The 72,089-nt window shown below is 36.6% G+C and overlaps 1 protein-coding gene across 7 annotated transcripts; it reads right to left on the reverse strand.

Moving 5' to 3' along the window:
* Positions 1 to 26,570: 26,570 nt before the first annotated feature.
* On the reverse strand, positions 26,571 to 58,709 carry LOC145689984 (uncharacterized). 7 transcript variants are annotated; one of them, XM_081764431.1, is made up of 3 exons: positions 58,457 to 58,709; positions 51,202 to 51,638; positions 26,571 to 34,692 (listed from the first exon to the last, which is right to left on the reverse strand). In XM_081764431.1, exons 1-3 carry the CDS (start codon positions 58,457 to 58,459, stop codon positions 32,928 to 32,930), a joined length of 2,205 nt encoding a protein of 734 aa, XP_081620557.1. In that variant the 5' UTR covers positions 58,460 to 58,709; the 3' UTR covers positions 26,571 to 32,927. The 7 variants fall into 7 exon arrangements, with proteins under 7 accessions (XP_081620557.1, XP_081620559.1, XP_081620561.1 ...); XM_081764433.1 differs by having other exon boundaries at positions 58,450 to 58,709; XM_081764435.1 differs by lacking the exon at positions 58,457 to 58,709 and adding an exon at positions 58,087 to 58,257.
* Between the last annotated feature and the right edge of the window lie 13,380 nt (positions 58,710 to 72,089).

The raw sequence follows: 72,089 nt of genomic DNA on the forward strand, positions 1-72,089 counted from the left end.
GGAAAGAAGCTGGTGTTTCTAGAAAAGATGTTCGTATAGACTTATATAAATTTCCTTCTTGTGAAGAGGTTTACAAAGATCCTCCCTATAAAGATTGGAGACATTGTAGCAAATGCAATAAATGGTGCACGAAAAATGTACTTTTTCTGAAAAAAATTGTACTTTTGTGTTTTAATATGTTGGTAATTCGAAATATTTAAAATTCCCACAGTCCTAATTTGAAAGTAAATCGTTACACGAATAATTGAGGAACTCATTTTTAAAAGAATACATCTCGTTGGTCACTCAGTGAACATGTTGCCGTTTTATTGTTTATTTGTCAAAAGCTTCTAGATAAGAATTGAGCGCCCGAAGTAGAACACTTTCCTTTTGAAAATCAGCTACTTAAGTTTGCAAGTACGAGACATTAATAAGTTTATGATCACAGTATGTAATGTGTTGTTTTCAAAAATGTATAGCTTAATAATTATACCTTTGTAAAAAAAAAAAAAAAAAAAAAAAAAAAAAACAATAGCACATACCTTTATGCTCTAAGTGTTAAAATTCCTTTTTTTAAATTCAAACACAAACACAATTTGTTTTTAATAAAAACCATATAACTATGAAACAAAAAGTTTATCAACGTAAATTACTCTTTTGTGTATGTGTCCTTTTACCCCTTAAGTGAAGGACTATTGCCCCCATATGTGGGGTAAAAGTCACACTCTGAGTTTGTTACTTTATCGCCGTCTAGAACATGCTTTACGAAATCCAGTTGTCATCCACCCAGTCTGTTTTATAAGTAAAAGAATAAGGTTTGTTAACTGGTATGGATAATCTCAATATTGTTTTTGGTGTAGCAACAATAGCATGCTAAACATTAAGTGCGGCCTTTTACCACGCTTTACTCTCTGTATCTCTCCCTATATATATATATATATATATATATATATCAAGGTCTTCTAAAATATTCTTCCAATTTTCATAACTAAGGGGCCACGGCTCCCCTAGGAAAATATACTAGTTACACCAATGTTAATGCTGCACACTTACCAATGTAAAGTGTAACATTAACGTAACTTTACTGACACAACATAATTCTCACATGAAACCACAGGAACGTAAAATATATAATTATTAGGAACCGAAATTTTCCGAATCACATACGATTTTTTCTTTACAAAGCAAGAAATAATTAATATTACATTTTAGAAATCAAGATATTGGGCTCTCTTTTTATGGTAACACGAACCGATTGCGACGGCATTACAAATATTCAAAAAACGACGTGCGTTGAGCGGGTACGCTCACTATTCCGCACGAAAATTATTCATATCATCACTATTCTTGTGTTGTGAAGAAAATTAGAGGATGATCACTGTTCAAAAATTAATCACATTCTGATATACCTGAATAAATGAAACTTGTTCCTTAGTGTGTACAAATTTATGAACACACTATCATTAAACGTCTCCCTTCTCCAAAAGACACTGGCTGACAGACGTATAATTTTCTGTGTTGCTTCTGAGAGTAGCTAAAGGATGCGGAATAATATGTTTTCTGTTAGAAAAGTATCCGACTTTTTTTTCTCGGAAACCTGATGGAGTTGAAGCAAACACGCTTGGTTGAGCTGACCTTGAACTTAAATGGGTACGTGAATTTTTCCCCGCCTGTCGATAGCATCAATTGCTGGCAAGAAGCATTTCAGTGAAGAAGTGTATAGTGCTCGCGTCGGTTTTACAGTTCAAGTGAAATGACGGAGCAACTGGAGCAGCGCTACTTATTAAATTTTGCCAAATACTGGGTGACAGACAAGTGGAAACCATTCGGAAGATTCAGGCGGCTTCCGGGGATGGTGCTATGGGGGTCACACAGATTAAGAAATGATACAACCGGTTTAAAAACGGCTGAACATCGGTGGAGAACGAGCCACGCTCCGGTCGCCCATCAACATGCCGAAATAACGAGGTCATTGCCAACGTGAACGCTCTGGTGATGTGGAAGCGTCTTGTGACTATCCGAGAAATAACGGAAGAGGTAGGCGTAAGCATTTTGTCGGCACATACTATTTTGACCCAAGATTTGGCCATGAGGAAGGTAGCGGCGAAATTCCTGTCTAAGCTCCTAACAGCGGAGCAAAACCAACTTCGTATTGAAGTCGCACAGGACATGCTGGACTCCGTAAACAGTTACCCCGACTTCATGAACACCATCATCACTAGTGACGAGTCGTGGGTGTACAGGTACGACCCGGAAACCAAATCTCAGTCATCACAGTGGAAGCATTCCTTGTCAACAAGACCAAAGAAGGCTCACCAAGCACGCAGCAACGTCAAAATAATGCTGACTGATTTATTTGACACCACGAGTAAACACTACAGGGTCAAACAGTCATGAAAGAGCACCTTGAAATGTGTGCGGCGCAAGAGACCGGACTTGTGGTTAACAGGTGTTTCGCGCTTTAATCACGACAATGCCCCAGCACTCTCATCGCACTTGGTTCAGACTTTTCCGGCAAAACACCAAATTCCTGTGCTTGGACAGACTTCTTACCCTCCTTATACGTACCCCTGTGGCTTCTGGCTGTTTCCCAAACTCAAGAGGCCATTGAAAGGAACGGGATTTCAGATGAGAGAGGTCGTTATTACAGCAACGACAGCCGAGTTCAACTCCATTCCAAAACAGGTTTTTCCGCATGCTTCCACCATTGGTGGCACCACTGGGAGACGTGTGTGAAGTCCAAAGGAACCCATTTTGATTAGATGTCCAACACTCCAGATAAGCAATTTTTTCATCGAAAGATTGGGTACTTTTCTAGCAGACTACGCATAATTGCAACAACACCACCTCGCGTGAACCCAACCGCATCAGTAAATACGATTAATGAAAAAACAGACGGCCACACCGATTAAGATACCACTGGCAAAAATGTCTTCCCGGATTATAATATGCTTCTTCTATTTCTTGTACATGGTGCAAGTGGTAGGGATATAGTTGTTATTTGCGGAACATCTCCTAGCATTGTTAGCCTTTTTGCACTCGTACAAGTATCTTCCTTAATTACCTGAAGAATTCTTTCTTCTCGATCAGAAGTCAAGACTATTTAAGTATATCCAACTGAATCATATGCAGCACGCACATGCAGAATCGATAGCAGCAAAACTATTACGATTGGGAAAGACCCGATTTGGAAAACATTGCGCTTCATGTGAGTTCCCATAAGCACGATCATATATAAGATGCATATCTACCACTTCATTAAATGTGTACATCTACATTTCAATAATGCCATGCAGGAGATGAACATACACCAAAACATCTAATTCCATGCACTGCATTGTGTGTTCTATTTAACTAAACTGCCTACGAGAATTCCAGCAAATCGAACACGCCTACTACAGAACTACACGAGGTACGTCTATTCAGATAAAACAAGTGCAGGTGTGTGCACCAAATACAAAATTTGTTTACTATGTTTATGATATCTATACATAAATTGCTTAATGTACTTTTTCCCTTGTAATTCAGAGTTCAATAAAGTTTCGAAACAAAAAAGTCCTTTTCATTTCATCTTGAAACGAATGTTTACAATTGAATCGTTATAACGTGTTAAAAACTGTATCCACTTAAAGAAATGAAACGTTAGGAAACGAGACAACGGAATGTTCCTCTGAAGGTGTTAATTTCCAATCAAATTTAACCTTACCCTCACAAAAATATCAATATCTCGTCTTATTTTATTTACTCTCTTTCTCCTTATTCTCCTATTTCATAAATGTTTCCGTAATCATTCACTTTCTACATTCACTTGAAACTCTTATCCGTGTTAAATCAGGGTTGCGATACGCCATCTCCCGCTATAAAATTCGTTGCGCCGGTACGATCTAACTCTGAAATGTGAATATTTAGATAGAGAGTATATTAGTTTCTCTGGTATTTCTTTAACCGCCTTTAATATGTCTTACAGTTTTCGAGCTAGACAGTCTCAAAGTTCCACTTTCCTCGTTTTCGGCATCGCGTAACTTTGAAGCAACGCGGTTTTCGACCTATGTCCCTATCGGCTTTATTATTTGTTTAGGTGCACCACTGGATTTTGTCTACATAATAAATAAACAACCTATATATATATATATATATATATATATATATATATATATTGTGACGATTTGTGACGTTAATTTCCACATTTTATTGAGAACTGCTCACGCTATATCTTAGCGGGTGTCACGAAAGAAGTATACTTAAATTACACCATGATTTTCATGGGAAAAAGTGGTTTTATCTAAGGGAATGACAACAATATTTATAAAAAGTAAGTTTATTATATAACTAAAATGGTAATATACAACAACATTTAATTCAGTGATTCAACAAGAGTAATTTCGTATCTGATAGTTCATTTGGTAGTTTGATACCTTACTATAGATTGATTAACAGGCTAGATATTCAAATATTTAAGTTAGAAGGAATGGAAGATGAAATACGAATATGCGACTTCAGTCCTTAATCTTGATAGTTTTACGATAGGCTGAATAATCATTTTATAGTACTGCATGACATCTCTTTACCTGAAATTAATATAGCGACAAGTGCTTGTACATACCTTGTATTATTAGTCTTCTAACACTTTGCAACTTGGAGTCCCGAATGTCTGAATTTCGATGCTCCTAATCTCCGCGTCTCTGGGCGTCCGAATCAATCATTCAGCCCTTGAGGTCCCTTTCTATTATTTTTCGAGGGACACACCCTATCCTCATATCAGTCAACATTTTCTTTGCTTCAGATCCACAAATATGGAAACTTGTTGCTCTTTTGCATTCTGATTGGCTATTAGCAAGGAACCGCACCCAAATTACATGACGTGATTCAGCACAACGTGGATAGCGTGACTGTTACCAACGGAAGATTTCAATAACAAGATTTCTCGACTTACCTACATCTATCTATGACTTGTCCACAGATTCTTAACTATTAACCACAATTTCCGCAAATGCGGGGTCACGTTGTCAAAATCGTGATGGTTTATCCTGTTAGTAACCAAGCATAACCTTCAGCAAATAAACATCCTACAATTTTTGCGCAGTAAAAGCAACCACACTCACCTTCGAGGTTTTGCGTATTTCCTTTCTCTGTTGCTAGCTTGTGACAAGCTAAAAGAGAAAATTTTATTGTAAAACGCACATTAATCCAAAACAGCCTTTTTCAATTCCTTCAATAAAGAGCAATGTAACCATATTTTTGAATCCAGCGTCACAATATATATATACAGTGGCGGATCCAGGATATGATCAAGAGAGGGGCTAAACCATAGTTTGCCGTTTTATCCAGTGTAAAGCAGGATTAGAGCCCATTTTATCCAGTGTAAACCTGAGCGCTAAGAGGGGGCTATAGCCCCTAGAGCCCCCATTGGATCCGCTACTGTATATATATACTGCTATCCCAAGAAGTAAGAGACTCCTTGTGGGGTTGATAATCAGTGAAACACAATAAGGTTGTCAGAAAACTTAAAAGTATGAATAAAATTTTCATGTAACTGGTTGATTTCGTTGTAGTATTTACGACTAAATATGGAAACTGCTTTAGCGCATCACTAGGATCTTCTCTAATGCTACAGTAGGACGCAACAAATCATTTCCTTACAGAGTCATAGATATAAGATATGGCTAGAACACTATTTTTTTATATTTCTATATATCTTTTACCAAAACGATGCATATTTCCAATAGCTCTTTCGAAATTAAAATAAATGAAATTCTTTAGTTTAATTTCCCATGATTATCCCCTTAAAGGAGACGAATAGTTAATAAAAACGAATTATTGTAACATTAAATATTTGTGAATTTCCACTGGAAATCCAACGTGGGGCCAATCTCCTTCGAATGTCATAAGCTCCTGAGTTACTTAAGTAACGTTCCACATTCAGGCCCTAAATAGATTTAACTTACAGTGATTATCATCCACTTTTGTAGCATATTTTATATGGGGTAAATGCACCTTGATCGTCTCAGTAATCATAAGACGGGGTTACTTTGCACCAGATTTAAGGAATTTTAAAGAAAATCGCATGTAACTTACAAACGTAATGATTTAGAGCACTATATTTTCAACATATAATAGCTAGATACATAAGAAAAACATTCGTGCAAGTGCGTTAGTAAAGATTCAGTATGACCATAGTTATTGAAATATAAACATTGGTGCAAAGTCAACCCGTAGGTGGGGATACTTTGCGCAACATGCAAAAATTATGTTCATCATAATGTTTCTGTGCTGCACTTCCTACACAAAACTGCATACAGTCTACAAATATTTATATCACATTAGAGTAATAGTACTGGTATCAGTACTTCGTATGAATTATCGATATTCGTAACGAAAATTAGATATTTTCTGGTACCAGCACAAACACCACTTTCTGTTCGTTTAACATGCACCAAAAAAAAAGCCAACCCAGAAAGAGAAAAAGTATTAACAGATGAGGGGGAAATATTTCGAGACATATGGACATATGGAGACATAAGAAAGGCGACAAAACTGACTGTAATAATTATCGAGGCATTTCTCTTCTGTCAACATCCTATAAAATCCTTTCAAATATTCTGTTAGCAAGATTGACCCCATACGCGGATGAAATTATTGGAGATTATCAGTGCGGATTTAGACGAAATCGATCAACTATCGACCAAATATTTACCATTCGCCAAATACTCGAAAAGAAGTGGGAATACAATACCCCGGTACATCAACTATTTATTGATTTTAGAAAGGCTTACGACTCGGTTAGGAGAGAAACATTATACAACGTTCTTACAGAACTTGGAATACCGAGAAAGCTAATTAGATTAATTAAGATATGTTTAAGTGAATCCCAAAGTAAAGTCCGGGTAGGAAAATTTTTGTCCACGAGCTTCCACGTCGAAAATGGCCTAAAACAAGGAGATGCGTTGTCGCCATTATTATTTAACTTTGTGCTGGAATACGCCATAAGGAAAATCAAAGATAGCAACCAGGGCTTAGAGTTGAACGGCATTCACCAGGTTATGGCATATGCTGATGATGTAAATTTAATAGGGGAGGATAGGAGAACAGTAGAAATAAATGCAGAGATCTTATTAAACGCTTGCAGGGACATGGGTTTAGAAGTAAATGCAGAGAAAACTAAATACATGGAAGTACGTCGGGACCGTAATACAGCAAATTGTGGAGGCGTTAAAATATTAAATAATGCTTTTGATAAAGTGGATACTTTCAAATATTTAGGATCAATGTTAACAGACGAAAATCATATTCACGAAGAAATTAAATGTCGACTAAAAGCAGGGAATTCGTGTTACTACTCGGTTCAAAATCTCTTGTCGTCGCGAATTCTGTCGAGGAATTTGAAGCTTAAAATATATAAAACGATAATCATGCCTGTTGTTCTGTATGGTTGCGAAACATGGTCGCTTAATCTGAGGGAAGAACATAGACTGAAAGTATTTGAGAACAGGATCCTGAGAAGAATATTCGGACCCAAGAGGAACGAGAATGGGGAATGGCGGAAGCTCCATAACGAGGAACTACATAGTTTATACGGTTTACCCAACATTGTTAGGGTCGTCAAGTCTAGGAGGCTTAGGTGGGCAGGTCATGTAGCTAGAATGGAAGAAAGTAGAAACGCTTTCAAAGTCTTGACTGGTAGACCCATAGGAAAACGACCATTAGGAAGACCTAGGCGCAGATGGGAGGATAATATTAAGATGGATCTCGCAGAGATAGGAATACAAAGTAGAAACTGGATGCAATCAGCTAAGGATAGAAGTCAGTGGAGAGCTTTTGTGAACGCGGCACTGAACCTCCGGGTTCCATAGGCCATAGAGTTAGTTAGTTAGTTAGTTATGGAACCATCAGTCGCCATTTTGAAACTGCGGGAACTTTTGTAATGGAAACCCCTATCGTGTGATACATCAAATAGAACCGATTTTTTTTTAGCAATTCAGTGGTAAAATGTTTTTGGCTCTACAACTAAGTGTTGCAAAGTTATAACGTATTTTCTTTTGTTTCAGTTGGCGTAACACGGAATGGCACAATCAAGCGATATGCGGATAGATATCACGTTGATCTCAGGAGAGCACAGCAGTAGAAAGATCGTAGACGATTTCATAGCTCGTCGCCATTAACGGGAGCCCATTTTCCGTAGTGCAGTGTGGAAAGTTATAGCGACATTTAAGGGAACCGGGTCGCTGGAAAAGAAACCAAAATCAGACAGGCCTTGCACAGCGACGGACGAACCTACATCCTCTGCTGTGTTGGCATCATTCGCGAAAAGTCACACCCGCAGTATCCGTCGCTTTGCCCAAGAATGTAGTGTATCCCTTACGTTGATCCTGCGAACTCTATCTGTACATAAGTCGCACCAACACAAAATACAGCTATTCCAACATCTAACTGAGGATGATCCAGATCGCGTGGCGAATTGTGTGAGTGGGCCGCGGAACAAATCAGACAGAATCCTCAATTCGCATATGACGTGCTGTTCTCGGAGGAGGCCTTTGTGTGTGTGTGTGTGTGTGTGTGTGTGTGTGTCGGGCGAGGTGAACAAGCAAAATCACCAAGATTGGTGTGACAACAATGCACACTAATACGCGATTCTCGGGTCGTTGGCTCATAAAGTGACGTTATGGTGCGGTGTGTGAGGTACCCGTGTGGAGAACCCATTCTTTATCAAGGGCAGATTTAATGCAATTACCTACCGTAACATGCTTGAGGAGGAGATCCTGCCGTCCGTTGCATTAGAGGATGACTCTTTTCCTTTGATCTATCAACTTCACGGAGTGCAACCACATTTCGGATTATGTGCTCGTGAGTACCTCGATGAGCAATTCCCACAGATATGGATAGGACGGAGAGAACCTGTGGAATGATCAACGCGTTCCCCAGACCTCATTCCACTGGATTTTCTTCTGTTCGGCTACATGAAATCCGTTATGTAGGGTGAATGTGCCAGTACTCAGCCTCCTAACTCAAATTTTAAGTTTGAATGTTATTTTTGATTTTAATTTTGAACAGAATGAGACTTCTTCATGATATATGTATTCATTATTTAGTCTAGTTTACAATTAAAGGAGTGTTTTTAATGTCATCTTTAGGATTTTAGCAATATTTATAAATTTCCTAAAAATGACGAAAAATACCAGTACTCAGCCACTACATTCTAGAACTCAGCCATTAACGAACCTAAAGTCAGCCAACAAAATTCGAAACTAATAATAAAAACAGATGTAATATCATGGAGCGTTTTTTTTTATTTTGCTACATGACACTACAAATATAACAGATTACGTTATAATTGTTTAACAAAAAAACACATTATATATTTCTCGGAAAAATAGGAACAAAATTGCATTGAGCGCACCCTTCGTAAAAATATAAGCAACCATGAAGCTAAAACATTTCAAATAGAACTAAAGTTGTTAGATCATAGCCAAATTTCATGACCAGTATATCACAATATTATTTGATCACTCCAGTTAAAAGTTAGAAAACGCAAGAAGAAAAAAAAACTATGTTCAATTGCTATCTTCCGTTCTAAGATCTTGGCTATCATTATATTTCTCCATTCATCTGACGATATGGCACTTGGTAATTTATTTTGCTCCGTTTCCTCTTTGAAGACTTCGCAATTGGTCCTGGCCAAAATAAATTATTTTCAAAATTTGGTGAGATTTGTCTACTGTTATTTGAACTCCTTTCGGGAGCTTTATCTATGACTGTTCTCAATATTAACGTTGGCGCTTTTAACTTGAAGTAATGTACCATCTTTCAAAACATCGTACCATCTTCCATTACATTATGGTTGACAAGGAAATAGAGAAGGAATCTGCGAGGAAATCAACTCGCAGATGAGCAGAGTTGAAATTCGGCGCTGATTTTCTTTGATGTTACTAACAGTTTATAAATTCCCCATTCTTTCAATAGAATTATTATGAATCAAAGCTTCCTCCTCGATATCACTTAACACTGTTTCAACATCTACACCTTTCTCTGCCAGTTTTTCTCTTACATATGAAATCGCTGACTGAGCTGATTGAAAGTGTTGTGAATTAATGTCAGCCGATACACTGCAATCTTTCTCGAAACGTCTTTTCACTAAGCTATTTTTAATGCGTTTAGAGTAGTCTACAGCATTTGCATTGAAAGGGCACAAGCCACATTTCCTGAAACCATTTCTAATTGAATCAGAGAGAAAAGAACGGAAGTAATACCGTTAACAAGAGTGAAGAGACTTATTTATGTTTTTTGGGTTGGCTTTGCCAGTCATGAACTGTCTTCTTCCATTCTATCTTGACGGATTTGAAGACACTAACATCTGCTGGCTGAAGAATGTGTATTGTATTAGGTGGTAAGGCATATAGAATTATTCAGTTTTCGATGCAAAACACATTAAGTTCCATAGTTGGATGTGTGCGATGCCCTTCAGCAAATAAAATTATTGGTCTTTTAACGTTATTTCTTCCAGCCATTTGTTTATACCATTTACAATTTACTCATAAAAAATATCAATCCTCATCCAGGCCTGTTTCTGATCTTCCCCAAAACCAGACCTTCGGCATACTTTCTATGATGTCACGCGGTGGTCTAACATACGGGAAAATAACCATTGGAAATACAGTTTCGCTGTTTGCAGAGAAAACTAGAAGAACAGTGATTGTTTCTTTGTTAATTGCACGTCGGACTTCATAAATATTTTTCAAACCTTTCGATGCGATAACTTTACCAGTTTCGAGGCAAAGGCTAAAACTGGTTTCATCACCATTAAAGATTCGGGTGGGATCTTGAAGAATATCGGATGCGTTAATGCTTTGGAGGTACTTCTCGAGTTCTTTCAATCACTTCGAATAAATTCTTCGGTGATTGTTGCTCTTGCCTTCGGGAACTCTGCAAACTAATTCTGGGTTTCCTCGTAAGAACAATGTATACAATTTCTCTCCTAGATAGCTCTTCTTGAAAGGTTTCTTTCTATTGTCACTTTTTACAATATTGTATACTGTATTCAATATATCCATTTTATTTTGCCCAAATCCAACTTTGGCTATTTCAGTAATTCACTGAACTAGCTTATTTTATTCTGGTAGTGTTAACACTGGATCTGTCTCATTTTCCTTTTCTTTTCATGTACTCGACCATGAATCCTATCTTGCAGTGCGTTGCGAGAAACATTGAATGTTCTGCCAGCTTCACGTATAATCATTCCATTTTCTACAGCCCTCTTGTGCATTGTAGAGAGACTCTTCTAAGTACTGGTGAATTGACAACCGTTTTCATTTCTGAACTTCTATTTTTCTTCCTTTTTAATTCATTTATGTTTACTTACATGAAATGAGTAAGTGGGATCCTGGTTTTAGCAAATTTGGATGTTGATATTTAAAATAGCATTAAATTACCAACAGGGCTGACTTTTCGCTTTCGAGGCACCAGTACTCGGCCTTTGCATTTCTACCGGGGCTGACTACTGGAAAAACGAAGATTTGTGAGTCATGATGTATATTATTAACAGAAGGGAAGTGAATACTTGGTCTGGGCATGTGATGGGCGAATTGCACACACATGCGATAATTCCAGTACTCAGCCCCGGGGGCTGACCTTTAGAAAATCGCTCATTTTTCAATTCTAGTACTCGGTCCCCCCTATACAGACGAAATGCTCAAAATCTACAAAAATATTTTTTCTGTTTTCATTTCCTTAATATATACAAATTAAAAAACAAAAAGAACATTTATTATTTTTACATTAGATAACAAATACACACTTGTAACAAAAAGTCTCATCTGTTATTTTTTACGTAGCAGATTCACGCATTACAACATAGCGTCTTCTTTGTCCACCTATTGCTGCGACACTAGGTGACATTTCGGTGTGACATGTGATCGGCTGTGTAGAGGACGAATGTCTAAAAGCTAAGCTTCATATTGATAAGGGTCAAAACGTAAGGTTTTCTTAATTTTGTTTCGAAAATGCGTAAGTGGCTGAGTACCGGTGAGGGGCTGACTAGTGGCACATTCACCCTATGCTACCAAGATCAGGGATATTAACCACCCTCAACGTAGGATTATTGACGCATTTGCCAACATTCTTAAGAACATGCTGGGTAGGGTAACGGATGACTGGCAGCAGCGGATACATTTAACGATTACTCAGGAGGGACGGCACATTAAACAGTTGCTGTAACATTAGTCAATGGGCTACATATTACTTGCATGTTATCTCCAGATAAGTGAAGAAGAAAATCAGTTAAAACTTTGTAGCGGTTGGTCGTAGTACCGAAAACATTTCACAATTAGATTCCTCGAAAAAAATCAATCCTATTTGATGTATCACACGATAGGGTTCCTATTTAAAAAATGTTCTCGCCATTTCAGAATGGTGGTCGATGGTGCCACGTGTCTAAAAAGATTCCCCCCTTGTCTATTATCATGATCTTTTTTCTTTTTTTTTCACAATTCTAAATGGTTTGGATTTTATTTGGGTGTTTCCACACTTTCGGAGTACCTCGGATATACACATTTAATTGATTAATGACAGTAGAAATTACTTTTACAGTAGTGGTGATGCTATTTGTTAAATAATTATCTACTATTAATATAAATAGTGGAAAATATATATTTACTCTTTATTGTATTTTTGTGTAGCCCCTGCCTACCCAGCCTACCCCCTAAAGCCGCTACTGTTAATTAGTGGAATATTTATGGAATTTGGGGCTTTCAAGCTAAAACCCACTCAAATTGCATTACTTATTTTTTTTTAAAAAAAATCTAATATTTATCATTTCAATGTGTATAAGCTTGTACCGCCCCCCAAAGGTATAGTGATTTCTAGAAAACAACAGCTTTTCTGAGTGAAGCCTTCAACAAACAATTGATTTTTTTTTTGGATCCACCGCTGTTCGTAATTTATTTTCCAACAAGAAATCTATTCCGGCATCTACCTAAATAGGAAATTTACTTAAAATTAGAAGGCAGGAGGTACTAGCAATACTAATTTCCTATTAAGGGGTTGCTTTGACCGGTGCAAAGTAACCCCGATTATAAGCGGAAATTACCTTCTGCCAGTTTTATTTATTTATTACTATTTTAGGACTTTAAAACGTTTCACACTTCAACTTCAACTATTCCTTCAAAGTCCCATTATACACAATAGTATTCTATGAAACTGACTTCACTTTGACGAAAATTCTTGTAGGTAATATCTTTCGAATTTTGTCGGCCTTTACAGTAACTGCTTTCCATATTTCTATGTGGACATAATTTTTTTTTTATTACAGAAGACAGATCATAAGGTAGATCACAAAGCTGAAGATTCTAATAATGACGTTTTAGTGCAAGGGCAGATTAGCAGTAATGTTAGTAATATCTTTATCCGGTAATAGAACTAACTGAAAAAACGAAGGTTGATACATATAAGAAACGCACTGTAAACAATAGCGAAGTACCATGTCCAATGCGACAATCAAACAGAATTAGAAATCCTCCTTCTAAACTCAGTAATGGTGATTTTTTATATGTAACATTGCACAAATAGATGGTAAATATCAGAATCAAGGTACGAATTCGAACAAATTAAAACTTAATTTGAACACTAAAAATCAACAAAACACGTCAATATGTGAAAATATGGATCAGCCTCCAAAGAAATACAATAATAAAATTACTACTAATAAAAATAACCCACTTACACTCTTCCATCAAAATACACAAGGTTTTAATACAGATAAACAACTCCAATTAACAGTACAGTTACATGATTTGCACAGAGATGTTGATATTATATGTAAAACAGAACATTGACATAGAGATGATGAGATTGATTATATTGCAATTCCAAACTTTACCCGTGCACCAAGATATTGTAGAACTAATTTATCAAGAGGTGCATCATGTATTTTTGTTAAGAATGAAATGAAAGTAATAATTGTATTATGTTTGAAAAACTTAATGAAGAAAAACAGTTTCAATGTTGTATAATAGAGATACCTTTGCAAAAAATATGTATTATTTGTGTGTATAGGACGCCCGACAGTAACATTGAAATATTTATCAATAAGATGGATAAAATTTTGGCGTATTTTGATGTTAAAAAGTATTTTACAATTATTGTATGTGATTTGAATGTAAATTTTCTAAGTGAAAAACTAAATGAAAGCTTTGAATCTTTACTTCAAACATACAACTTAAATCCCACAATTAAATTACCTACAAGAATAACAAAAAAAACTCAGTATCTAACATTGACCAGATTTTAGTAAATCCATTAGTCATGAATTATAGTTATAAATTAGAAGTTATAAATACAGGTTTTTCAGATCATGAAGCGCAAATTGTAAAAGTAAACTTTTAAAACAAACACCTGCAACTATAGAGAAACCCAATGAACACCCATAATAACGAGATGTTTTAGTTCAAATAATATTTGTTATTTTGTTTATTTGCTTAGCTTGGAGACGTGGGATGATATTTATGAACTAACCGACGGGAATGACGTATATGAGAAAATATATGATACAGTAAAACATAGTTTTGAAGTAGCATTTCCAATAAAAATAATTTTAGTAAAATAAAGAAAAAATAAAATGGATTACACCTGAAATCTTAAAAGCAAACATGGTAAACGTACAACTAAATAAAACTAGGGAGCGTTACCCTACCGGGATGAATGAATTAATTTACAGACAACACAAAATCAGTTATAAAAAATTGTTGAAGATAGCGAAACAAAATTATAACAGTAGGAAAATTCTTCAGTCACACAACAAAACAAAGGCAATGTGGAAAATAATTAAAGAAGAGCTCAACATGCAAATACGTAGCACCCACATAAATAGCATAATTTATGAGGGCGTGAACATAACAAATCCAAAGGACATAGCAACGTCTTTTAATAAATATTTCACAAATGTAGGGCAAACTCTTATTAAAAACAAAGGAACTAGTAAAACTAACTTATCGGAACTTAAAATTAAAAAATGTGATAAATCTATATTCTTGAAACCAGTAACAGAGAGTGAAATAATCATCATAATAAAACAAATGAAAAATTCGAATTCGGCTGGGTCGGACGAATTATCTTAGAATTTAGTAAAAATATTTTGTGTTGTTACAAATATTTTGTTAAACCATTATGTTATCTCTCAAATATTTCAATCGCCACAGGAACCTTTCCTGATAAATTAAAGATTGCTAAAGTTAAACCTTTGCACAAAAAAGGTCAACTCAATGAAATAGAAAACTATAGACCGATATCATTGCTACCCATTATAGGTAAAATTCTGGAATAAATAATGTTCAATCGGGTTATGGATTTCATTAATAAATATTCTATTATATCCAACACACAACATGGTTTCTTGAAAGGTAAATCTACTGAGACAGCAATTTTTCATTTTCTAAAAAACTGCAGAAAGTTACTGGATGAGAAAAAAATATCTATAGGAATATTTTTTAGATCTAACAAAAGCCTTCGATTTAGTAAATCATCATATATTGCTAGAAAAACTTACTTGCTATGGTATTAGAGGCTTAGCAAATAAATGGTTTGAATCAAACCTTAAAGATCGGAAACAAGTAACTGAAATCATAGGAATAGTTAAAAATAGAATTCAAAAATGTGTGTCAAGTGAAGAAATTATTAATCGTGGAGTACCACAAGAATCAATTCTAGGACCACTTCTCTTTCTTCTTTATATAAATGATCTTTCTGAAAGTATTAATAGTTCATGTTTGACTTTGTATGCAGATGATACAAACATAGTAGTTAGTGGGAAAGATGAATGCGAATTAGCTTCAAACTGCCAAACGGCAATGAACCAACTTTCAAGTTGGATGAATAAAAATGATCTAATCATTAATATACATGTGCCTAAAATTTTAACAATGGTAAAAGTAATCAAGCCAATGCAATAATAAAAAAATAATAAAACAGTTAAATATGTAGAAACTGCTACCTTTCTCGGAGTTAAAATATCTAATAATTTCAACTGGGAACCACATATAGAACATGCAAGAAGTAAGCTAAGCAAACTATGTTATGCAATTAGATGTGAAAGAGACAAGATTAATGTAAAAACAGCTAAGTGTATATATTACTCAAATTTTCATTCTACAATAAAATATGGCTTGATGTTCTGGGGAAATGCACCTAAAAGTATTGCTATCTTTAGGCTCCAGAAGAAAGTAGTAAGAATACTTGCAGGAGTAAAATGGAACTCTTCTTGCAGAAATATTTTTAAGGAACTTGGAATAATGACTCTTCCCTCAATGTATTTGTTCGAAATATTAATGTATTTGAAAAAAACATAGTAGTGAATTTATTGTTAACAAAGACATTCACAGTTATAACAAAAGAAGTAAAGACGACATTCACCTGCATGCACATAGGACAAATATATACAATAAATCAGTTACGCACAAAGGTACTCTATTATACAATCTACTTCCATCATGTATAAAAAATCAGGTCTCGGTCAATAGCTTTAGATCCAAACTTAAAAGGTACTTTATAGAACATTGCTCTTACTCGGTTGAAGAATAATTCGTATACGTAAAATTAAATGTATAGTAAGTAAATTAGTGAAACCATAAGAATCTATATGTAATAATAGTATGTATACTGGTATGTTTATGTATACTGGTATATATATATAAATGACATGTCTAATTTCGTTGTTTGACGATGAACGGATGCAATAAATTATGATTATGATTATGATTAGAACAACAAACCCTTCGGGTAATTAGAATTGATGTTAACCGCCAATATTATAAACAAAATACAGTTAGTTGTTCTCTTACGGTGGCAGTTGAAAGTTTCTCTACACAATTCATGAGTTTACTGACAAGAGAACGGCGCAACTCTTTTTATATTTTGTGCAAAGTTCCCCCTGAAGTGCAAAGTAGGGTAACGGTATATAAATAGTGCTACCAATGACACTAACGAAGAAGTTCACCCCAAGAACTCCACGTGAGTGGTGAACATTTCGTGCGAATGAAACACAATTACGAAGTATTACAAAATGCATTTGCAATTTTCCTCAAATAAACAAATAATAGGATACTTATTTCTTATTGATACCTATTTCAGAGTTGTTCAATGTTTCTTCGCTTCTAGAATTTCCCACGCTTGTTGTTAATGTCACCACTCAAAAATCATAATTTTCATTCGTCCGTGGGAAATATCCCACTAGATCTACACTGCACTGTCAGAAATGAATAATGTAATCACTCACTAAACTTTACAATGAATATATTAGGTAAACAAACATAATCCAATATTGTGCCCTTTAAAAACGTCCTAACTTCCACCGGCCACGGGACCGATAATCATTAATGAAATTTTGTCAGTAGCGAGTGACAGTCAGTCAGTCAGTGAGTCATTGTCGTGGTTGTTGTTGAGTGTTGAAGTGACGGGCTTGAACCCTTGCCTTCCATGTTTGTTGCGGCGTGGCTTGTTTGTGAGTGGCGTAACTGTTCGTTTGGGCCGCAACTCTCGCTGTCTCCGTACTGGTCATCTGGAGTGATCAGGGGCGAGGCATCCTGTACAAATGTCTTATTGGTTCTTTGGTGGCGATGTTCTCAATGTGTGGGTATGCAGAACTTCTGACCTAAGCGGGTGACAGTCACTCAGTCAGTCATTGTCGTGGCTGTTGTTTAGTGGTGAAGTGACGGGATTGAGCCCTTGCCTTCCATGTTTATTGCGGCGTGGCCTGTTTGTGAGTGGCGTAACTGTTCTTCGGGGCCGCAACTGTCGCTGGCTCCGTGCTGGTCATCTGGGGTGTTCATGGGCGAGTCATCCTGTACAAATGTCTTCTTGGTTCTTTGGTGGCAATGTTCTCAATGTGTGGGTATGCAGAACTTCTGACCTAGCGCCAGAAGGAAGCTGATTGTTGTTGTCGGACCTCATTCGGTGTCGCCAAGTTCAGATCTTCATGAAGTTGAGCCACCCTGGTGTCCCACGAGTGTCCTATGATTGCTCTCGCAGTTTTGTTCTGAACCTCTTGCACCTGGCGGAGATGTATGTGTGGTACGTGGCCCCAGGCTTGGCGGACGTACAGCAGTACCGATCTGACGTTCATCTTGTAGACGTGAGGCTTGGTTTCATGGGTGATTTGGGGGCTCAGGAAGAGCGGAAGGAGGGCTCGGAAGCGTTGTGTTGCCTTCTTCACCGTCGTGGAGAGGTAGGGGATAAAGGAAAGTTTCTTGTCGAGCATGACTCCGAGGTACTTTGCTTGGAGACTGAGTGGGAGGTTGGTTCCTTCTAGGGAGAGGTGGATGGGTCTCTGCTTCCTGTTTTTTTGTAAGTTTCACAAGGCTTGTCTTGTTGGAATTTATCTCATTGCGCCAATTCCATGTCCAGTTTTCCAACATGTGTATGTGTCGCTGCAAATAGACTTCTGCATACCGGTGATTCAGATGGCTCGCAAACAGTGCGGTGTCATCGGTATATGTGGCAGTGGTGGTGGTGGTGGTCTGAGGGATGTCGCTGGTATATACGTGGTAGAGAATGTGGGAGAGGCAGTAACCCTGCGGAACTCCCGCTCTAATACTTCTTCATGTGGTGGCATGCCCTGCATGGTGTACATGGAAACTCTTGTTTCGCAGATGGTTGTGTAACAGTTTCACGAAGTAGGTTTGGAAACTTGCTTGCATGAGTTTATAAATGAGACCGTGCCATCCTTTTACAAAGACCTTTTCTATGTCCATGAAAAGGCCTAAAGTGTGCCCACGTTCGTTAAATCTGAAGGTGATGTCACCTGCCACACGCACCAGTTGGACTGTCGTTCCGTGTTCTGGTCAAAAACCAAATTGATGCGGCGAGAGGATGTCCTGTGCTGTGATATGTGACAGCTGCCGCCGTTGGATGACCGTTTCCACAAGTTTGCTGAGGTGAGATAACAAACTGATAGGGCGCTGGTTTTTGAGTTCTGATCTGTTTCCCAGCGTCTTAGGAATGAGTATGACTCTTGCGTCCTTCCACGCTGGAGGGAAGTTGCCGGTGTTGAAGATGGCGTTGATCAAACGGCAAAGGAGCACTGTGACTTTCCTTGGTGCGTATTTGAGCACTTGGGGTGGGATGCGATACGATCCAGCGGCACGGTGGGTCGGAAGATGCTTTACAATTTGTTCCACTTCTCTTGGGCGTACCAGTGGGGGTAGTTCAGCAGTTGAAGGTGATTGGCAGTGTGGATGGAGTGCTGAACTGACTCCAGCGTCTCGGCGTCAGGTTGTATATCATTCGGTTGAAATGCACCATCCAGGTAGTCCGCAAAGAGGGTGGCTTGCTACTCCGGGTTGTACACCAATCCTTGTGGACCCCTGAGGGGTTGCGCACATGGTGGGACAGTAGGTCGGACAAAAATGTACTAGCTAATCGTCAAAAGTCACCTGGAGGTTTGTCCATCTCCTGTAAGGTGTTATTCCACTTCTGTAGACGCCTGCGTAGCAGCCTCTTCTTTATTCTTATGGAAAGGGAGTTCCATACACGCTTGTATTCTGGGTGAAGTGTTCGCTGCCAAAGTTTCCGTGCTGTTCGTTTGAGATGGATGAGTGCCGATGTGCGCAACTCTGCCGGGTCTGGTTACTGCTCGTGAGATGGATTGTTGCTGGTGGTGGTGGTCACATCCATCGCAGTGAGAATGTTGGAGGATAAGGATGCTACTGCTGCGTTGATGTCTTCAAGGGTGCGTAAAGGGAGATGAGGGTCCACCAACGCTGCCAGAAGGTCTGTGTTTTGCTGCTAGTTGGTCTGTCGCAGTGTAGGTAGTTGCCTTGCAGGAACATGTATGTGGAGGACCACTGTTAGCTTGATGGGGATATGTTCTGAGCTGAGTTCCGGAATGGCAATGGATCCGTCCGTCAAGGCGATGTTTGCGCTAAGTACCATATCCAAGATATCGAGCTGTCCGCCATTCCGGGGAAGATGCGTGGGCGCGGAAGGCAGAAAGTCGACGCCACAAAGAGCCTGATGGAGAATGCGGCCATATCGGTTGGAGGATCTTGAGTTCCAGTGTGGGTGTTTGCTGTTTAAGTCTCCACCAACCAGCACTCCGTGTCCCAGCCTTCTGAGAAGAGTGAGATCTGGCGGGTGAAGAGGTTCATTATGAGGTTTGTAGGCGGAGAGCAGTGGGCCGTCCGGGGAGTAGACTCTGACTCCTATTGTTTCAAGTGAGGTTAGTGCCGGCGTGGGGAGAGGGTCGTGGGCAATGTGGGACTTTATGAGATTGGCCATACTACCCATGGGTCCATGTCGGTCTGAGCGGTATGTTGTGTAGTTCCTGATAGTAAATTGCTTGTCGGGCTTCAGGTGAGTTTCACTGATGAGGCCCACGTCTATTCTTACTCGGGTGAGAGAATCTTGTAGTTTTGTACGTTGGTCGGCTATGCCGGCAGCGTTCCAGCACTCCACTATCAGATTGCGGGTAATAGCAAATTTATTGCGTAACATCATCCAAAAGGTCTGCGGCTACTTCCAGGACAGTAGTCATTTTGGCGATTAGATCTGTGGTTGCAACTATCTTTCTTAAACCTTTCTTCAACTTCTCGATGATAAATGTGAGATTCAGTTCCTTGAAAAGATCTAGAAGTTCTTTGATAGAGGCTGCTAGTGAGAGTTCGTTGGCTGGATTGTTTCCTGCAGGTGGAGGCGTGGTCTGTTAACTAGTACGGAAGTGCTTGGCTGTGGCATCCGTGGGACACACTGACTGAGTGTTTTTCGTAATTTTAGCACTGTCACTGGTTGCACTATTACTAGTTTTACTGTCACTGTTCTTATGCGGTTGCTGCGGGGCTGTATTTGATGGTTGCGAGGTGGTCTTGTTGGCGGGTGTGGACTTGGCTTTGGGGGCCGTAGAAGGGCTGGAAGCAGTTTCAGCTTTCTTATTGGGTGCTGCAGGAGGTTGTTCTGTGCAGGTGTTGGACTCTTGTTGGTTGACTGCTCTTCTGCTTTTAGCCGTTTTGATATATTCACATCCTTGGTAGTTGGCGGGTTGATTGCCGCCGTAGTTGACACGCGATGCTGGCGATTTACGCGTTTTCTTGGGGCATTCCGACGTATGGTGCTGGTCGCCGCATTTTACGCACCGGGCGTCCGCTCGGCACGTCAGTTGGGAGTGCCCGAGGCGCTGACAGCGGAAGCACTGTAAGATGTCGTCAGCGCCTTTGTAGGGCTGAACTTCCACCCTATAGCACAGGATATAGAGGAGGTCATAGATTTTTTCCACTTCCTTTGACTTTGTGAGGTGCACCAGAAAGAGCGGGAAGCAGGACGCTGCCCTGTGCTGTCAGGTCTGCCTTGAAGCTGAGTCACCGAGATGACCTGAAATTCTTGGTCCACTAGATCTTCGTAAATGTCCTTGGTTACAGCGTCTATGTGAAGCTTGCGTATGAGCACTTTCATTGGTCGGGATGCTTTTGGAATATCCGTGGAATAGTAGCAGCTTTGGCTCGAGCAAAAGGCGTCCGACATCTCGAAGTCACGCGGTGCATTGCATTGAAACTTAACATAGTCGCAACGCTGGTCTAGTTTGGGTGGGGCAAATAGGATCTTTTGAACATGGATTTCACGAAGGCAAAACTGTTGGTGATGTTATAGATGTAGATCGGGGGGATTTTTTGGCTGCTGCTACCGGTCGGGGCGCTGTCGACGTAAAGGCTGCATTTTCAAAACTTTGGGCATTGACACTCAGGGGGAGAGACCTTTTTCTAAACTGCATTAGGGAGGAGATGGGGCCCTGTGTTAGAGGTCGCGCCGTCTTTCTGGAATATTAAAATCCAGGTGGATCTGAGGCCTGGTCTGTGGCGTCGTCCATGTCCACCACCACCCCCAGGTCGTCCATGTTCAGTGTCGAGAGGTCCACTGGGGAGCTGGAACTGAGGTCGTTTGCAGAAGAGAACTCTTCAGGGAGGACGCTATGGTAACTTTTTGTGCGGTGGGATGAACTGGAGCATACAGCTCCTTGTGGAGTCTGTCTTCTAGCACTTCTTGGCTGCACTTGTCTAACTCGCTAGCGGTGAGGGGTACACGCTAGCGGGGCCGGTGCCGAGTGCTGTGTATCGCAGTTCCTTGAACTTTTTAATTTCCTTTGTCCGGCCGGAGGACTTTCCTGCACTTGTTGGGTAGCGTGGACATTATATGCACTGATAGAATGTAGATTGACTAATAAAAAGACCGCGTAGTGACGGGTTTAAGTGATTTTTAAAGGAACCTGAACAGTACTCATTGGTATCGTCGGTAGTAATTTGTTGGTTCCTATTGTTCTAACACTGTTCTCGAGCGTATTAGACCTGCTCGCACAAGCAGAATGTCTCTTTTCGCCTTGTATTCCTGAGTCAATATAGTCAGTCTTGATTCATATGGGGATCACTATCTTGTAATGTTCAAGTAAGCATCTTGTTCTAACGCACCCTGCCGGGTGCTCGTAGCGCACTATGCACAGATATACGGTGGAATCTGCTTGTATATGAGGGGGCTAGAGCTGGCACAGCGAGTCAGGTGAAGGTGCTTTCGTTTTTTCCCGCGTTCTTTTATCACTAGGTTTTAAGCGTCAGTGAGTAGTGTGTCTGGGGAGTGCTTTGTTCATTGTTGCGTGCAGCATACGACAAGCGCACACGACCTACTGAATACTAACTATGCACCCCACTTCGCTATCATAGCACTATGTACTGAAAGAGAGTTTGCAAATGGTTCCCATAATGTTTACAATGGTAGAGAAAAGTTCATTTTTCACCAAAGGTTTAGTTTTGCTTGCGGAAAACACGATTTCAACGGAATGAAAACTCGCACGACTTGGCTAGTTTACACTAACATCCGGGTTTTAAGCAAGGCACTGAGTCAAGTAAATGGTGTTGCAACAACAGAGAAAAACCTTTCGTTTTTTTCTTATAAGACTTAAAAACCAAGTTTTGAAGCAGTCTTTCATATATGAGAGCATCTAGTACAACTATATGTCAATTATTAATATACTTTTAACTAAGATAGAATTTGGTTAAGAGTAAAGTAAGATTAACTAAAAAATTTTAAAGGGAATGGTGGGAGTTGTTCTGCCATCTACTGGGCATATATTAACATTCAGATTATCAGCATTCTGTAATATGGTTTCAGCATATGAGAGCGATTTATTTCTAGGGATGGACAGTTTTCAGATCCGGGTAACCGGATTCCAAAAATACTCGGTTCGGAACAGAGAGAGAATCAGACAATCAGAGCATCCACAATCGACAACTGAGTTCCCGAATCAACCTTATAAGCCGAGAATCGAGTACTGGATATCACGTATAGTGATGCCAACCTGTGAGAAAAATCCCATATCGTGGGAGTTTTTGACCTTATTTTCTCGGAAAGGGATAATAAGCTGCATATATGGGATTTTTCGAGAAGATCGAAATTTAGTTTATTCATTTAGATATTGTAAAAAGTAACTAACACAGAGAAATTTAATTTTTTTAATATTATAGCTACGTTTAATTAGTATAATGTGAGAAATTCGCATCTAAAATGGGATTTTTTTGCCTCTCGACATGGGATTTCATATTGTGTCAGGTTGGCATCACACTGATCCAATAAAGAAGTAGAATTATGAATATTAATCTGTTTAACTGACAGCAATTTTCTTTCGCTAAAATTGATACTCCAAAATAAAGCATACAGACTAAAATCCTGTCCAAAACAATATCCTAACAAATCCTATCCTGTAGAAAGTTAATCGTATGTATTGACAATAATTTTTTGTACCACTGCTGTTATAGTAGACCGCTGTGCCCTAATTCCTGTGAGCAGAGGGATAACTAATGAGGTGGGGAATATATATTTCATCATTTTTTTCCCCAGAAACTGCAACATGGCTTTCTTTCTTTTTTCCACTGTCTCCTTTCTTCTTTATACTAAGTCCAGGTGTTACGTGCGTGGAGGTGGAATACTTTTTAATAGTAGCACCAAAAAATGTGCTAAAAATGTGTTTCACAAAATTAAAAAAAATATTAAAACATACTGTTCACTTTAGAGATAAATTAGATTAATTTGGACGGGTCTAGATTCACGTTAGCCTCGCCCACGCAAGGGGAAGCCACTGAACTAGTACTAAATAATAGTGATTTAAATGAGCTCCCAGAAAATCATCAAAACAAAAAAGTGCTCAGTTATTTACCGTAGGAACAGTGTTGCCAAGTTGGAGGCCAACGTGAAGCGGGTTTGAGTTTTTTGAACTCGGCTAAACTGCTGACAGTACACAGTAGCTCTGACCAGCTGATAGCAGTTCGCGATGAACGATGCCGCGAGTAGTCCACTAAACACAGAGGAGGACTTTCTTCTGGCGCAGTGCTGGTTTCGGCTGTTTCAGTGCTGTAATCGTAAAATTTTAAGAGGATATACGCTGTTTTGTGATCATCTATGATTGTTCCAAGAGACCTGAAGGCATTTTAATGAACAATGTAAATCGTATTAATTAATTCAGTTAAAATGTAAAGAATGCATTACTGTTTATAGTCTAAGAGACCTCTTACTATTTCCTTGATGACACTTGTTACTTAAATTACACTATTAACAACATAAATGGGTGTAGGTATGGAGAAGGAACTAACTTCGAGAAGTAACAGAAAAAATCGTTCCGGATTTTTTCGTAACTGACATATTTGAACATCTGTTAAGAATGTGGGAGAAAAAGGTGATATAGTAACATTATCATTGGAGTCATAGACCGGTTAAATAAATAAATAAATAAATAAATAAATAAATAAATATAAATGAAACAGGAGTAAAAATTACTATACACTTTGAAGCAGAAGGTACACTCTAAAGCCTAAGATTAAACAGAGGGTAAATTGCGTGAACCGCTGTGTACTCTCGAATACAGCCCAGGGATGTTTTGGAAAAGGTTCATGGAATGCTAACCAATGATGATGGCGCCGTGGAGCTTCGTACAGATCCTACTACACCTTACATGTCAACACCCCGTCCAGAAAGGCTCATTCCTCAGACGAGACAGGAAAGAAACATAGTGTCTCCTCCCGCTGTTTTTTGGCCCGAAGTCAAATCATGTGGGACCCACTGACCCAACTTGTTGTACTTCCCAAATTGATGGAGGTGCTGCCGAATACTTTCTCCACTCACACTGAATTGTAGTCTCAGTTCCTCATATGTCTGGCCATTGTTCGTCTTGCTGCCTGAAAATCTTCATTTTGTACATGCGTTGGTCTTTCGGCCCGTTGTGCGTCTTGGAGTGCTTTGTCACTGTCCTTAAACTTGTTAAACCACCGCTACACTCTCCGCGTTGTCACGACACCCTCTCCAAAGTTCTGGCATATCTTATTCCGCAATGCAGGGGTATTTGACTCCAGTTTGAACTCGTAGAGCATAGACGCCCTTGTGACGCTGTGTGGAGATCACAGGTTCACTGTGTCATTACGTAAGTTCACGGTGTAACTGAACTGCCACAACCAGGTATAGTATGTTGTGTATACCAACACCAACAATTGACCTTCGCCTTATATCCATTCGCATTCAACTAACGGTGTGAGGACCGATTCTACATAGACCTCCACAAAAAGCGACAGAACTTTCTTGATTACCTTTATATAATATTTCAGACACATGTAACATTTCTTGATGGAAACAATTTCTTCAGTTTTCAGTGGAACTTGAATCCCTAAACTCTCACTTACTAGTTTGTAAGACTGATCACTTGATTACGTAAATTTTACGAGTCACTCGTTTTTATTATTATTATTATTTATTTATTTAAGAAATATCACAATGTCGTTCTTAACTGGAGAAATATTGGGAACACGACAAAATCCAAATGAGAAGTAGAGTGGATCCACGTAGTGTGACCGCTAACGTTCTCGCATTCGGTGCTAGTAGTCCCGGGTCCGATACCCGGTGGGTGTATTCCGTCGAAAAATTGTAAATTGCTTTTACAGGCCAGCTATTCTGAATGAGGTTTTCCTATGATTTCGTCATTCACACCAGACCAATGCCGCGCTGGTATTTAACCTATAGGTCCCATGTCGTTTCCTTCCTTCCCCAATCCTTTCTTCCCTTCCTTTTCCCGGATAGTGTGCTCACGGAGGGACGTCATCCCTCATATGTGACGGGCAAACATGGCCATAAATGCCGATGGCACAGGAATCTAAATCCTTCTATCCAAATGTAGAGTACGATTTATAATATATAAATATATGCTAATATTTGCGGAAAACTTTTATGAATGGAAAATAATTAAAATAACTGAATACTTTCAAATGCATTGCTTTACTAATATATGTTTGGAGGGAATATGTTATGGTAGGAAAATGAAAAGAAAATTCATATGCCTTTATTTAAGCGTGTGAGATTTCATAACTAACCCTCGTCAACAACAAAAAGTAGCAAAACAAAAGAATAAAGAGTAATAATAATTAAAAAAAATCATATTAGAGACAGTGACTTCACTACTTGAAATACTTGGAAAAAGATACAAAGAAGAAACAAACTCCAAAAAATTGATAATAATTCAAAGTAACCTACATCGACGATAGAGTTCAAGTATGTGAAATACAAGTCATTACAAGGATAAAAGAAAAAAATGCTGTCTAGTGTCACACCTAAAGGTACTTATCGTAAATACCAGAGACTAATCGTTGATTATAGCGTATGTAAACTTTTAAAGTGTCTTAAAGGCATTAAAGACTCCTGATCTTTAATTATTTTAGACAATGCTTTCCGTGCACTTGACCTTGATATAGAGAAAGATCCCTCTATTTTATTTAGTCTGTGCCATGGTAAGTTTTTTTTTATTATTATTACGAGGCACATACTAATAAATGTCTCACTGATATGTGAACTTACGATGAAATACTGGAGATATTTCATTTTTAAAAAGTTATGAATAAAACGGCAATGACGCGGTTATCTTCACCTTCGCATTGTCAGAATATTATTAGTGTTAAGTGTAGGTAAGATGTGTTCTTTTCTTTGTAGATTAAAAGGAAACAGAATGAATGAGTTATGAGTTTTTTGTAAAGGTTTAGATTTCTAAGTCGAAAGAGACTGTTTGCAATAGCGAAACAAAGGATAAAACTATATTCGGTTACAGTTTTATGAAAGATGTAAAGTAACCTTTACTTTGCAAAGGTGGAATAATAAAGTAATGGTTTTATTACACTGATGAGGAATGTGATTATTCCAATTTAGTTCCTGATGTAACAATGATCCCAAATTTTCACATGAGTACAATGGAAAATGTACAAGTCCTCAATTGTTATCCTTATACTCGGTACATTAGTTTGTTGTGAAATTCCTAGAATGATATATGAACCTATGGAAGGGTTAATAATTACATCGTTGTCATTATTACACCATAGATATGCTAAGTCTGTATTTAGAAGCTTAACTATTTGCATAACATTGTGTGGCGATGAAGTAATAAATAATAGTGTCATCTGCATAACAATGGGCAAAGAAGTATTTAATTGTAGTTATGATGTAAGCAGTATACAGGAAAAACAATAATAAATTTAAAATTGATTCTTGAAGCATTCTGTCGATACCACTAAAGAGCTCGGACATAAAATAATGTGATGTTCTTAGACGCACTTATTACTGTCTACACAATAAGTAAGATTGGACTCATTCAACAATACTATTAGATAGTTTATAATATCCGAGTTTCGCGAGCAACAACTAATAACTTGAAACAACGATAGATAGCCTTAGTTAGGTCTATCAAGACCAAATTGTTACCTGAGAATTTTCAAAAACATTGAATAACTCATCGATAGCTTCAACTATTGCACCAGCAGTATAAGAAATCCAGACAGAACAATAGTAATTACATTATTTACATATTCTGACAAGATTTTTGGCATTACCGGCAGGGATAAAAGTGGATCTGAAAAGGTGGGAGACGAATGACGTCTCGCTGTCTCCTGTGCCTATCTTTGCCCATTGTAATTCTTTTAGGAAGTCGGGGGACGTCATAGATATTTTGGAAGTGGGAGGACGGCGTACCCCGTCACTTTTACCCCTGATTACCGGTATAATATTTATTGAACGACAATCATTCGCAATTTTGTTTGAGACTTATTAAGCACTGGTAATACTTTAACCTTTTCCAAGCTTTGACAAAGCAGCCATTTAATAAGGAAAAATGTATGAATTAAGAAATAAAACTGATATTGACAATTTGAGTATTTTTGTAGTTATTTCATCACATCCTGAATTATTAGATTTTATGCTGTGCAGTGCTTTTACTTACATCTACTTCGCTTAATAGATGTAATTGGAAAAGTTCATTTGTATCTGGTGTTTCTAAGATGTACCTGTACATCGAGTAACTTCGTGATCAACTTTTTGTAACTGTGTCGAGAGTATTCTCGATACATTAGCAAAATGATTTTCATATAATTTGGGTCATTTAGTTTATCAGGAAGTTCTAAAGATATTTTTATGTTAATCATGCCAAGTTCCCGTCCTTATTTACACTTATTTTTGTTCATTTGTGGTTTTTAGCACGATGAGAGCAGTAAGCAATTGTTTCTTGACGAATTATTATTGATGTAAAGTTTGGTGATCTTCTATATATGCTTAACAGTCTTAACAACACGTTCGTTCAAATTTCATGTATGCTCAATTACACATTTTCTTAATTACTTCATGTTGCTTGAAATGAAAGGCATTTTAGATCTTAAAATCTTAACCTTCATAGTAGACGCACGAATATCAAATATAGATCTTAGTGAGTTATTAATAAAATAATTTTTTTTTTTACTATCGTTTCAACTGATTTAATCTTTTCCCAATTAATGACTTTGGTATGACGGTAAAAAAAAAAAATTGCATTGAAAGAGCTATAGTCCCGATACTAACAATTTTAGGTGTACACATGGGAGAATCAATGATATTAAGTACCACATACGTAACATTATGGTTAGAAGTTGCTATGCAAGCACTAACTTCATGTGAAGATACCTTTTCTATACTGTCTGTAATAATGAGATCTTCTAGTGGGATTAACTGGGCATAACTTAGAGTATTTGTTATTGATCCCAAGTAAGCTGTTTCAAGCTTCTTTGAATAAATCTGGTCAAAATTGAAGTCTCCAATGATGTAGAAGTGTCAACATATGGAATTAGCTCAAACGGAATATTTTCAATAGCTGAAAATGTACTGTACTGTAATACTTGGTAACCTCTACAAGGTAGCAACGCCTATTGAAATAGAATTTAAATTTATAATAAAATTAAGGTATTATATATTGTCCTTATGTAAATTGTCTTCTGAACTTAAAATAATTTTTGGTTAACGTTTATAAGATAGCCGACCAATTATCTACCACCTCTACCTACATGTTGATGAATTACAAAATACGCTAGCATATCAATTTGCTTTGTGCTCACAGATTCACTCAAAGTAAAACAGAATATTGTACTGCACTAATAATGAATCTAACTTCATCAGTTTTGGAAGAATTGAACGTACATTAACATGCATAATTATAGATTTCAGAAGGTAAACTTCATTCAATTTCTGAATCATAACCTTATTTTTATTTACAGCGTTGCAGTCAAGGGCATGAGGTAAATTGCCACCATTATTTCTATCCATAACTATACTTAGAACTATTAAGAGAATTACAAACATACAATAAGGATAAGAATTTAGCGATCAAACTCTTAGCACTAACCTAAACATCATGACATGAAGAGTTTCTAAGTACGTGTAATTTCTTTTTATTTGAAATCAACATTATACTGTTATACTGTTATCTAAACAATGTAACACAACATAAACAAAATAAAGAAACTTCCAAAAATTACATACTATTATCTCTTCGTAAAGCCGAAATAGACTTTTTCGAGGTTGACTTGAGAATTTCATCGAACATCACATCGATGAGTCGAACAGTGATTCCAAATCTTCATATCTTCCCTATAAATTATTTGTGTTTGCAGCATATTAACAAAGTTAGTATTAGTCACGTACTGTGAGTACTTAGTACGAGACGTACTGTGAGTAACACTGCGAGTACTTAGTACGAGACGTGATATTTACATCCATGGAAACTTAAACCTAATGTGTAATTAATTGAATATTTTAAGTGGAAGAAAGAAACTTGTTCAATAGAAACGTTACTTTTTCAACCTTTAATCGATCGTGTCCATCATTTTCCAATGTTTAGTTTTCTCTGTAAACGTAACGTTAAAATATCGCTATTACGATATCAGGCACTCATATTTATACACAAAGAAAATATATATATATCCTCTTCGTTAGCTTATTAATCATTCGGATATACTGATTTTGCAAAGAGTAAGTTTTGTCACTTTTATACACCTAGTTCATGCTTTCATATTTAGAAATTTCCTAATTTAGTAAATGAAAAACTATTCCTTTCCCATTATAGTTCTCTTTAAAGCTATCAAGAAATATAAAGTGTTACATTTAAGCTTAAAAAGTAAGTCCTACTTTGCCTTACGGTTATTCTTCCATGTAGCTATGATAAATTTTTAAGGACTAAATTTTATCCAAATAAAAACTTTATGTTTACACGCAATTAGCTTTGATGACACGACTTTCGAATCTACCCATTATATTTTGATCATAAAGATAGAAATGAAAGCTGAGTCAGTATAGCCTAGGCAACACAATTACCTACTCTTGAAGCCATATTCATTTCGCGATAACATAAGAATAAAAACAACTAAAAATCGGGAATCGAATTGTAGCTTTGGTTTCACAGACAACAATAATTACCATTGAGATTCAAAATTTTGGGATCTACATTGTGAACATTCTAATTTTTATGCGATAGAAATTAAGCAATCAAATTTAACTTACATGAATTATACTACGCAAATTTGATAACATTGCATTAAACACAAAAATGGCTCTCATAAATTTTGCTTTTTCAATTGAACACATAGCTTCAATTAAAACACAAGGTGAGTGAAACAGGCGAAATATATATATTTTCTCTTTTTATACTGTTAGGAATCAACGAAGGGCAAATTATACTATCGCGCGAAACATGATCCTCTGCCTTTACAAAAAATTGCATAAATTTCTACTCTGTTTATTCTTTTAATTTTCTTTTTAACAATAGTAGTACGTTTCTACATAAAGAAAAGAAATGATACAAAAAATCTAACGAATTTTAACAGTACCTTGCTATTATGTATCTGAGTACGTTCCATTACATTGAATGATCAAGACAAAACTGATTTGGGCGAGATTTAATTCGGACTTCCTTTCTCTACCAGAAAAGGAAATTGCAGTAGTTATTATTAAGATTCTACTACGCGAGTTTAAATTTTAGTCAATATTTTTTTTTACGTACTTCAGCTAAAGGTAAAGTATATTAAAAAAAAAAAAACTTTTGTACACTCCAAATCAGAGATTTATTCTTTATCGTTCCTCACTTAAGATCGCATAACAGACGGTCACCCGTGCTCATCTCTACTGCGCGAGTTTCTCAGTCCGATCGCAGCGAGCATAAAGTACATAATAATGCGTTAGAATCGATTCTTTTTTTCTACAGAAGTTATCATGATATATAAATATGTCTGTGAAGTAAATTTATCGTTCATTATTGACTAACTTTAAAGTTAATTAATGGAGATTTAGGAAAAGTCTCAAATAAAATGTCATACTGCATCAAAATCGTATGATTTTTACAAAAATGTATGAAGAGATTCAATAAAATCTAATAAATTTTACCATGATGGATACATATGTACATGCAGAAACATACAAATGCTGGTAGAGCCAAATAGTAAAAACTCGTTACAAAAGTGCCCAGATATACTCTTGTTTTGGAATTAAACTCTTCCAGAAATTCCAAAACGCTTCCCCTCTAATATCACTGCTTCAAACTTCATTTGTGAGTTAAAAGCTTTCAACACTCAAACTTTTATGGATACTAGGAAATAAATCATCTTAACAGAAACAGTATTTTAACATCGCAATTTTGCCATCATATTCAGCTCACGAAAAAGTAAATTGAAGTAAATATAGATTAAACGAAGCATATTGTTTTTCTATGAGGAATTTCAAGAACTATTCTGAAACAAAGAAGTAAATGAAAAATTTTATAGGGAATTATTGATCTCGATCTCATCAGAGTTTAATGATAATGAACTCTTGTGCACACTGTACACTATGAAAATGGAGTGAGAAACGTTTCGGTGGATAGTGGCCAATACAGTCACTTTTCGGTTGATAAAAGTGTATAAATACTTAATGAGGCAAGATTTAATTTCAAAATCCCGAATCATCAAATTTGTTTTCATATTACTTGGAACTAATGTAGAATACAAGTCCTTTTAGTGTCATTAATATTTTCTGACAACAGATGTGAACGTCGACATCGGAACTAGTTACAAAAGTAAAATTCAATGTGAAAATGACCTGTCAGGAACTTAAATTTACAATAAAGAGTGACCGTCAGCTACTCAGCAAGGCTAATCGTCTCACAATTATAAATGATGGTGAGTACACTAACTGTAAGCTGGGCGGGTACGAAGAAAATTTAAGCTCCTCCTTGTCTTCTCCGTCATTCTCTGAAAGGATACACATTTCCGCGTAACCCCCTCAATTTTCTTGCATTTTAACCAGAGCTTCTATTAACGTAAATAAATACAAAAAGGAACAAAGTATAAAGGAGCTCTATGGTGCAAATACTTAAGTAGATTTAAATTTTTTAAGTTTCTAAATAAATGTTAGAATACTGTTTCTTTTCAAATCATTCTGTCTTATTTCTTTAATAGTTTTTTTCTTTTTAATATGTAACTACTCACAAGAAATTTATCATTTAAGACGGAATTCTGCAATAAAAACAACATAAACCGTAACCTAACATGGGCAGAAAGAAACATAAAGTTAAACGGAAAAAGTAACAATACATTGATTTTAGTTCATTTGCGTTGTCCCGAAGAAAGGTACGAAAGAAACTAACAATGTGATTTTCGCATGTGAGTCTTCTCATGTAATTTTAGATCTTTGGAGATTTTTGAAGCATGATTACAGAATTTACATTTAAATGGTCGCTCCATTGAATGTCGTTTGACATGAACCCGTAAATCTCCTGGATCTTTTGTCGCATACTGACACAAATGGCACTTAAACGATCGTAAGTTGGAATGACGTCTCATATGACAAAACAAGTTTGATTTTGTAGCAAACATTTTACCACACTCTTTGCAGACAAAAGATCTGATCCCATTATGAAGACTTTCATGAACAATCAAAGTACGTTTCTGTGTAAATGATCTACCGCACACATTACATGTATGATTTTTAATTCCTAAATGTGTCTTTAAGTGACTTTTGAGGTTTGATATCTGAATGAACTGTCTATCGCATTTTGTACATTTATACGGCTTTTCACCTGTATGAATTCTCATATGGTCTACTAATGACTTACGTCTTTTAACACTTTTTCCACACACTCCACAAGTAAAATGTGCTTCATTAGTATGACACTCTCTATGAGACTTCAATTGACTCTCTGATCTAAAAGACATACTACAATCACTACAAGAAAACTTCTTTTCGCTCGTGTGACTTTTCATGTGCGCATTTAAATTACTCTTTAATTTAAAATACTTATTACAACATTCGCAACGAAAATTTTTCCCATTTGTGTGAGTACTTTCGTGATAGAGTAGATGATTTTTCTGCACAAACCTCTTTCCACATACATCACAACTAAATGGCCTCTCTCCAGTATGTTTTCTCATATGGCGAATTAAATAATCGCGACGACCAAAACACTCCCCACACTCGGAACAGTTAAATCCTTTTTCACCAGTATGAGTTTTCATGTGAGTAATTATTGTGCCCTTCCCAACAAACCTCTTTTGACAGTAATGACACTCGTATGCTTTTGTACCTGTATGAGTCTTTTGGTGTAAGTTCAAACTAGTCTTACAGTTGAATCTCTTTTCGCACATACTACAACCAAATGCCAAAGGATTAATATGTAAATTCATTATATGTTGCTGAAGATAACACTTTTTCACAAATTCTTTCCCACATATCTGACAATGGTGTTCTTTCAAATTTTGATGGACAGGCAAGTGCTTTGTAAGAGCAGACCTATGTGAGAAACACATTTCACACTTCTCACATTTGTAAGGGCGATTATATACATGTGTTGACAAATGTCTCTCTAATGTTTGTTTAAATTTAAATCCTCTCTTGCAATAATTGCAATGGTATTTCTTGACCCCGAACTGCTTTAGTTGCGTATCACATCCATTACCATACTTAACATTTACATTTTTTCCTGATTCTAGCAACGTACTATGAAAAGTGTGTAACTTTAAATGGATATTAAGGCTAGTTTCTGTGCGATATACTTGGGAACACCTATCACATCGAAATCCTTCAATTAATCCAGTATGAAACTTCAAATGAGAAATTAAGTTCTTCTTATGAGGAAAACATTTCGTACATATTGCACAGAAATACAATGAGGCTACATTATAGATACTCTTATGGTTGTCATATTGAGATTTGTCCTTAAAGATTTTACCACATTCAAAACATCTGTACCTCTGGTCAAGTTCTGCTAATTCATTGCATTGGATCTTAGAATAATTTACACTTCGTATTACTAATTCTTGCTCTTCAACTACTTTTCCAACATTGGTATTTAATGTGTTTCTCGTTCGTGATTTAGAAATACAACATATTGAATTTATTTGTAATTTTCTGTAAGAAAATGAAAAAAAAAAAAAGTATATAAGAAGCTTATCCCAAAGCACATCAATTATTTTAGAAAAGATACAAAGCAAATATAAAAATTCAAACCAAAAGAAAATGAAAGAGTAACTTTCATCTTCAACATCATCAAACGTTATATTGATCAAAACGTAAAATTTACTTATCGGTTCTGGCAGGTAAATGTTATCTTTGGCAAGAGTTACCGTCGTTTCGTAAATGACAAAATCATTGTTTTTAGAATTGATTACGTTAACTATAGAGAAGCTGTTTACTTTATTGGCAGCAGACTGACAAAACAAGGTTAGAAAGTATTAAAAGACTCTTAAGTATCATCGATTTAACCCAGGTGTGTTATTTTGAACATGCATACATGTCTCCCCAAGGAACACATGAAGCAAACTGTTACTTGGTTTTACTATAGTACACATACTCTGAAGTATATTTTATCCAAGTTTCAATACTTGCTTTGCGAGGACCTGTTGTAATTATGGTAACAGTAGTAACCGTTTCGCGAAATTTACCACTGGTGAAACGCTTCCTGCTGTATAATGTGGGTTCTTATCGAAAAGGCCTCCCGACATAGAGGTTAGCTGCGAAAATACTGAATAAGCAGTCGCGGACAGACAAGGACTGCTCCTCCAGCTTGGGGGTTTGGATGAGGCTAACAACCTTATATTGTAAATAAAAAAGGCACTTCTTCAGAAACATTCACAGAAGCCTCGGACAAGAACTGATAGCTTAGCACCTCAGCAAAAGAAAACAGACTTGAGATCTGGAACATGGAATATTAGAACTTTTTATAGGGCAGGCGCATTCAAATCAGTAACGAACGAGTTAGAGAAACACAGGATAGACGTAGTAGGAGTTTAGGAAGTTAGGTGCGAAGGAAACGGAACTACGAATTCCGGAAATTTTACGTTCTTCTACGAGGAAGGAAATAAAAATCACAAATTATGAACAGGATTTTTCGTTCACAAACGAATATCAGCAATTAAACGGGTTGAATTTGTTAATGATAGACTTTCTCTTATTACTCTCTAGGGTCGGTGGTGTGATATAACTGTTTTAGAAGTACATGCCCCAATAGAAGATAAGGTCGTAATTTCGACGTAATTGATGATAGTAAAGACGTAATTTCGAAGAAGTGGAACGGATATTTGACCAACTCCCGAAATTCCATATGAAAATTGTATTTGTGGATTTCACTGCGAATGTAGGACGAGAGGATATTTTCAAACCGATTATAGGGAACGAAAGTCTGCATAAGGAAAGTAATGACAACGGTGTTAGACTCGTGAACTTTGCAACATCCAGAAACTTAATCGTACAAAATAGTAAGTACAAAATTCCCGCATCGCGACGTTCATAAATACACATGGATCTCACCAGACGGAAAAAAACATAATCAAATTGATCACGTTTTAGTAGATAGAAGATAATCTAGCATAATTGATGTCCAGTCGTTTAGAGGGGCTGATTTTGACACTGATCACTACCTGTACCAGCGATAATAAGAGAGAGATTATAGTTTAATAAAGGAAATATTCAATGTCTGAAAACAGAGAGATTTAATTTACAGAAATTAGAAGAGAGCCAACTAATATAAAAAATATCAAATTGATGTTTGAATAGATTCCCAATTTTAGAAGATTTGGAATGCACTAGTGTTGAGGATACTTGGATTCAAATCAGAAACGGCATTAAAATTTCAGCACAAGAAAAACTAGGACACGCAGAAATACGTAGGAACAAACTATGGTTCGATGAGCAATGCCTTCAAGGAGCGGAGAAAAAAAAACTAGCAAAATTACGTTGGCTATAAAATCTGAATGAAATAACTACTCAAAATTTCATAGACACCAGGTAGGACACTTCCAAAATTTTTGCAACAAAGAAACGCGTGTTTTTGAAACCTGAAAGTAAGGAACTTGAAGATAATAGTAAAAATAAAAATATTCGGGACATGTACAAGGGGATCAACGAATTTAAGAAAGGCTCTACACCTCGTGCCCATACATTAAAAAAAAAAAAAAAAAAAGCTGATGGAACAGTCTTCAATGACACAGATAGTATTTTAAACAGATGGAAAGATTTCTGTGACAAATTGCTTAACACGCAGCAAAAACTAATGTCCGTGGAGAAAGTGAGACACACACCGCAGAACAGTGTATCTCAGAACCTAACCGAATAAAGTGGAAATCGCTATAAAGAAATTAAAGAAACACAATTCTCCGAGTGTAGACGAAATTTCTGCTGACTTAATTTTAGCTGAAGGCGAGAAACTGTGAAACAGGATACACAAACTCATTGTCCTTAACAGGAACATGGAAGAATTGCCACAAGAGTGGAAAGAATCAATCATTGTTCCAATTCACAAGAAAGGAGAAAAAACTGACTGTAACAATTATCGAGGCATTCCTCTTCTGTCAACATCCTATAAAATCCTCTGAAACATTCTATTAGCAAGATTAAACCCATACGCAAATGAAACTATTAGATTATCAGTGCGGATTTAGACGAAATCGATCAACTGTCGACTAATTATTTACCATTCGACATATACACTAAAAGAAGTGGAAATACAATACCCCGGTACATCAAGTATATATTGATTTTAGAAAGGCTTATGACTCGGTTAAGAGATAAACATTGTAAAACATTCTTACAGAATTTGGAATACAGGAAAAGCTAATTAGATTAATTACAATATGTTTAAATGAATCCCAGAATAAAGTCCGGGTAGGAAAATTTTTGTCTACTATCTTTCACGTCAAGAATAACCTGAAACAAGCAGAAGCGTTGTCGCCATTATTATTCAACTTTGTTCTGGAATACGGTATAATGAAAATCAAAGCAAACAGGGCTAAGTCGAATGGAGTTCATGTTATGACATATACTGATGATGTAAATTTAATAGGGGATGAAAGGAGAGCAATAGAAAGAAATGCAGAGGCCTATTTTAAACGCTTGCAGAGACATGGGTTTAGAAGTAAATGCAGAGAAAACTAAATGCATGGAAGTGCATTCGGACCGTAATACGACAAATTATGGATGCATTAAAATGTCAGTTAAAAGCAGCGATTTCGTGTTATTTCTTTGTTCGAACTCTCCTGTCGTCGCGAATTATCCCGAGAAATTTTGAGCTTGAAACATATAAAACGATAATCATACCTGTTGTTTTGTATGGTTCGAAGCATGGTCACTGGAAGTCCTGAGACGAATATCCAGATCCAAGAGGAACGGAAATGGCGGAAACTTCATAACGAGAAACTACATAATTTATACGGTTAATCCAACATTGTTAGGATCATTAAGTCTAGGAGGATCAAATGGGTAGTTCATGTAGCCAGGATGGAAGAAAGTAGGAACGTTTTCAAAATCTTAACTGGAGTACCAACCGCAAAACGACCATTAGGAAGACGTGGACGCACATGGGAGGACAATATTAAGATGGATCTCGCTGAAATAGGAATACAAAGTAGAAACTGGATCCAGTTGGCTAAGGTAAAAGATGTTCCTCTAAGAGCGCGCGGCCTCTAAGGGTACGATCAACAACTTGCCAGATCTGGCAACGCTGTAAGATGTTTGTTTACATTCCTGCAGAAGCGTCGTTGTGTGAAAGATGGTTGTGCGCAAATTGTCTGCTGCCAGCATTTGTATCTAAGTTTTATTAACAAGTAAATATTCTTGATACTTACAGTGTAATAATTCAGTTTCCACTAATTAGTGTGTGTAGTTGAATACAGATATATTCCAACTTTAGTATCAAATGTTAGGTGTTACAATCAAGTTTGGGCATAAGGCAGATAATATCATTACATCTGGAAACTATCGCACACTTGAGAGAGATTTGTAAAATGAGTGCGATTCCTTTAAGAGTACGCATTTTCTTTCTTTCAAGAATACGCGCGCATTCTTCGTGACCGGTTCTGCGTACTCGTGGAGGACTGTGTAGACAATTAAATTTGACTATCAGAGGAGAACACAGTCAGATTCTTTCCCAATTTTAACTCTGCGGGGTTACTTTGAGGCAAAGTGAATAGGTTTCTCTAATATAAACACTAGCAGTGTGCATCGCCGTTGATTTGCATGGTCCGAGAAACTAGGTAGGTCTAAGTATGATGTGAATCGCCGGCGATTTACACGGCTCACTAAAGCATAACTAATGTGAATCACTAATGATTTACATTATAGCAATGAGTCCTTACGCTATTCCTGAAATGAATGAAGTAGGACAAAATCTCAGAAAAATGGATATGATTATTTTCAGAATCAGGTAATAGCAAATTTGAACCTACTGCATGGGAAAAGTCTCATAATTGAACAAACCATCTTGCACTGATTTTTAAATGTTTTTTGTTTAGCTATAGTTTCCTTTTTAATTATTCCAAGGTACTTTGCCAACGTCTCTGGGACGGATAAAGCCAACATTTAGCCCTCTGCAAGAACAGGAATTGGATCAGCACGTAAGGGACCTTGACTCCATGCTTTACGGTATCACATGCTACCAACTAATGAACCTTGCGTTCGACTATGCAGAGAGAAATCAGATCAACCACCACTTCAACAGAGAGAAGAAAGCCCGGGAAGAATTGGGTATATACATTTCGCAAAAGGAATAACTTAACATTGCGCTCACAGGAGAAGTGCAGCCTTGGAAGAATACTTGGCTTCAGCAACACTCAATGCATGATATTCTTCAGGAACTTGCAGCCACTGTTACAAGACAATTTCCATCTCATAGAATGTGAATGAAAGAGGCATTTCAACTGCCCCAAATAAAATTCCAAAAGTACTTTTGCTAATCGGTAAAACGCATGTGGGTAAAGTTGTGTCTGGTGAGAGGGGACAGACGATTACTGTTCTCTGTTGCATGTCTCCAACTGGACTTTACGTGCTTCCAGGCATCGTATTTCCCAGAAAGAGAATGAAAATGGAGTTGAATGAAGTTTGGGCCTGCAGAAACTTTACCTCTGGTCTTAGATTCTGGATACATAACCAGCGAACTTTTTTTTTTTTTTTTTTTTTTAGCTTGGTTAAAACATTTCTCTCACCTGGTGAAGCCAACTCAGGATGATGAAGTGTTACTCGTTCTTGATAACCACACCACACACTGCAATTTGGAAGCAGTGCAGTATTGTAGGTATACTTACATTGCCGTTTTCTCTTCCTCCGCGTGCAAGCCACATGCTGCAACCCTTGACAAGGGGTTCGGACCTCTGAAGACTGCCTTTGCAGCTAAATGTGACAAATGGATGGTCAACTACCATTGATCACCCGGAGGGGGAATACCACAAAGGGACATTTCCGGCATCTTCCACATTGCATACGAAGGGATTGCAACAACTGAGAAAGCTAGGAGTTCGTGGGAGGCTGCAGGGATCCTCCAATTCAATCCTGATGTCTGGAGCGATGTAGACTTCTAACCTTCGACGGTGACCGATCAACTATTGTGCTCTGCTGACAGCGAAGAGAATTGTGCAACAACTCAGATGTTCCAGATGAACCAGTAGCAGTACATCCGTCAGCATGTCTGCCGCTACCTAAACACTCAGGTGTACAGAAGGGGAAAATTTCCATTTCTCGAAATTTCATGCGTTAATTCACATGTACGAAAAGTTCGAGCACCTTTTTAGAAATTCGAGTCAGAGACAGGAGACGGACGAACGTCTATTACTAACGGTGGTTCGTGGTATATTGATAGTACTTCATCTCTATTTCTACACAATTTCTGTATTACTTTACAAACTGGTTCCTTTTCATCATTTGCAAATTAGTATTTTGCTACTTTCTAGTGCAAATGGAAATGGAATTTAAAATATCATATTATTAGTTATATAAAGTGCTGTCCACAAATTTTATTTTTGTAATTTCCAAATTATTTAAAACATAGAAGTAAATAATAATATTAAATGAAAATAAAGTAATTCAACACATGATTCTTATAATTTGGAAGATGAAGTAAAGAAATGGAAATAAATTCCTTCTCGGGAATTTATATGCCAGGAAAAAAACCCGGGAATATTCCCATTTTTTATTTTCCTTCCCACTGCCCATAACTAGAATTGTTATACCTACAGGAAGTGGTGGCATGAGGCCTTTTCAGATTGTGAGAAGCTCGATGATTTAAGTGTGACAGCTGCTAATGATCATAAAAATATCAGGTTTTAGATGGATAATTTCATATAATATTTTTACTTGCTTCCTTTGCGCATATAAGTTTCTATTTAGTTTCAAGGGTGTGTCAACTACACTTTGGTATAATTTGGCAGCTTTCATTTTTTTTTTTTTTTTTGTAATTTCACTTTCTAGGCGTTTGTCAATCGTAGGCTATCTCTTTGTTTCCTCCGTTATCAAGAATTTGTATACTTTTGATGTTACACTTGTATTCTTTTATATCAATATTTCGCAAAAAGAAAAAAAACTCTTTTTTCATGTTTCTGTCAAAATTTTCTTTGAATTGTGTAATGTCATTCTTCATTTGCTGCCTCGTAATAATATTATTGTCACATAGTAAGTGCGTACTCTTAGAGGCATAGTCCTTCAAGAGGACGCAAATGCATTGTTTCATAACAATGCATCTATTGTTATAACTATTGCCTTTATTGTCTTTATTTTTGCCTCCAATTTTGACCTTAAGTAATGAATAAAGATTTATGATAGAAATTATCACTCTGGGTGATTTCTCTTTTCTTCTTTACGCATTTAAAGACTAAGTGCGTACTCTTTGGGGAAATTCGCTTAGATGTCAGTGCAGAGCTTTTGTGAACGTGGCATTGAACCTCCGGGTTCCATAGGCCATAGAGTTACTTAGTTAAAACGCTTGCTGTATCAAAAACTTAAAAAAAAAATGATTATGCTGTGTAAGAGAGTTTCAGCTAAATTTTCTGACCAGACAGATCATTTATGTATTCCTCCTAAATTCTCAATCATTGATGGTGCGTAAACCTTTACTAGATTACGCTTCTAATTTTTGTCCTTTCTGATACATCAGTTTATATCTGCGTGCCATTGAAGTTCTATTTCTATACATATTCGTTCCTTGCAGGGTTTTTTTTCTTTCTTCGTCTCTCTTCCCAATTCATTATTCAGGTTTCTGTATTCTTTCCTGCCCATTGTTTTCGCTCTTCTGCGTTACTTCATTTGAAGAATCGCTTCAAGTATCCATTGTTTTCTCGGTGCCAATATTATTGCGGAGTGTGTCAGGTAGAATCCCTTAACTTTTTCTCAATTCTTTTCTACGTTGCCTACCATACCTACTATTACACAGAATTTTTATTCAATTTCTTCTTTCACATCACTGTTCGTATTTTTTAATCGCTCTCGTTTCATAACGATTTCTCCTCTCATTTTTCTTGATCGTCTTTAACCAGGTTTGCTCTTCCGAAACTAAGAGATTGTGGTCCAAATTAATGTCCGCTCCCAGTAGTGTCTTCACGTCCCATACACTACAACTGAAACGTTGCTTTGGTGGCGTTCTTTATCTCTTGAACTTTTCGCGTGTAAAGCTTGGCCCACAGAAGTTGATAAGCATTTGGGCTATTCGCAACTCCTCCTCCTACTATGGTGTTAGAGTCTCCGGTTACTATGGCGATTACCTTACCTCTTTCCTTCTGATGCAATGTATCACTAATTTCATCATATGTTACTTCTACTTCATTGTTATCGTGATCGGTAGTTTGCATAGACACTTCTATCATCACAATACCGACTGGATTTGCACTTATTGCGAGTATTACAAACATCAGACAGTAACTGCAATAGTTTTGTTTGGTTACACTCATTTCTTTACTGTTATTGCGACACCATTTTTGGCCTCAACACCACCTGAATAGAATATGGTATAATTTCCCGATACTATCTCACCTTTTTCCTGACAATCTTACTTCACTCAAACCTACTATGTTTACCTTATATTTGCCAATTTCCACTTCCAAATTTTCAACTTTACCCGCACGTCGTAAAATTAATTTTGTTCCAAGCTTGTAGACCGAAATGATAATTATTTCCTTCTCTGATGACTCTTCGCGGAGTACTTCCCACCCGGACATCCGAACGAGGGATTATTTTACATCAGAAAGAACAATCATTATTTTTATATGCATTCTCCTTCTTCGTCTCGCGTGAGAGAAAGATAATGTGGTAGTATTACCATTTCCTTTCCACATATCCATGCCGCTGACCACCTTGTGGTTCATTTGCCTTTTAGAACAGTTTCCCTTCCTAAGGACAAGAAGATTTCCTGACCTGCACCTGAAGTTGGGATTTTCACTTTGTTTAGAATGAGACACGAAGGCTTGTTTCAAACCTCTCCTATATTTTCAAAAGGCAATCTCTCGATATTCAATAACATTACTTCTAACCAAGTTTATCTTTTAAATATATTAGATCTTATCTGTCTTAGATTCTCTTCAACTTCCGTTGCGATCTCCTAAGTAGGTAAGTTTTTAGTTATCACATTTTTCCTTTTAGTATCGAAGAGGTTTTGTCTCCGAATTCAAGTGCCTTTATTAAAGCAGGCGAGATTAAGCAAAGGCTGAAACACTAGAGCATTGTTATCAAGAAATAAATGTAAAACAAAGGAATCTGTTGCCCACGTGGATTTTCCAAATAAATTAGATTAAAATCTGGTTTATTGTAATCCTTATTATTCGTCTCGGGTATATTGTTTTTCACACTCCTTGTCATTGTTTTTTTCTTTTTTTTTTAGTGGAGCTTCTCCGTGGCTAAGCAGTTATCGTACGCGACTTTGGCGTGGGAGACCCAGGTTCGATTTCCGGCGGGAGCTCATGTGGTTCGGATTCCACGTTAATCAGTAGGTCTACGTCTCATATAGCCTCGCTGCTGAACGGGACGTTAAACTCAAAATCAACTCAACTCTTTTTTTTTTTTAGTTAGGCTATTCATTTCTTAAAAACTGTTTATTTCTACAGTTATCCAAAGTGTGAAAACACTAATAAGTGGTAAACGCAACAAAATATAACCAAACGAACAATGTCAGTGGAGAACAGACATACAGGAAACTATTTGAAGGTACAATAACGTGTGCCATCTTGAATTTTACGCAATTGTCTCAAATGATAACAATAGCATGTCATACACTACTCTAACAGCAAAATTTTGTAGAAATCGAACGGTGCTCTTAATTTTGCTCTAGCGCTTGTCATTACAAAATTATGGTTGTTTCTTTATTGTATCTCCAAAAAATCATGTTAGATATTCGGCAAGTACCACTCATAAGACGTGTACAATGTGTTACAAATTCAGGTTGATTGCCAGATGCATTCTAAATACTTCCATAAAATATAAGCTGTAATCTTTAAACATTCGTCCAAAATTATCTTCTTGATATACCGCGACTCCTAATTTTCAGCACACACACAACAGACTTCACCTGAGTCCAAAGGTAGTAGTCCAGTGGGCTAGGTCAGGGCAATGATGTGGTCATTCCGTCCACCAATCTACGCATTAGCATACTACTCATCACGGTACTCGTGGACATAGATATCGTAATGAAGAGGGGCATCATCATGCTAGGAAACTTAAGGAATGACCCATCCTTCGACAACACTTATGGCAAGATGTTGTCTTCTAACACAACCCACTGTGACTCCATCAATAACGAATAGATGCACCATCAAGTCCCCCACACATCACACCACAGCAGTACTTTGTCAGGATCACCTGTACGTGTATCAAATCAACGCGGATTACTATTAGACCAGTACCGGATGTTCTGTATGTTAACTTTGTCTGGCATGTAAAGGCTTGGCTTACCTGTAGATACGCCAGAGGTATTTAGGGAATTGTCGTACCTGTTCTGTGGCCCAGTGAGCAAATTTCAGACAACGATCTGTATCATTTTTCTGTAAGGTGTTGACGAAGATGCAATTTATCCATTGACATAATATGCATAATTGATGTGCTACTAGCATCACTTTTACGTGCTACAAATGTGCACTTCCCTTAGGACTTTTACTGAATTACGCTAAAACTACCACAGCTGTGGCGTCGCCTGCTGTCGTACGTGTCCTACCAGTCTTTGGTCCATGAGCCACTGATCCAGTACTTGAAATTTCTTCTACATTTTAAATGTAATACCACTGTTCATGGAGGTTCTTTTCCGGGTGACGGCTGTTAAATCTGTCTTCAATGAAGTTGCTGTTTCGTTCTATAGAAAGAATACTATCTCAATGCAATCTGCGCTCTGTACGCGTAACGGCTATTTACTGCTAGTAAGTCGCCTGGATACACACAAAAAGAGTAATGATTAACGGTAAAGGAAATAACAGTCCCATTCAATTTCTACGAAAACTTTCTATTACAATGTCACATTACATACAAAGGTTTCCATTTAAGGCAGCTGTGTGAAATTCAAGATTGGGAGAATCATTGTGAAATGTCTTCTAACATCTTGCATCCCTACTCCCCACTCAGTTACTTTGGTTATATTTTGCAGCGTTTACCGTTAAACTGTTTCCATACTTTTGGAGCACACTCTATATTTTAGATTATCTTATCTGCTATAATAATACGCAATTGGATTTAGTCACCTGTTCTAATTTTATAACGTACCTTTCTGTTTATGTGTCTGTTTATTCAAGATTAAGCTTTCAATTAATTATCTTTCCTCTAGTCTACTGTGAAGTACAAGAGAATTGTATACTCTATGTAGTATTCATAATTTTACTTAATCAGTTTCCTTAAGTTACACCTATCATGTGTTTTTCAAAGAAATTAGTATAACTGATTTTCGTTTTGCATCCGTAAGTACGATTTCGTTGCTCATACATAAGTCTGCTTGATTTTCTTTATATAATATTATGTTTAATGTAGACTGAGCAATTATTAATATTGAAACTACACATTAAAAAGAGTTTACTGCATTTAATGTTTTGATTGCAAACATTTACTTACGAGTTTTACGTTCCACGATTACGCTTTCAAAATTAACTGACACAATATGAAATTAATGACTAAAACCCAATGAATGCTGAAAAGGTAACACGCACCTAGCGGGAATTTAAAGTAGTAAAAACATGTTTGCGAACACCGTGTGTAGTCGTTAGTACATTTTCAGTTTGCATCTGTATAATGTAAAATATGCGTGTTTCTCCGTTGTGCGATCCCTCACGGACATGGACATGAATCAGCTGCGCCATTTCTAATTCTGCCAAAGGGAGAGCAAGACTCTCTACCGGAAAAAGAATCTTAGGTTTTTTCAATTAGAATATTAGCACAAAATTTAGTAAATAGCATGTATTCTAAAAATCCGGGGGTGAAATTACCCTTATTGTCCTCCTCAAATAATGTCACTCCTTTAATTTGTTACTCGATATATCTAATTTTTGGTCTTCAAAGCCTTACCGAAGGTTATTATCACTCTTTGGAATCTGATGGAATAATTCAATTTTACATTTTATCAATAGTTTATGCGTATCAAAATTCCGAAAACATTCTAAAAAGTTCTTACGTTCTTGCAGATTTACCAGTAAATTATTCGTCTATGGTAAATTATTAGTACACAATTTGGCCTATTTGTTCAATTAGTAGAGTATATTGTCTAAATGCTGGTGTTAATGTTTTTCTTTCTAAAACTGTGGGTCTCACACTTTTTCCTTGAGGATAGAAAACCCTGGGAACTAACAGTTTTCTATATAACTTCCTTCTACTGCAGTGAAATAACATCGTCCTTTTAATATTACCCTTCATTGTTTCATATAAAGATAATACTCGTTACAGTAATCAAAATAGTGTCACAACTCAAAGGGCTACCGAGGAGACTTATGGAATTGTAATTCACCGATCTGAATGAAACTTTGCATACTTGTAAAACATCGAAAAATAATCGGCAAGTATTTTATTTCGGCAATGGTGTGGATTTCAGAAAAGAAACCACCGTCTAAACGTTAGTGGTCTCCAAACATAGAGAGAACACAGTCATTTAATGTAGATAAAAGCAAAGTGCGAGGGCGGCTTTAGGACAGTTGATTCAGAATCTGACGTCAAAATTACAAAATTGGAAATGGCGGATCCAATATAGTGATTACAATTACAAAAAGTCTTCTGGTTTGAAATGCTGTCCAATTAGTCAAGAACGTCATAGTTGGCAGGGGTTACATCAAGAAGGTTGCAGACCGATTTGAAATCCCTTTATGTACTTGTTTAATGTGAGTCTTCTCGCCTTTTACTATTCGCGCTGCTTACTGAAACTGAGATCCCTCGCCTCTTACTACTCGGGGTGCTCGTTTAGAGTGATAGCATTATATTTAGGTCTCGTGTTAAACCTTGGAGAACGCAATAAGATCTAAATTGGAAAAGTAGGTTTAGTTCTAATAATTCTGACGTACTCTAGGGTTTACACGCACACAAAAAATTGAAAGTGTGGTATGGTCAATGAATTCTATAACTCATAGCTACACCGTACAACCTTTAATTTCTGCAAATGGTGTTTTGTCCTTATAGTCTAAAACAACATCTTTAAATCAGAACATCTAATAGTGAAAGCGTCAAATTCGGAAAAATTATTATTAAGTGTTAATAAATCCTTGGTTTTAAGAGGGTTTTCTCTGTGTCTAATCCAAAGTCAATCTTGTTATTAGATTCGCCGAGTGGTTACAATTCATTAACATTAGAATCTATTTTAAGAACAAAAAAATATTCGAAAATAGAAAACATTTCTGCAGGAACAATTGGTAGGATTCAGCCTTTAGATATGTTCTTTATACCATGGAAAAAAATTATTGATACATTCTTCTGATATTGTCCTTCTCTGCAAGAATAAATAAATTTACATTTCCGTGATAATAAAATTAAGATCGAATCACTGATTTATAATCAATCTTGTTATTCCCGATTCGCTAATCTCATTAGGTATGCGTGGTACAAAAGCAGCTATTTGGAAGAAAAACCACCTGCGTTTGAAAATCCTGTAATATTTGTATGACTGTGCAGTGTTTTGTACAGTTATTGCCATATTAAGATGCGCATAGTGTAAACAATGCTAATCCGTCATTTATTTACCATAAGAAAAACGTTTCCTCAATAAATTCATAATTACAAAAATTGAAGACATATATATAAATTTCTAATATAGTAAGAGGCGACAGGACTCACTATAAATGAACTCCTCGACTAGTTAGAGAGAAGCGAACTCACTTCAAATAAGCACCCCGAATACTGAGAAGTGCAGAGACTCACTCCAAACAAGAATTCCGTTAAAATAAATACGGAAAAAAAAATTCAAATGAAAAAAATGAAATCTTTAAGTTTTACGTCCCACGGTTATGCCGGTTAGGCTAAAGGAGACGGTGATAATGAGAGATGAGTGAAATGGTGGAATGAAGAAAGTGGGAGGAAACGGGAGAACCCCGAGAAAACCCACGAGCACGGTGTTTGTCCACCACAAAATTCACTTGGCAGGGGCTGGGATCGAACCGGTGACCCCAAGCACCAGAGGTGAACGCTCTACCACTGAGCCACCGCACCCCCCCCCCCAAAAAAAAATTCAACTCAGTCTACAACCTTCTAGGATTGTTCTTGGCCAAGTCCTGCCAATTATGATTATTCTTGGCTAACTGCAGAACATTTAAAACCAGAAGACTTTACTGTAATCGTAATTACCATATTAGATGCGCCATTTTCAACTTTTTATATTTGGCGCCTGATTCTGAATCAGCTGTCCCAACACCTCCCATCCCTGGCAACATTTTTCTCTTACGTTAAATTGTTGCTTTCTGTCTATGCTTAGAGATCACCCTTAACGTTCAAATGGTGGTTTCCCCCCTTAAGCCCGCACCATTCCGAAATAAAAAAAAAAAATACGTGTCCATTATTTTCGATGTTCTACAAGTATGCAAAATTTCATTCAGATCGGTGAGTTACACTTCTATATCTCTTCTTCTACGAATCCTACAATCATCATACAACATACGTTATTCAGCAATATATGGCCGATCACCTCCCATCAATTTTCATAAAGAATTTATTTTTTTAAGAAGGTCGCTACGCAAGAGATATGCACATTTCTTAACAAAATTACAAATTATAGAAAATAAAGCCTTCAACATCTACCAGCGATCAAACTCGAGAACATATTTACAGAAATTACCGACGCTGCTTACGCAGTGAAAAATATTCGCCACAATAATTTATTATGTTACTCAGAGTAAGCTGCAAAGAAACAGAATGTAGAAAAAGGGAAAACGTTTAGATACCTTTCGTTTTTGCAAAGAATAAGATATAAAATACAAGCAGAAACATATATTTCGTGTTATCAGAAACGAAAGTTGACATAAACCATACTGCGTTAACAATATATCGCGATTTATGAAACTAACCAGCCTGGACCTGCATTCTTCACCTGTATACTAATACAAATCAATGGAAATGATTATGGAGAATCTCATCAAATTTTCCATTAAAAATCACTTAAAGAAATATAACGCGATTGAGAAACGCGTTGGTGCATAAATATCTTGAATAAATCCTTAAAATATACATAACATCAATTTACAACATTCATTATCTGGTTTTCTACAGTAATGTAACATCATTTCCCATATTTTTCACAATTCATTTCTCTTTTAACATCTTTATTAACTGCCCTTCTAACATTATTCGACTTTTAAGCATTACCCCTTTTCCCATTGAAATTGTTGAGCTCGATTGCCTCCCTTAATTGTTTTGAAAATACCGCTAAGATCCACACCGTTGATATTACTATAATCCAATAAATTTAATTTTTACTTTTTTTTGACTACATCAAATGTTTATAAATAACCATTCTGTAAAAACTAATCAGATATACAGGGTGGCCCAAAAGCGTTGAAACTAACAAATGAACAGGATTTTAAAAGAATTGCAAAAGTAATATTGCAGCCTAGTAGTACGGGTGGGCGCTATCTTGATACGATGGGAACCATATGTTATCATACCCTGTTTTCAATTGTAATTTTCTCAGAAATTCAATGCTGTTTGTTTTTGCTTTATCGTTTACCATAAGGAAGTTAAAACTTTTTTTCATGGAAACCTTTCAGGCCACTAAGTTTACATGACTGTGATGCCAGCGAAATGCATTGAGGGTATTTTGATCTCAGGAGATCGAGGCACGAGGTTCCTCACTGATGATTTTAACAACCATCTCTCAGATATGGCAGCAAATAGCCGCACAACAGTAAACAAGTTGATCAAGAAATTCAAGGAAACAGTGTCTTTCAAAGAAACCAACACCAGGCAGGCATCCACGGCAACTGACGAAACATCAACATTAGTCTTGATACTATTTTGCACCAGTTCAAATCGAAGCACTCATCGTTTCTCCGAGGAAAGTGGATTTAGTCGTACATCCATCATGAGTGTTTTGTCCCTCCATATTTGGCACCACTACAAGGTACAAGTGCATCAGTGTTACAGGATGAGCCCGATCGGCATTTGCAATCGTAGAGTGGATAAGAGCAAATACCAAATCCTCATTTCGCTTGCAACCTCTTATTTACAGATGAGGAAAAAATTTATGTTTCTAATGATGCGAACAAGCAATGTTTTTTATTAGTTGGAAACCCATTCCTATTCGTGTCAAGCGTCTGCTGGAATTCTTCGAAATGTGATGGCATGGTATGATGTGTGGATGGCCTATATTGCGGGTCGTTTGTTTACCAAAGGTAGCTTAGAAATCTACCAGTATCAAATATTAGAACTTGTCCTGCCATCTCTCTTATCTGAAGATGGGACATTCCGTGGCTTCTACGAACACGACGTTGCCACTCCGCATTATGAAAATTGTGTTCGTAAATATGTGAATGTGCAGTTTTCCAACTCGTGGATCAGTAGACATGGTACTATAGAGTGGTCGTCCAGTCCCCTGAGCTCATTCCCAATTTTTTTTAACTTTAGGAACATCTGAAGTCCAGTGTGTATTTAGTGAAAATTCTGGATGTTCACCACTTAAATAAATGCTTAACAAATGCGTGCGCAAACATACCTAAAAGCAGTTTAAGCAAGGTTTTGCATGAACGAGAAAACAGAATGATTGCCAATTCAACGGAATGGACAACATATGAAATATATGCTCTAATCAGGAGAAACCTGTGGTATGTGACTGATGTTGTGGAAACCAAAGATATCGTAACTTCGTTACGCTAACCAATAAGGGAAAAACAAAGACAATGCTGAATTCCTGAGAAAATTTCAAATGAGAATAAGGTATCACAGAGTGGTTTTATTTACGGAATTAAAAGAAATTAAAATGGAGAATTTCAAGATTGCACAGATCACTATTACATGTACTAAACTTTCTCTCCCATCTGTACTACTAATCTAAAGAGATACTAATTTTGCAATTCTTTTAAAATCCTGTCTTTTATTTGTTTGTTTTTACATTTCTGGACCATTCTGAATAGATAATACGACACAGAAACTACTACTAAATTAAGCTACAAATTTAGGCAAAATGAATATTTTCGTTCTATTTAAACATAACGATCATTTAAATCTTACCTTAAAATTATTTTTGGAATACGCTCGCTAACACTCTCTTTTACTGTATGTTTTAATTTATCAATGACCCCTTTGATTTCTACGAAATCTTGCGGATTACTGACTTCTTCCCAGTTTCCTGAATGTACTGAGTGACACTCGGTATTTCCAGTCTCACATAAATCACATTTACTTGTAGTCAAGTCATGGATAGATTCGGACGTGATATTTGAATTTATTTCCATCTGCCTAAGTTCCAATTTCTCCTCCTTAATCAAGCATGTGTTTTCGAGAGATACCATAGTTCCACTCAATACATTGTAAACAGCTAAAGGATCGCTAGCATTCGCTAGCATTTCGGATTCCAAAGCATTAACGGTATGAATAGGAGCAGACAGTTCACCCTCTTCCTTCCATTTTGGTTCAAGATCAGGATTCTCCATCTTGTCATTGTTATTCTGAAAATGTTCATAAGAAAAACGATTAAAAACAATCACGAAATTTATGGTTTAATTAGTTTGCCATCCCTTTTTACAACCAACACTATACAAGATGAGACCTACTTCTCAATATAGGATCAGAACCAAAAGTTTATCTGCATCCCACGACGAATCGAAACCAGAAGAACGTGAACATAATGTACACCCGCTATCTACACGAGCACATTGGAACATACGATACAGATTCAAAAGTTATATTCTAATGAGATATTAATAATATAGAATCAATAAAGAAAAATTTGTTCGACAGTATTATACAACAAGGAAACTTATTTTACAAACAAATCCATACTCAACGATTTTAGAAACAGGATTTAAACCTGAATACAACCCAACAATACGTAGGTTAACCCGAGGTCATATTGTTAGAGTACGTGCTTAGAACGCGGGAGATACGAGTTTCATTTTCGGTAGGAGTTCATGTGGTTTGTGACCCATGTTAAGCTAAAGAAAAATGTTCAATATAGGGTGGGAGCTGTAAGGGACACTGAATTCAAATCTTATCAACCATAAGCAGTATGCCTACAGAAATATACGCCACAAATAATATGCATGCGATTAGAGTGATTACATTGTGCGGCAATGAAAACTGCCGCAAAACAAATATCTGCGGTTTATATGAAGTGCAGTAACCCGATGAGGATAGTAAAAACCATTTGTTCCTACCAAGTAAACTTTTCTCCGGAAATGAAACTTTACCAGCGTAAACTGTATGCTGTTTGTGTTTTGTACGATGCGAATTTTGTGAAAGCACTGGACAATGATGGCAGAGATTTCCAATGTCCAAATTTCCAGCGATTAGTGAAGCCTACATTCGCCTTTTCATTTTTTCCTACCTAATTTCGGAGATGTCACTGATGAACGTGTTGAGCGATTTCACCAAATTATCTATTCCGTGGAAAGATTAAACCAGGAAAGATGGTTACCAAATATTTGGCAGATTGCTGCAGGACTCTCCTACAAGAAGTTTCATCATTCACCCAAATGGAAAGTTTCCAGGAAGAATTTCTAGCTTGTAAATACATTTCATTTTGTTTTGTAGATTTTGTGTTCGTTTTTTCTTTAATGCTTTGTAACAGCAAATGGATTGTGGTACATCGTCCGTACTTTCTCCTTCTTTATGTTTCTTCCCTACTGCAATCGAGTGTTTTTCACGTGTCGGACACATTGCTGTTTTTCTTTACTGAATTACAATGTAGCCATAACTGTATGCAACATAGGTAAAGTGGTATATGTGACATCGTATTCAGCGATTGTGAACTAGTAAAGAACATCATTTCTCTGCTGACTAGATAAAAAGTTCCAATTTGTTGCACTGTCTTATTTCTGAGAGAAATACGCAGCAACCTGTGCTAAGTAATCATTACCAATTAGGAGCAGTTTATCTATTTATGTGTACGGTTTATACGCCTATCAAGAAATGTGCGTATGCACAGAAAACAATAAAATATCTAAACCCTGTGCTAAGTGAACAGTACATGCTAATTTTGCATCATGACTTCCTTGTACACAACCACATCTCTAACGATGTTTACAGATGAATTATATGTTATCCGGTTACATAAGACCATTTTCCATAAGCATTGCTCTTCCATTTTTTCTGAATTAAGAGGTATTACTAATCCTGCAGAAAAGCGCTGACAATAATAATGTATTAATTTCAAAGTTGCCAAGTGCTGCATCTTACTAATAACGTACTCCGTTACCAACGGAAATCGTAACTTCAAGAGGCATCTCATGATTCATGAAATTGACGAGACAGACTTTCTTTCAGAAAATATCAAATAGAGAAGACACTAAAATTTTGAAGAAAGTGAGAGAAACAGTGGAAAATTCTTCGCTGAAGCTCCAGATAGAAAAAGGGTTTTTTAGAAGACATTATTTTAGGCTTCGACTCGAAGATATAATTTCCAAAGAACAGCTAGATTACAATATGCATAAATCCAAAACTTCACTTTATGATGTCATTCATCAGGAAAATTCTTTTAATACAAATGATGTATCTGTTCATACAAATAGCTTTGAATGTCATCGATGCGCAAAAATTGAAAATTCGACGGCGATTTGCAACACCTGGAAGTCTTATCAGGAATTAGCCATTCGTAAACACCTTAGAGAACAGGATAAGATATATTTATCACAATTAATTTTGCGTGTGCGCTCGCACAAATTACCACATTATATGAAATACGCTAAGGGTATATAAAAATGAAATAATGTGTTGTAGAAGATAGGTACATCGCCCGATACGATGTTAAATTTTCAACACACTCAGAGTGAACTTTAGATTTTAAGTGGCATCATTACACAAGAATTTAAACATCGATTATTAAAAAAAAAAAAAAAAAAAAGTGTCTAACTTACCTAACCCTAAGAAAACCTAACAATATTCGACTCTAGCTTTCCCTATTGTATCCTGGTCTAGTGCACTCGCATAAAGCGATCTTTATGTGGTAATGCGCAGATGAAAAGTATATTTTAAATTTCAAGCGGGAAGAGGCGTGTGACGGTAAGTAAGGTAGAATACATTACATCATAGAATGTTAAGTTTGTTTCTTCAGGCTCCGTCTGTAAAGTTGATGAAAAAAGATCTAACTTACACTTAATATTTTAAAAGCTGTTGGTAACCCAAGTATCATCATTAGTAAGTTACAACAGTTAGCATCCCAGGAGTTATTAATTTCTAATTTACGACGTATCTCTGCAGAATTGACATTGATTTTATCATAATACTTATATATTATTTTGTCTGTTTGACATGTTGATCGGGTCTCATTTAATAATAATAATAAATAGAGGAGTTCGTGCTGTTCTGGCGCACCACATTATCAAAAATTTACAGATACAATTTAATACCTTGCATTGAAAGGCATGTCTATGACGAACAAATTTCTGCAAGCAACAGAACTCCATACCAAGTAATACAGCTGCATTTTAGATTTACGAATGTATGGTAACTAGTATAAAATTATTACAACTACTTTACGACCGATAAAATAAATGAGTGCAGATCAAAGGTGACCAGCGGTGTATTTCTGCACAGTGTACAAAACCTGTATTTTATGTTTACAATTAGAAAGTAGGTACTAGTATTAAACCATGACAAGTGCTATAGAAAGTCTTATCATTGCTAGAACCCATTTTTTTTCACTACTCTCACGTACGCGCATACTCACAATCACTGACGATCCTTCCCAGTGGTAGTTTTGCAAATGGGGGCCAATACAAAGTTGGGGGGCGCGGTGGCTCAGTGGTAGAGCGTTCACCTCTGGTGCTTGGGGTCCCGGGTTCGATCCCAGCCCCCGTCATGTGAACTTTGTGGTGGACAAACACCGTGCTCGTGGGTTTTCTCGGGGTTCTCCCGTTTCCTCCCACTTTCTTCATTCCACCATTTTCACTCATCTCTCATTATCACCGTCTCCTTTAGCCTAACCGGCATAATCGTGGGACGTAAAACTTAAAGATTTCATTTCATTTCATTTCCAATACAAAGTTAACCTAACCTAACTGATAGTGCCAATCATAACCTACCCTAACGTAATCTAACAACCTAATCAGAACCAACAAAAATACAGATAATATATTAAGAAAGTAAGAAATTTTAAATCAAAATATTCTGGTTCCTCAATTAAAGAATTTGCATTTCCAATCTCCCCTCCCAGCCCAAAGAGGGGACCGCACGGCCTCCACCTTCCACTGCCCTTACGCGGGTAGGCAATATTCCCGCTTCCTAGTTGCCACTTAGCAGTATCTTTTTCACTGTAGTTTTTATGTTACGTATCCGAACACCATATTTATACGTAGATCGTAAAAGTATAGTACATTCACAACACTTCTGGTGGTTCCCCTGATTTTATCTATGCGAAGAGAGAGATTTTCACATCCCCACCGCCAATATTTTAGGGCACAATGATAGAAATTAGTGAGTGAGTTATAATTTTGCAATATTTTTTTTCCTAGTGCTGCGCCAAAAGGAAACAAGTATCAGAAACAATGCATATACTTTTATGTTAGCTTATTCTTACTTTGCACAGGACAATTTAATCATGTAATGCCAATAACCTCACGTTAAACTAAACTTGCGATCGCGAAACAATGGAACTCTTTTATTATGGTGATGGTTTACTTTTGGCGCATCACATTTTCGATACATTTACAGGTAACATTAAATACTTTGCACGAAAAGACACATTTATAACAAACTTCTGCAGGTTCTAGAATTAGATACAACGTAATACTTTGTATTTTAAGTTTACAAGTGTAGTATTACTGGTACAAAATCATTCCAAGTGCCTTACGACGGACAAAATGAATGAGTGCATATGGAAGATGGCTGTATTAGATAGTATTTTTCACCAGCTTAGTATTTCTGCACAATATACAGAAACTGTAGTACTACAAGCATGAGACCATAACAAGTTCCATTGAACCTCGCATCATTCCCAAAACCTATTTTTTTCACTACCCTCGCTGACGTCTATACCCAGCTTCGCTTACACGCCTGCTCCCTTCGAGCGCACCCTCTGGGGTTCTCCTGGTTTACCTTGTAATGACTCCGTTACATAACAATCGTACCTTTTAGCGGCCACCTAGCACAGGTAGGTTTGTTCTTGCACTACTCAATTTGTCCTAAAAGTAGGTATACATCCCTGCACTGATCAAGTAGAACATTCGCTAGCATATAATTATGTTTGCTTCGGCTGTTCCGAGCTTCAGATATAAGAGAAAAGGCATTAAGAACAAATAATAAACTAAGTCTACCTGATGGCTTACAAAAAGAAATGATATAAAATGCAATGAGCTGATCAGTACGGTACAATATACCTACTTTTAGGACACCTTGTATAGCTTTTATGCCATACCTACCGTCACCATACTTATAGGCAGATCGTAAGGAACTGTACGTTTTCAACAATGCAGGTGCAGTTTTACTAGACGGATCCATAGATTACACAAGGCACGAACAAATTTAGGGGTCTTTAATTTGCCCATTTTTTGTCGAGAACAGAACCCAACAAACCCCTGCGGGACTTCTAACTTGTTTCGGTAATTGTTAAGAACAGCTACTTCTCATCTCCGGTGCACGAGGATACTTCTTACTGTTGCACTAGCTACAAAATTAATTCTATTTGATGTACAAGTGGTAACGCAACACACAAGAAACCCAGATCATGTTGTATTCACACTCCAATATGGAGTGAAAATGCAGCGTGATCTGGGTTTCTTATGTGTTTTATTACCACTTGTACATCAAATGCAATCAATTTTATAGCTAGTGCAACAGTAAGAAGTATACACGTGCACGAAATATGCGATATGCGTTCAATTACCCCACACATACTCATACATTAAGTACAAGGGCACTAGACAAACATATATATTAAGTACAAGGGCAACATTTAGAAATGCAACGAAAAGGAGAATAACGGCCAGGAAGCATTCATTTTCACATAGCTCAAATGGTTGGAGGATTACAAGGGCACTACAGGGATACACATTTAAGTACAAGGGCCAAATTAAGAATTGCAACGAAAAAGAGCAAAGAAAAATTCATTTTCACATAGCTCAAATGGTTGGAGGATTATAAAGGCACTACAGGGATACACATTTAAGTACAAGGACCAAATTAAGAATTGCAACGAAAAAGAGAAAAAGGGCCAGGAAGCATTCATTTTCACATATCTCAAATGATTCAAGGATACAACCGAGCGACTGCAAACTCTCTTCTTTCCGTGAGGTAATTCTTATTTCAACAACACCATACTCAATAATATTCCATGAGTCACACACTCACATAACTATAATCACCGACATTTTTTTCTTAGCGTGTTCTCAACACATTCCACGTGCAGCTCGTCGCCATATTACTCTGCCTCCTCCTTCACTCAGCTGCCGCCTATATCAATCTGCGCAGACGCACTTCCATGATTCAGTGACGTCACATAGAACATGTGAAAATCGCACCTCGTCAATGTAAATAAACAGCGTGCAAAACAAAACGAGAGCGGAATACACACACGTCTTATTTTATTTCAAATCACTCATTAACTAATTAAAATTGGGTATATTACCAACTTTTTAAGTAGGTAGATATTCAATGAATAATTCCTGAAAGTATGGCGTTTCTACTCCATCCGTAACCGTGAAGTTCTTCTCCTTAACTATAACCCTTGTTTCTACTCATACTCCTACCCCTACTTCTAGTACTATTTATACTATGGATCCATGTAGTAAAACTCACGAAATTTTATCTATGCCAATGATTAATTCCCAAAAGTATGGCGTTCCTCGTCCTTCCTTAAATGGGAAGTGAGGCTCCCTAAATATAACCTGTTTTTCTAGGAATATCTGTTTTTTTTTTTTTTTTTTATATCGAATGGGAAGAATAATGTGCCCTTGTACTTACGGTATGACTATGCGTGGGGGATTTGAAAACACATATCGCATATCCCGCGCACGTGGATACTTCCTTAATGTTGTACTACCTACAAAGATGGTTCTATCTTCCTACAAAGACGTAGCAATACAACACATAAGAAACACAGATCACGCTATGCCAATCGATGTTTTAACCACTGTTCTAGGTTTCGCGGGAATCGTAAAATCTAAGAAAGATTACTTTCAAGTGCATGCCATTCTACCGTAATTGACATCTAACGTATGTAGTGCGGCCACATGTCTATTTTATTTTTGTATCTTTTATGTAAATTATCTTATTCAATAATATCACACTCTAATAAGTGTAAACAACTTACGGACTCACCAGTACCTATTACCATTTTTTCTCCAACTTTTATTGTTCTGGCTAAAAGGAATATTATTTGAATGTTTCTTAAGTAATGCGTACTTCTACAAAACAACTAAGGTCCACAATTATACGTGCATCGGACATAGATGCGTGTCAGCTACAATTAATATCTGACATATGAATATCTCATAACATAATATTTTAAAAAAAAATAAAATAAATTGTAAGATGAGTAACAGTATAGTGCGCCTCAGATGACAAGATCGACGGAAAATATGCGAACTAAAAACAGGGTAGCAAATTTATGAACTCCAGTAGTTACTGTTGTTATAAGAACTATGTTGTCCTATTAATGCAGAAAGAAAAATGTTTAATTTTCTTGTGTTCATGTTATTCCCTTCCCCCCCATTGTCGAGTCGTACTCGAGAAATATATCCTTTTATTTCTCGGCTGAACAATGACTATATAGGTATAAGTAGGTCTATATAGGTATAATGAATATAAATACAATTGGTTATGATATGATATTTTTTATTTGAGTTTAGTATCCGTTTCAGCAGCAAGAGTATGTGGGACGCGGATCTACAGCTTAACTTGGAATCCGAACCACATGAGCTCCTACCGGGGTCTTCCGCACTAAAGGCGCGTACGCTATCCACATAGGCACAAGGGTGTTCTACAGTCAATTATGAATAAAACTGATTCCTAAACTTTTTAAACTCTTTTAATCTACAGCTAACTTTTTATTTTTATTTAGTATGCTTAAACAAGATTTGTTTTCTAGGCAGAGAAGGAACTGAGCTAACGTTATGGGAAGCGAAGATAAGCGAGTACTATGAGGCAGCTTAACTTAGGATTAAAAACATAAGCTCCCACAGGGAGTCAACCCATCACCTATTAAAACAATGTGAGAAGACAATCATTTAGTCATGATGGAGTATATAGCTTCTCTGGAATAGTTATTTAAGTAAGTGCACGATATTACACAACAATTGAATGATTTTGCAAGCATAGGATTTTGTTATATCAAAATAAAGATGCTGTGGTTATAATAATTTAAGATTTAAGATCCTTTTTCTGTGTAGATGCGTACTCTCCACTCTGTGTTTTATTGTTTTTGTAAGACAAAATTAAACAATATCCTACATGATAAAGGATTATCCACAGTCTACATTCACTACGAAAATACGATTTTTCATTAAAGTAATAAGATATATATATATATATATATATATATATATATATATATATATATATATATATATATATATATATATATATATATATATATATATATATATATATATATATATAGATATAAATAGATAGATAGATAGATAGATAGATAGATAGATATAGATAGATAGATAGATCACAACATACGAATCCATATTTAAAAATAGCACTGTAATAATTATACGAGATTTTGTTCGTTCCTTCGAATTCCTTTTAGAAAACCTGCTTGGAAACATGCTACTTGCAGGAATGGGAGGGAAACACGAGATTTTAAAAAGGGAAATGCTTAACAAAAAAATGTAGGGTAGTAGCTCCATCGTGCCTAAGCGGTTATCGGCGGGAGCACATGTGGTTCAGATTCCTCATTTACCTGTAGGTCCACGTCCCATATTGTCTCGCTGTTGGAAAAGACGCTGAACATCAAATAAAAAATCAATCAAAAATATAGTCTAGTGGTTAGTGATCTTCTTTCTTAATGTGATGATCCCAGGTTCAAATCCGAAGACTTTATCCTGTCTGATGTTTCTACAGATGATTTTTCTCAAGTTCCATCAAGTAAATAAATGATATTTTTCAGTGCAGTCACTTGCCAACTTTCTCCAACAACGTCTTATATTGTTATACAGGTAGGTTGTTTTTTTTTTCAGTATAAATTGGTGTCTCAGGCTGTATCAGGAACTTGGTTGGAATATTTTAATTACGTGTTCATTTGTATCTTACAAACACATATATATTACTATGGTTATATTAATATGTCTCTGTAAGATCCAAATGAACACGTAACTAAAATATTATTATTATTATTATTATTATTATTATTATTATTATTATTATTATTATTATTATTATTATTATTATAAAGAAAAATCAAAATGGAGAAAAATACTTGATGTACAGAACATAATATTCGTTCCCCTATCTCATCATCATTGCCTCCTAACGGTGTAATAAGTACGCTGCTATTTTTTGAAAATCCCGTCTTTAGTCCGGCCTTTTATTATTATTAGGTATTATATCATATGCATATCTCACTACATTATTCGATATTAAAATAGCCTTCTCCTTTGGTCTACTAGCTACCGCGTGTAACTTTGGGTGCACATAGTCCCGGGTTCGATTTCCAGTGAAAATACAAAAATACATGTAATTTTATAATTCACTTTCATCGATCATCCTAGAGGACACAATCGTGGGAATCTTTTTTCATAATAAATTGAACACTTTTTCTATTGCGAGGATCCTCAACCTTGGACTCGCAAGAATATGTGGGTTAAAAAAAATAAAGATTACGTCCTACGGTCATGCCGACTAGGCTAAATAAGACAGTGAAAATGAGAAATGAACTAAATAGTGAAATGAAGTAGAAGGAAACGGGACAACCTCGAGGAAACACGTGCACACGATGTTTCTCCAACACAAAGCTCACTTGGCCCGATCTGGGATTGAATCAAGGACCTCATGCACCATAGGTGAAAGCTCTACCATTTTTTTAAGTTCGTCCTAACTGGGATACTATTTGCCATGGACAGTTCGTGCAATTTCTGCGTAATCCAAACACGATAGGAACACGAACACAGAAAAGTCCAGAAGGATTAAAAATCCGAACCTGCTCTTCAGAGGGATTCGAACCCCAGTGGATTGTGCCTCATGGTCCGAAGTCGAACACCTGATACAACTCGGGTATTGCCACAGGCTTACCACTGAGACACCGCGGCTCGATATAAGGGTGCGAAGGAAGATGTAAATGTAATTAGGGTCTAGTAGCAGACTTTATATATATATATATATATATATATATATATATATATATATATATATATATATTGAACTTCTTTCGATAGACATATTTCTATTTGTAAATTTGTTCCCAAATACAAAAAAGCATATTGAGGAATTACGAGAATCGTTTTAACTTTTTTAAAAAAATTGATATTACAAGAGGAATGAAATTGTTAAAATCTGCAGATTTAAATACAAGAAAAATACAAATAGAACTTACAACTGTAAGCGATGAACAGCAATAATAATAATAATAATAATAATAATAATAATAATAATAATAATAAACAGGAAATTAATTGTGAGGATCGCATGCAAAAAGGTGTGACAAAAGGGCGCCGTGTTGAGCGGGCCTAGTCTATTGCATCAGTAAGTCTTTTATCTTCCGTGGTCTTTGTTTTAACGAAGTGCAAGAGAAGTTAAATCAATTATAATAATGGAACAGCAGAATGCATACCTAAACGTGCCGGTATATAAAAAGAGTAAAGATCTCATACAAATGCCTACACGGAAGCTAGATACTAACAGACATGCGCTAGTCTGAAAATAGTTTTACAAAATAAAGAAATTTTGTATCCAATACCAACACAATATTAAATGATCCTGCGTAAATGACTCTTTCGTCCTTCTACTTTTTGACGTTTAGGTCAAACGAAGAGGGAAGGGCCGGGGAAGATGGGTAGGGTGAAAACGTGTCAACAGCGACTTGCCAAACAGAAAGCGAAAAATGTTCTGACCTACTAGTTGATCATAGCGCCACAACTGAAATCGGAGTTAACACATCACGGCATCTGTGTCTTACTATACCTATGTCGTCTCAAGATTTAATGTCCCAGATAAAAAAATCCCATTTGACTGTTACAAAGCGCATTAGGCGTATAATAAATTAATAAAAGCGTAAAGTACATAGTAAAGAATTAAAAGTATGTACTGTCTGTCAGAAAAGTAAATGTACATCTGTTTTTTTTTTACTCTGGCATTCCTGAGCTCCTGCCAAGGAGAACATGAGAATTAAATCAATCAAATATCTAGTGAGGGACAAGAAGAAAAGTCCAATCTGAAAAGACATTGCACAGGGGCACAAGCTGTGAATGTAAATAGTGCATAGTGTAAATAAATGACAACATCAAAAGTGAAAGCCAGAAACATCTGCTAAACGAAAAAAAAAAGAGTAAAAATTGTCGAAGTGGGAACATAAGATATAATTACGCTGACAACTAAACGTTTCCAAACAATGATCAAGGTGTAGTGGTTCAGATCGAATCCTCTTCAAGGACATTTTTTATTTTTGTTAGTACTGCATACAGCTCATGAGAGATGGTAAAAGAGATCTATTACCCCCTTAATATGTTAAGTGAAAACGAGTTAAAAGTTCCAGTGATATTTATTGGAGAAATGAAACAATGAAAACGAGGAAGTAGGCACATTTAATCAGGGGTATATATCAGAGAGCGGTGATCGAAAACAATGGAAATTATCCCGAATTTCGAACATGTGAGTCTCTATAAGAGGCAAATTTCTTCAGAAATGTGCCTATTGCAGAGACCATGATGTCAGGAATACCGCAAAATTTCTATGCACTATTGTTGTTCATCACACTGTGACATTAAAATCGCCCTAAGTTCAAAAGTTTCTGACGAAATAAATATGACGCTATCTGTGAACGCCATAACTGTCATAACTTTCAGCTGATTGAGACCAAACTTGGAACAAACATTAATTGTTGAAATAGCTTGGAAAAGTACGTTAGCGAGAATAAGCAGAATGTTCAAAACGGCGGCCGTTCAAACCCTTAGAAAGTTCGAAAGGAACCAAATTTTGCTCATAAATGAGTATTTAAGTTAATTTTCTTCTTGTATAGAAATATTTGTGTGCAGAGACTTATCCGCTGTTATTGAAATATTGGACATGATTAGTCACCTAAAGAAGCTTCATGCCCTTTCGCTGCAGCAAGGTTCGTTTTTTTTAAGGGGGGATATTTTCCTATGGGAACGAGACGATTGATAATGATGATACGAAGTTACTCATTGAAGATGAAGTAACTTGCGAAACGTTGTATTTGAAAGAATAGTATAATATGCCTTTCCCTAACACAGAGAACTGTAAATCATGTAGAGTTCGAGAGCGTGAATGGCGTGTAGGATTATTTCATTTGTTCTTTAGTAACACATTTCATGGAAAATAGTGATACGCAACATTAGTGATGATAATAATAATACTAAAAGGTGTTGTTTGTGGCAACGCCACATCTTCCTCAATTCTTCATACGACCTAACGCTGGGGCCGCGGTGGCTCAGTTGTAGAGCGTTCACATCTGGTGTTTGGGGTCCCGGGTTCGATCCCAGCCCCCGCCAAGTGTACTTTGTGGTGGACAAACACCGTGTGCGTGGGTTTTCTCGGAGTTCTCCCGTTTCCTTCCACTTTCTTGATTCCACCATTTCATTCATTACTCATCATCACCGTCTCCTTTAGCCTCACCAGCATAAACGTGGGACGTAAAACTCAAAGATGTCATTTCATTTCACTTCAAACCTAACGCTTGAAAAACCTTATCTCCCTTACAGGAAAAAAAATATTAATAATTTATATCGAGAGAACGGGAGGTGGTAGAGATATGGGAACAACGTTGGGCACTATGAACCCATAATTCCCATCTGTTAACCTTGCTTTAAATAAAATTGTTTACGGGGATTACAGCGTTTGAGTAACAGCCAGATAAAATAAGATAAAAATCTCAGATTTCCCTTTGAAATACGCTCCCAAAATATGAGCCAATTTGGACAGCATATACGCTAAGATTAATTAGAGAAATGATCATTGGTATCAATAAGGGAAATAATAAAGACTTTGTGTTCATGTTAATTCAATTTATTAGCAGATTTTAATATACCAAAATGATTTCTTGCGAGTGCTATATTAACTGTGTTTAATTATCTGGAACTTGTAGGGTTAAAAGAAAAGGAATTAGGAAAATAAAACGTCATATCTATGTGGTGGTGATTCCTCGTAGTCCAGAAGATCGAAATCTACACCTCCGCTTTCGGTCAATATAAAAGATGTCCTCCAAAATTTACAGTTTGACGATGTATGCACATAATAAAAGTCCTTCTTAAAATCTCTAAAGCGTTGTTCGAGTTGAATGATTATCGAAATGTTAACTGTAAGTCATGGAATATGATTCGTATGACTCCTTAGTTCTGACTAGCTCAACTATCAAGCTTTTCTCTGAAATTACTCTGAGGATTTACTCCAACGAATCTCCTAATGTCTCACTCGACGTCTCTCTCCACGATTTTGAAAGGAATCGTTTTATATGACCAAAAAACGTAAGATTGCAGACAAGCACGTACCCAGGATTTCGCAATACGGGGTCAGTGACGAAATACTGTGGTTATCACACCAGTTGCTTATCATTCTAAACTATTTTACAGGCAACATATATATGCTCGTTTACCCAGGATTTCGTAATGGGGGGCATGACATGAAATACTGTGGTTACACAACAGGTGATAGATCAATCTAAACTATTTTACTGATGGCATACCCATATTAGTTTGTTAGGACAATAAAATGTGGATTATGTTAGTAAGTATTTTAATAAAAAAAAACTATGAAGAAATCTTGAGTAAAAGCATATAAACCAGTATTGAAAAAGATATAGTCTTCCGAGGTCATCGAACTCGGCTCTGCTTGTCTTCCTTCTTCTCCTTTTTCATATCTTTGTTTAACCCTTGTACGTCCCTCGATTTTTACATACACATAAGTTCCTCTGGATCAAAATGGACCCATTCATTTTTTTACGTTTCAATTTGTAGTTTACACTACATTTGTACATGCAATAGCGTCAGGGCCGGCGAGAGCGGTCGCGGGCCCCAGGGCTGAGCAATCCCGGGCCCCTTACATGTTCCCTTATGACTTTTTACGGGGGCCCACCCCCCCTCATGTCAATGACGCACCCCCCCCTCAATTGTCTATCCGCAGGTGTTCTTCCATGAAAAAAAATCTTTTCGATTAATTTATACACACTCTCAAACATTTTTATATAGATTTTTACCCCCCCCCCCAAATATTTCAATGACGCAGTTTGCGTCATAGCCCCCCCTTGTGGGCACCCCTGACTTACCACTTTGGACGAAGGTAAACAAAAATGAACATTAAGGCTTAGTTTGAACTATTTATTAGACCATCATTGCATTTAATTTACATGTTAAACAGTATTGCTATATCTCCAAATAAGTGATTAATAAGAACTCTGGACCTAGCCTATGTTCACTGTTTGCTGAAAAAAAAAAACCTCATTAATTCTCTATTTATGATTTTATTTAGACCCTTACTTGTTGGTTCTAAGATTTTTGAAGGCTTCAAAACTAAAAAAAAGGCCTATTTAATACAATGGTATCAAAATACAGAAAAAAGTAACTTATCTATTTGTAATAGCAAAAGTTCCTCCCCCCCCCCCCCAATGCTCAATCAAATGCCCAAAACAAACTAATTTGTGAAGGAAATACAAAAAGAACGTATTAAATAGTTAATAAAAGTTGAGAAAGTAAATGTTCTCAATCATCCAACCTACCCTGTACTATGAATATTTTTGCACAAATTGTTGATATAAATAATTATATAGAAGTAAGCTATGCAGTTAGTCTTCCTTAACTAGAGACATGAGGCATTAGGCCTAATTTAGTTATTTCAATGAAATATTGCTCAAATTAACTAGTGTGATTAATAATGTGATATTAATAGTAATTGTCTGTACGAGAAATTTATTTTATGTATTACTACCAGACAACTGTTACAGTTACAATGTATCCTTTTCTACGTATAGTTACAACAAAATTCCCTTTCTGGCCTTTTCAGGGCAAATTCATCAATGATAGCATCCAGGTTGGTACACTTGACAAGTTCTGTCTCCACTGCCAACAAGCCTAAGCTTGATAATCTGTTTTGATACATTGCAGAGTGTAAAACATTTTTTACTCGATTTAACAGAGAGAAAGAGCACTCTGCACTAGCAACGGTAGCAGAGATTGTGGCGAATATACGAAGGGCCACTGTCAGATTTAGAAATAAAGTTTCTAGATTCAAAGTTTTGATGTTATGTAGGAGATCCCATGGTGAAAGCGTTTTCTAACTAAATTGGCCGAATATATCAATTTCAGGCTATGCAGTTCATCAGAAAGATCATCTCCTAAATCTTTTGGGTATCGCTGGACTAGTGCAGCTGCTTGTTCTTGGATCTGGTCACCTGTCATTTCTTTGCAAGACCACAATACACAAAAATTGTTACCCAAAGAGCACAATGATTGGAAGCGAACTGAGTAAGAATATACAACATTTAGTAATTCTCTGTCCTCGGCCGCCGGGCCCCCTTTGGGGCCGCGGGCCCCAGGGCTCTGGCCCCTCCTGCCCTCCCCTCTCGCCGGCCCTGAATAGCGTTGTGACTGGTTTGTGTCAAATATAACAAAACATGGGTCAATTCTAGACAAGCGTCACTGTTTGGGGAGGGATGTCCTCGGCCCCCTGTATTTTTTAAATACATGATATATTTTCCAGTCGTCCTCAAATATTTAGAAATAATTGTACAATTGTTTTATTGTGCACCGAAATTTAATATGCCAGAGATGCCCTTGCATCTAGAACACTAAAACATCACACACACACACACACACACACACACACATATATATATATATATATATATATATATATATATATATATATATATATATATATATAATACTTTTGACTTCTGTTGCAAGCAAGTTTTATTTAGGTTACTTTTGATTAGGCTAGGTCATGCATTCCTGTTAAATTTTATTAAAAACCTCTGAGAACAAAATCCACGTAAGTGGTTGTTTTCTTTTATGCTACTTGAAACATGTGAACACCCATTTTACTGTTTTTGACATTGCTCACAAATCTGATTGGGATGTCTTTTACAGATAAATTTGTTTCACAAACTGTATTTGATCGTATTTTTGTCGTCTGTTCCCTTCCACGTGTGGCAATACCTCTTTTACTCAGAACATCAGGGCTACTCGTCGTTTGATGAACCCACTCCTCCTGTGTCTCTCCACGGAGCGATCGTACGATTTCTGGGCTGCACTTTTCTTAGCACATTTTTGTTTGTTTTATGTAGTTTTCAGTTGAGTTGATTTTAGTTTAGCGTCCCTTTGAGCAGCGAGATTATATGAGACGTGGACCTACTGATTAGCGTGTAATCCGAACCGCATGAGCTCCCGCCAGGAATTGAACCCGGGTGTCCCACGCCAAAGGAGCAACCGCTTAGCCACGAGGGGAATCTTGATGCAGTTTTCAATCAGAGCTTTCCGAAGAATTTTCATCAGTCAGGGAAGACGAAGACAAAGAATCCTGCACTGATAATTGATCCTCCGTTTCAGATGTCAGTTCATCGTCGGAAAAAGTAAGAAAGTATTGAATTCTTCTGGTGTCAAAGCAGTCATTTTGGACACCAAAATCGTCTGTAATTACTGCACAACGAGGAAACAAGCAATACTACGAATAAAAACTTATCCAAAATGCACCTAAACAATGTTGCCAATACAAGGTGTCTGAAAGAAACTAAACAGCTTTGCCAGTACAGTATACTGGAAGAAACTAAATTATTTTCGGACAGTGTAGTAACTAACAATAATAATAATAATAATAATAATAATAATAATAATAATAATAATAATAATAATAATAATAATAATAATAATAATAATAATAATTTTTGCGTTGTTTTGTGGATGTATTATTATCAGAAATCCATTCAATAATGATTTTTCAGTCACTTAAATATTCATTGAACTAATGGATCTAAATGGTCCCGAGGAATTTATGTGTTAGTTTTTCTACTGTGACGTAACAGGATGGAGATTTGAATCGAAATTTTTACAAAACACATATTTGGTAAAATAACTAAAAGTCACGAAGCATGATGATCACAGCTCACATAGGGTCCGAGATAATCAAGTTGAAAAATCGCTTTGGGTCAAAATGGACCCGAGGGACGTAAGAAGGTTAATGCCGTCAAGGATAACAACGAGATCTCTTTCGGGAGTAAAGACATCCTATAGAATAGATTAGTATTGCCGCGAAATTCAAAATGACTCATATTATTGGTGATTCTGGGCATTGCTTAAGTTCTACCTGAGAGTATCTTATCGAACCAGTTTATCGATCGTCATAGGATTAGCATAGAGATAGGTGGAATTCGGAATGATTCGTTGCAATAATATTCTTTTTCAACTTGACCCGCCCTCCATTTCCTCCACACAAAGCTCCTCATAAGAAAGAGTAACCAAACGCTTGCTGTAGCTTTATACTTTTAAAATTGATTCATCTTCTTTTCTTGTTTCTTTTTGTTTCATCCTTCCTTATTATTTTTCATTTCTGGTTCTGAGGGGGGGAGGTTCGGACCCACGCTTTGGCTACGTGCCTGATCGCAGATTTCAAAGAAATTTCTGGACAACGACCTCAATTGAGAAATACATTCGGTTCACCGAAAACCTTTGAAAACTCCAGGACATCAAATTCAAGATATTCTAAATTCTGTCAATCTAAGAAAATGCAGGAAAGAATGAGTACAATGATTTTGTAATATTTTAGACATTTGCTGTGATACATTTTTGAAAAATAGAACGTTGATTAAGAGGCAGTTATTTAAGTTTTATTATGTAAATTCTTTTGATGCAATGCATTAGCTTGCAGTAGTTTGTTTCATAACAGTAAACAGACATCATAATTAAAGTGAATACATTTTGTGACATAATTTCTTTATAAACTTTTGCAAGATAATAAAATTTAATAAACGCTAATGATTATGTAAATAAAATGAAATTCAATTACTTTTATAACGTCGTAACATTTCCTTGTTTCGAACTCAAGCACCTTAACACATCTAAAGAAAAATATGTGTGAGCGCAAGTCCCCCAAAATTTGATTAAAGAGCAATCAAGTGAAAACGAATGATTTCAAAGCAAATAATAAAGTAGAGCGTCCTCCGGGGCTCTAATGAGGAGTCATGGGGCCACGGCAGAGACCTCTACAGGCAAACAATTGATATAGAGAACATGAGGTGGTAGAGGGATGGCACCAACGTAGGACACTGTGGACTCATAAGGTGCATCGAAAAAATATGAGGGTGCGCCAACCAGCCTTACTTATTTACACATGATAATATAAAATTATACTCTGTGAAATATACGCACGGGTCAGATAGTAATATTTATTATTATTATTATTATTATTATTATTATTATTATTATTATTATTATTATTATTATTATTATTATTATTATTATTATTATTATTATTATTATCAATAGCGTCTTTCACTATCTCCGTATGTTTGACATGGAAGCAAAGAGAAGATCCATTATTCATAGAAAGAATAAGAATAGATAGTAACTTTAACTGTGAAGGGCAACGAAAAATATGAACAGAGTGACTACCTGTAGCCAAAAGACACGATACTTTCTTTCAAATGAATACAAAAAAGCCAAGCTAGATTTGAACTCAAGTGGTCGGACCGAGAAGCCAGTGCTTCGTTCATTCACCCACTTGATCGTTTAACAGATATCACTTCCGTGGGTTTTATGTTATGACCACGTGTTCCTTCTTTGCTGGAAGTCGACAATGGGCTTACCTGTAGTAGTTAAACCTACATGCTATTTAATACATGTGGTATTTAGACCTAAATGTGCTCCATATAGTTTCATAAAAGGTTCATGCTGGAAATAAGAAGCGGAAGATTGCATGCAGAAAAGTGAAACTATTAGTATTACAAGAAATAGTTATCAACGAAGCTTGTGCCGTAACGTAATTCAGAATAGTTACTATTTAGTTCACTAAACGAAGACAAGGGTATAGAAAACAAACATGCCGCTCCACGAAGTCGTCCAGAGTTCACAGAGACAGAAAGAGATGTGAAGTAATAAAACAATTTTTGCTAAATTGATATTTCGTTCTGTATCCTAGAATCGATCGTATGTCATACATCACAAATATACAGGAGAGCAGCGAAAGAAAAAATGTCTCATCTTCCTTGTAGACGATCCAAGAAAGTTTGAACAAGACCATTCAATATCTCAAATTTACATGTTCGAAGGAGTAGGCCTATTGTTCAAGACACTTGAACAAGAGTCTCGAACATACTTGAAACAAGTTTTACACGATCATAGAGGTATTGAATCATGTTTTATATACTTGTTGATAGGTAGCAGTCCAAAACAAATAACTGAAACTATGAAAACAAATAAAAGCGAAACTACGTACTGATTTAGTTTAGACCTTGGGAGACCCGGGTTCGATTCCCGGCGAGAGCTCATGTGGTTCGGATTCCACGTTAATCAGTAGGTCCACGTCTCATATAGCCTCGCTGCTGACAGGGACGCTAAATCAAAATCAACAACAACAACAATTAGTTTAGACCTGCGCATGAATAGCTATAATATTAGCATATCTTTCCTAACTTCCTGCAAGCATTCGGAATCTAATAGATTACCGGTATATTAAATAATTTAGAAAGCAGGTCAATTCATTTTGTAGCAACCCCCTTCGAATTTTCACTAAGTATTTTGCCTCTTTTAAATTAAACGCGTGTTAAATTAGCTTAAGTTAAAAAAGTAAAGTGCTGCTTAGACAAAAAAAAAATCCCTGTACTAAGGTTTTTAAAAATTTGTTTCTTCGAATGGCGTACTGATGGCAGAATCACACTTAAAAAGAAAAAATCGAACTTTTTCCCAAAATTGTATCACGAAGCAATGACTACCTTTTGATGTTATTTATGCTATGGCATCGAAAACTGTTTAAAGAAAGAGCTGAAAAAGCAGATAACCAAACCAAGGAATAATATTTTTTTTCAGCCATTGGTCTTACCACCCATATCTGTATCAGACTTTCTTCACAAACCTATGCCATATTTGGTACTGGCTAAGAATAAACTGTCAAACAAATAGTAATTTTACTATTGAAATGTATGAGTGGATACGAAAGAGGATTGTTTGACGGAAGAGAGTGATGGGATAATTTCGACTGTCGGAACATGCCTATATAATGCAGGAAACAATTATGTTTTGAAGTTTTAATGTTACCAGTATCAAATCATTACAAGGGCTATAATTGAATTCAAATGAGTGAATACGATGTCAAGGGTTTGTTGCACTATTATTATGTTTCTTGCACTATAACCTCCGTTGATGACGCGCCTGCTCCCGACGGACATACTCTAGCGTGGGCCCCTTTCTACGTTCCTGCACTGACACTGTTAAATAGCACTCTCGATTTTAGTGGGGTTTTCACTTTCGTATATGCGACATATGTCTGGATGCGCATTTGTACCTTCCGGGAAAGTCATCGTAAAATTAACCTGCACGCATGAAAGCAACTCCTAGCTTAAGAAATAACTCCTGAAATACTACATGTGAATTACATAATAAAATAATTGCATATTTTATAATAGGATAACGTATAATAATTTCCAGGATACTAAAGTTTGCGAGCATAATATCAATCTGTATGCAATTATTTTTTATTATCCCAGATTAATTAGAGTACAATACATCTTATTAAAGCAAAAAAAGTCAGATATATATTTTTATTTGATGAACTCTACTTTCTTAACCTACACCGGAAATTCT

This window comes from Thermobia domestica, chromosome 7 (assembly GCF_964235325.1).
Source record: "Thermobia domestica chromosome 7, izTheDome1.hap1.1, whole genome shotgun sequence".
In the NCBI taxonomy this organism is placed as follows: Eukaryota; Metazoa; Arthropoda; class Insecta; order Zygentoma; family Lepismatidae; genus Thermobia; species Thermobia domestica.

Excerpts from the sequence above, each read along its gene's own strand:
- LOC145689984 (XM_081764428.1), bottom strand. The coding sequence starts at position 58,459 with ATGGTAATAGGTACTGGTGAGTCC. Across the intron at positions 51,639-58,435 it reads TAATAGGTACTGGTGAGTCC|AATAACAATGACAAGATGGA; the intron begins GTAAGTTGTTTA and ends GAACATTTTCAG. Across the intron at positions 34,693-51,201 it reads ATTCCAAAAATAATTTTAAG|AAAATTACAAATAAATTCAA; the intron begins GTAAGATTTAAA and ends ATTTTCTTACAG.